Source organism: Candoia aspera, chromosome 3, assembly GCF_035149785.1.
Source record: "Candoia aspera isolate rCanAsp1 chromosome 3, rCanAsp1.hap2, whole genome shotgun sequence".
In the NCBI taxonomy this organism is placed as follows: domain Eukaryota; kingdom Metazoa; phylum Chordata; class Lepidosauria; order Squamata; family Boidae; genus Candoia; species Candoia aspera.
The window spans coordinates 59,722,636-59,794,724 of NC_086155.1; the positions used below are offsets into that span (position 1 = coordinate 59,722,636).

Sequence of the window (72,089 nt, forward strand, 5' to 3'; positions counted from 1 at the left end):
GAAATGATTGTGGGCCTCCGGTGTTTGCATTTCCCAGAGTCACAGATTCCTGGATGTAATCCAGCCTCTGGATGAACTTCCTTAACCTTTGGTAAAGTCATAACAGATTTGTCATGCTCTCATATTACACCCAGGGCTCCAGCAAATGATATCCCAGAAGCCCAAAGAATAGAGCCAATCCCTCAAGAAGAATTTACTTCTATGTCTTCCCACCAGTCAGCAACTACTAGAATCTAGCATATTTCTAATGTGAGATAGATTGAAAGGACAACAGACCAACATTTACAAACTAACCAAGTAAATGAAGCTCCATTTGTTCTGTGATTGGCTTCCTTTGCTTCAATTTCTAATGGGCGGGCAGGCAAGAAACAGGTAAGTTTGTATGGAGTTCATTAAATCTAATATATTGCATTAAGAGAGAAAGTGTAGCTTCAGTTTAAAAAAAACCTGTTTTCATGTCTATGAGCCTATCTTAGCGTAGCATACGTTACAATTCCTTATTCTCTGTGAAAGGAGCTTGTTCTATAACAACAACAAAAAAATCATTCCTAAGAGATTACCTTTGTTTATACAAATGTCTTTCCGGGGAAAGGAATATCAAATATAGATTGTTAAAAATAATTGTGCCTCCCCTGAAGATTTTTCTATACCTTCTCAAATTGTGTGCTTTTTTTCCTTTTTAATTTTCTCTTTCTTTGTATTGTTCCACAGTATTCTTTTTTTCCCTTCTCTTTGATGTTTTGGTGCTGTATTGTGTGGAATATATATCTATATATCTATATAGATATATTTATTCACACACACACACAGACCCCTGTGTTTGTTAGTGTCAGTGGGAAAAACCCCAAAGTCACCTCTCGTCCCTCTGAGTGTCCTACCTCCAAGGGAGAGGACTCCAGCCCGCGCTGGATTTGCTTTCCATCAATTTTAAGCCTCAGACTGTCGGAGCCAGGACCGGCCAGGTCCCCAGCAGGTGCTGGCTACTTTTAAGGCCCGGCAGCATTCAAGAGGGACGATGGGACAAGACCCAAAAGGACCACACTCACACAGTTCGATGATCCAGAGAAAAAGGTTTTATTTCACGCGTTTGCAAAGGCGGGTTCCTCCGTGCAAGAAGGAACCCCGAATAATACTTAGCTACTTTCTTTTATACCCTAACTCTCCTCCTCCTCCTTCGAGGGCTTGGCTCACAATCTTCCTCTTATTATTTGACACATCAGCGTTTTAGCAACAGCAGATGAAAGCCAGTTATGGCCAGCTTCTACCACTTCCCTATTTCCATGAATTTGAGACACGTGTACACTTTTGAACTTTTTACCTTTCCCTTTTTGAACTTTCTAACTTCCCCTTCTGAAACTTTTTACTGACTCTACTTCTCACATTAGGATATGTAGCAAGACACTGATAGCAGGATACCTGATAGTCAAGACCTTATCTGATAGGTTCCTTTTGGAGAGCTGGGTGTGCTCAAAGTATTAAAATTGCTTGACTCCAGCCACAGTTACGTTAGCCTGGGAATGTAATGCTTTCTGTCCTCTTCGCTGGACTCTTCTATTGAAAGGTAACCTTGTAAGGAGGGAAAGGAGAGATGTATCTGAGAGTCTTGCTGGTGTCTAGGTTTACCGAAGATGGTTGAAATGGACGATTTTTGTTCTTCCCTGTGTTATGTGTGGGGAAGGATGCCCTCCACCAGGTGAGCTGCTACGCCGGGGCTGAGCTACCTTTTGAATGCCAGGGCCAGCATTTAGAGTATTTGAGGAGGGCTAAGGCTGAATAGGTGGGCACTGATGCAGTGTGGGACATGTAACGTGGGTGGCTTTTCCTTGGGTTTAGAAGGGAATGTGGTTCTTTTTCATTCTTTTAGAAATCGGCTTTTATCGGTTTTAGGCTGGCCTCAACTGGTGCTAAACCTGGCCAGATTTGTCCGGGCTTTGAAGCTAAGCAGGGTTGGGCCTGTTTAGCATTTGGCTGAGACGCCATCAGAGAATATTAGGGCTTTGGGCTACACTGGGTAGTTTAAAAAAAGTGCAGAAAAAGCACGGGAAAACCAACTATGTACTGGTACAAAGAAAACCGCAGGACTGAATCCACGTAATCGCTAGGTGTCGAGTTTGACTTGAGCAGGTCTTTGCCTTATATTAGGCTTACAATCCTGTTTTTGTGTATTTCTCACTTCAAAATGACAGTAAACCATGGCACCAATTTTCAGCAGCCATGTTCCATAGGAAAAAAAGCATAGGGGCTGAATACAGACTAAGGCCTTTTTGACTTTAGCTGCTCTTACATTATAATGTACTGTTCATTACTGCATTACATTATGATGCAGGATTTGTAGCAATGGTAGTGTATTCTCTGTGTCCTTCTTGTAGTTGAGAGACTAGTCCTGTGCTATAGGATGAGCTAACAACCAGACACTAAGGGGTTGAAAAGTTGCACTCACTGGAAAAGCAGTCTGAAATGTATGAATAATTATTGTGCAAGAATATATCCAAACCCAATAAAATAAATATTTATTTAAATGTTTATTTAAATAAATAAAAATATATTATGGTGCCAGGTTTTTACTCTTTGTGGTTTTAATAAACATATGTATATATTAATTGTACAATGATGCTGTTTTAACTGTTGTTTGGGAGCCACCCAGAGTTCAGTATAAGATGGGTGGCTATATAAATGTTTTAAATAAATAAGACATTCCAAGCCAAGATATAAAGGGATAGAGAATTTTGGTGATGCTATGCTAGTTTGTTGTTTATTCATTCAGTCGCTTCCGACTCTTTGTGACTTCATGGACCAGCCCATGCCAGAGCTTCCTGTCGGTCGTCAACACCCCCAGCTCCCCCAGGGACGAGTCCGTCACCTCTAGAATATCATCCATCCACCTTGCCCTTGGTTGGCCCCTCTTCCTTTTGCCCTCCACTCTCCCTAGCATCAGCATCTTCTCCAGGGTGTCCTGTCTTCTCATGATGTGGCCAAAGTATTTCAGTTTTGCCTTTAATATCATTCCCTCAAGTGAGCAGTCTGGCTTTATTTCCTGGAGGATGGACTGGTTGGATCTTCTTGCAGTCTAAGGCACTCTCAGAATTTTCCTCCAACACCACAGTTCAAAAGCATCTATCTTCCTTCGCTCAGCCTTCCTTGTGGTCCAGCTCTCGCAGCCATATGTTACTACGGGGAACACCATTGCTTTAACTCTGCGGACCTTTGTTGTCAGTGTGATGTCTCTGCTCTTAACTATTTTATCGAGATTTGTCATTGCTCTTCTCCCAAGGATTAAGCGTCTTCTGATTTCCTGACTGCAGTCAGCATCTGCAGTAATCTTCGCACCTAGGAATACAAAGTCTTTCACTGCTTCTACATTTTCTCCCTCTATTTGCCAGTTATCAATCAAGCTGGTTGCCATAATCTTGGTTTTTTTGAGGTTTAGCTGCAAACCAGCTTTTGCACTTTCTTCTTTCACCTTCATCATAAGGCTCCTCAGTTCCTCTTCGCTTTCAGCCATCAAAGTGGTATCTTCTGCATATCTGAGATTGTTAATGTTTCCTCCAGCGATTTTAACTCCAGCCTTGGATTCCTCAAGCCCAGCATGTCGTATGATGTGTTCTGTGTACAAGTTGAATAGGTAGGGTGAGAGTATACAGCCCTACCGTACTCCTTTCCCAATCGTAAACCAGTCCGTTGTTCCGTGGTCTGTTCTTACTGTTGCTACTTGGTCGTTATACAGATTCTTCAGGAGGCAGACAAGATGACTTGGTATCCCCATACCGCTAAGAACTTGCCACAATTTGTTATGGTCCACATAGTCAAAGGCTTTAGAATAGTCAATAGCTATGCTTGTACTCCCTACACTCGCTGTATAGTCACAACAAAGAACATCTTAATGACTAACCAGATTACTAGATGAATGACCACTAAAAATAGGTGAATTATGCTGAAGAAGTAAAAAAGCTGAGATAATCCAGCATGGCCTATAAAAGAATGCTGGAGGGAAATGGAGTCTGCAGTCCTATCTTCCACTCCACTGAGGTTCATCTCAGAGACCACTTTAATTTCCATGCCCTTTTGTCCCTGGACATTGTGACAAGAAGTTCTTTGTTCTATCCTGTATATCATCTGAATGATTCAAAGAGAAAATATGAGATGCTTATATTGCTAAGATAAAGATTTTAAAATCAACCAGCAGTCTCCAGATATTGCTAGTGCTGTTCACTGACTTTGCTCTGGTTTTGCATAAAAAGATTCCTAATTATCCAGTGGAGGACAGACAATGGTGGAGAACATCATGCATTCAGAGCTTGGTGATCATCACCTTGCACTTGAAAGGAAAGGAAATGTTTTTAGAAAAGATATGGAGTACTTTAAGGAGCAAGCATGCCTTTTCCAGCCTGAAAAGTATGGTTTTGGCAGCTGATTCTTTAGCAGCCAGTCTTGCACACAAAATGCCTTCTAGTGTAATTCCTGGACCACATTGGTTTTCCTTGGCTGGATGCCTGCCTGTTTACTGCCTGCAATGATTTGTATTGCCCCCCTGACTATGACAGAGCAACTGGCTTGGCTGCCCTGCATAACAGGCAACCTGAGGAATCAGTGTTTGGTAGGAAGAGGGAAGACATTAGAGGGATGGCCTAGTTTTCACAGGATTGAATGTTTCTGTGTCTGAACTAAGGAGTTGTTGGAGGCTGCTGTTGTTGGAACCCTGTCCTTGACTCGGTGGGACTGGCATACTGTGTCAACATTCTTTTACGTGGAATCTCTTTTTGACAAAGATCAGAGATTCTTTTTTTATTCAAAGTATAGTTAAAATACAAAATAGAATATAGAAAAGCTAGAGTACAGAGCTAAAGAAAAAACTATAAAAGTGTAAAACAGAGAGAAAGTAGAAACAGAAAGTGACTTCCAACTTTCTCCAGTACAGATATGAATACATTTACAAATATAATCTCTTACAATTATTTAAACCTTAATAACATTATTTCTATCAGATCAAACCATTTATTTATTAAAACCCAAAATCAAAACTTCATTTTTTTTTCTGACACAAGCAAGTTATCTAAAAGTGGTTGCCATGTGCACAGAAATCCAAAAACAGTATTTTCTCTTATCAACGCTGTTAACTTGGCCATTTGGGCCAGCTCCATCAATTTAATAATCCAGTCCTCCATTGTAGGTATTTGTGAATTTTTCCATCTCTGTGCATATAACAGTCTTGCTGCTGTAATCATATATAAAAGCAAAGTCCCATGTTGTTTCTTGAGTTGCTTCTTCATCAGACCTAAGAGAAACAGTTCTGCTTTTTTTTGTAAATCCACTTTAAGAATCTTTTGAATATTAACACATATTCGATCCCAATTTTTTTTAGCCTTTTTACAAGTCCACCAAAGATGATAAAAAGTTCCTTCACCAAGGGAACATTTCCAACAGACATTTGTTATTCCCTTATACATTTTTGACAACTTATCAGGAGTTAAATACCAATGATACATCATTTTATAAAAATTCTCTTTTAGGTTGTAGTTCAAAGTGAATTTCAGACCTCTATTCCACATATTTTCCCATTGCTCCAACATAATATTATATCCAGAATTCTTAGTCCATTTAATCATGCATTATTTAACTTGTTCATCTTCTAAATTCATCTGTAACAGCATTTTATACATCTTTGTAATAACATGTTCATCATTTATACAAAGTTCCATTTCAAATTGAGTTGTTTCATTGACAAATCTAAAATTCTTTTTATCCACCTTAAAACATTCTGATAATTGTAGATATGTAAACTTACATGTATAGATTGACTTAATTCCCTGAATAAAGTACTCTCCAAAGTTCATATTTTCCAAGACTTTAAACACCAGTTCAAATTATCAAAAGCTTTTTCTGTATCTAGGAAAATAAGAGCCGCTTGACATTCATTATGGTATTGTAAATATTCTATAATGTCCAAAACAATTCTTACATTGTCTTTTAATTGTCTTTTGGGTAAGAACCCACATTGGTCATGGTGAATGAAGTCCTATAGAATTTTCTTCATTCTTTCCACCAATATTGACACAAATATTTTATAATAATTATTCAACAATGAAATTGGTCTATAATTCTTAATTAGAGAGGGATCTTGTCCTTCCTTTGGTAAAAGTGCAATGTTAGCTTCTTTCCATGAATTTGGCATTGCAGAACCTAACAAGTGGAGTGCATAATGCCTCTAAATTTTTATGGTCTGTCCATACTTCAAAAGACTGAGGCACCCCTTCTAGCAAATGCCTCCACGTCACTAACGCCCATCGTACCATGAAGGCCTCCTTCTCCCAAGCATGCCAGAGACACTCTGTGTCATTGAATTTATGGGAAAGCACAAGGCCTCAATTTCCCTTCTTCATCTTTTTGTAGCAAAATTGACTGAACTGCCACGTCTGAGGCGTCTACTTGCATGATTAAAGGCCTTAAGGGTTCAGGATGCTTTAGCACTGGTTCTGAGGTGAACAAAGCCTTTAGCTGTTCAAAGACTTCGTGACATTCTTCAATCCATTGTAGTTTTGTCCCTGGTTTTTTCACTTCCTTAGGATCTCCCTTTCCCCTGGTTTTTAACAGGTCAGTGAGGGGTAAAGCCACCTGTGCAAAGTTGTGAATAAATAGTCTATAGAAGTTGTCAAACCCCAAGAAATTCTGCAACTGTCTCCTAGTTTTTGGGAGCTCCCAATTCACTACATCTTGCACCTTTGCTGGATCCATTTCTATCCCTTTACTTGACACTCAGTACCCTAGGTAATCCAACTGTTCTTTATGGAATTCACATTTTGACAATTTAGCATACAGTTGATTCTGCAAAAACTGTTTCAATACTTCTCTAACCAGGTTTACATGTTCCTCCATTGTTTCAGAGTAAATCAGAATATCATCCAGGTAAACCAATATCCCCTATACAACAAGTCATGTAACACTTCATTTATCAAATGCATAAAGAGTCAGCCACTTCAGTGCTGTCAGCCTTCCCTAGGCTCATATTTCAAAGCAGCTGCTCAAAGGTCTCCTACATACCTGCAATCTGGCCTCTCAGGGAAGTCACCTCTCATTCCACTTGAGCCACTTGCCTTCCTGGCACCGACAAAGGAGGGAAGGAGTCACTTCTTTGTGCTGCTCTCCACCAGGTGGGGTCCTTCTCTGAGCTGTACCCCACATCCATGGCCCAGGTATGCTTGGTCTTCCCCACCACTCTGGGTAAGGCCACATCTGGTTCAGGTATGGGAAGGATCTTCCTCCTGGCTACCAGGGCTTTTGCAGTCTGTTGGGGGCTCTCTCTAGCTTCACTCTACTCTCTCCCGCCTTTCATCTGGGAGAGGTACCATCCTGCTCTAAGCAGTCCTGCTGACCTTCGTCGGTGGACACTGTGTCTCCATGTAAGGTAGCTATTTTCAGTCTGATCTTTCTGTGATGAACATGGTCTTCAGTAATTAATATAGAGTCTCTCAGTCACCAGGTATCAAGGAATGTGAAAGAGTTCTTTATTAATACAGTGATCAGTTCAAGCTAAAGATCAGACTGAAGAGAAGCCCATGCAATTTGCTATTTCAAAATCCCCCTTCGTACCAGCCCCTCCTTAAATGCAAGCCTCTTTCTCATACTCATCCAGTTCCCAGCTGCAATTCCCCACTAACAAGCACTATCAGTTTAGCTGACCTTGGAGCTATGCAAGCTGGCTGAACAGTTCTAATCAACATTCCTAACTGCCACTGCAAGCATGCTAAAAGCAATTACTACAAAACCTATCATATATACTGGCATATATACTGGCAGGATGCTATATCCTAACATAAGAATTAATCAATCTTTTAAAGATTGAAGGTTGATCTTTAGGTTGAAGAATCTGATCTTGAAAACATCTATCGTATAATGCAGATAGACCATTGGGACCTGGTGCTTTTCCCAATTTAGTTTGTTTTATGGCTTCAGCTATTTCAAAAGTAGTTATAGGATTATTCAACATTGCTTTCTGTGTCTGTGAAAGTTTTGGTAAATCTTGTTTATTCAAACATTCATCTATCTTCTCCAATGAAACTTTTTTTAATACAAATTAATGAAAAAACTATAAAATGCTTTCTTAATCTTCTCATTGTCTAATAATTCCACATTTCCTTCTTGAATCTTTAATATCATTTTCTTCTTTCTTTGTTTCCTCAATTTATATGCTAACCATCTTCCTGGTTTATTAGAAAATTCAAAATGTCTCTGTTTAGCATATTTCAACTTTGTTTCTATTTCTTTCACAGTCAGCATTGACAAGTGCTGATGTAGTAACTTAAGTTGATACACAATATTATTATCTGTCGGTTTTTGCTGTAACTCAGTTTCTTTCAGCTTAATCTGATCCAATATGATTTGTAACTTTTGTTGCAATTTCTTCTTAAGACTAGAATTATGATAGACAAAATGCCCCTCATAACCGCTTTACAAGTATTACAAACAGTTTTTAGGTCTATTTCATTGTCCAAATTGATATCAAAAAAATCATTCAATTTCATCTTACAGTCGTCCACAACCTTTACCAATCCATTTTTGTATCTCCAAGAGTCAACCAATGCCAAATTATCCATCAAGTCAAAAAAAGATTTTGGTAATTTCCCTTGTTTAATTTGAATTTGCTTCTCAGATGTTCTGTCATGAGTAAGGATGGCGAGCAGGGGGCTCTCACCCAGACTGTCAAGCGCATGCGTAGCACTGAGGAACTGTTCAGCCATTCAAAGAGACACAGATCGGGACCGCCTTAACCTTTGGGGTTTATATGGCTGGGTTTTCCCACGCTTTCTCAGTTTGTTAGGATTCTTGTTAAGTACTGCTAATAAATATTAGAGACCAAGTCCTCGCCTCAGTGTGTTTCCTGGTAATCAGGACATCAATCCTAACAAACTCCTACTCCCATCGAAAGAGGGAGGAACAAGCAATTAAACAGATACGTTTAGAAATGTCTTCAGAAAACCAAGAAATGTGGCTTGCCATCCAGCAATTGGCAGCAGCCCTACAGCAACACCAGCAACAAGTAGATCTCCAGATCAACACATTACAAGCTGCCATGCTACAGCAGTTGCAACAACCGGCACCCTGATCCCACGAAGCCATTCATAATGTACTCAGATGCTTCAGATGTTGCCATTGGGGCAGTGTTATTGCAATATACAAACAGGGCAGAGAATACATTGCTTCCTTGTGCCTTTTTTTCACGCCTACTCTCACCAGCAGAGAGAAACTATGATGTGTTTAACAGAGAGTTGCTGGCAATTAAAGCAGCATTCCAAGAGTGGAGGCACTGGCTAGAAGGGGCAACCTTTCCGGTGAAAGTTTGCACCGATCACAAGAATTTACAGCTTCTACAAAACACCAGATCCCTCACCCCACGCCAGATCAGATGGAGCCAGTTTTTCTCCCGTTTCAATTTTGTCATTTCTTATGTGCCCGGGGCACAAAACTGCTTGGCAGACGCCCTGTCTCGATCCTTTCAGGCAGACCCCCCCACTCACCAGGAAGTACAGGCTGCTATATTACAACCTCACAACTTTGATCAGCCGATGAGGGGGAGCCAAACGGAGAGTTTAGCAGCAGACAGCCAAGCAGAGGACCTATTTGCAAGAGCCAGAGCTCAGCAGCAACAGGACCCGTATGCCAGGGCCAGGATGGATGACCTCCAGAGGGCCCCGCAAGACACTGCCTCCCCATTCAATGTGGAGGCAGGAATCCTCTGGCATAGTGGGCGATTGTACATTCCCCCTTCATTGAGGGAAGAAGTACTGAGACTGTGTCATGACCACCAAACAGCAGGCCACGGAGGCGTTTTCAAAACTCTCCATAGAGCTCTGAGGGACTACTGGTGGCCTAAGATGGTTGCAGACATTAAGGGCTACGTTGCTTCTTGTCACACCTGCAGACGAGCCAAGCCTCTCCCAGGGAAGCCCACAGGACTCTTGCAGCCCCTACCCACCCCCAGTAGGCCTTGGGATACGATCTCCATGGATTTCATCACTGATTTACCCCCGGTCCAGGGCCTGACTTCCATGGTGGTGGTGGACCTTTTCACAAAGATGGCACATTTTATTCCTTGCAAGGGCCTCCCATCTGCACCAGCCACCGCGCAGTTGTTCATAGACCACGTTTTTAGGTATAGAGGCATGGTGAATCACTTGGTGAGTGACAGAGGCCCACAGTTCACTTCCAGGTTCTGGAGGGCCCTTTTCCAGTCATTAGGGGTCCAGATCCACCTGTCATCAGCGCATCACCCTGCCAGTAATGGGCAGGCCGAAAAAATTAACCAGTGGTTACAGCAGTATCTCAGGTGTTACACCACGTATCAGCAAGACAATTGGCCAGCCCTGTTGCCCATGGCAGAATTCACTTATAACAACTCTGTGCAGTCATCTACCCAGATGTCTCCGTTCCAAGCGCTCTACGGGGTTAACCCTCAGGTGTTGCCCACCTCCTCCCAGCAGGGAACTGTTCCAGCAGCAGCTGAACAGGGCAAAGAGTGCTTACAAACGGGCAGCACCGCTTCGTCCGTGGAGGAGTTGTCCTTTGAAGAATTGCCTTCTTTGCCAAGTTCTCATGAGACTTTACAAGCAGACAACATATCTTATCAAGACTCTGGAGGGGAGGGGGCTGAAATGGAATATCAATCTGGAGGGGAGGGTGATGTCATGAGTAAGGATGGCGAGCAGGGGGCTCTCACCCAGACTGTCAAGTGCATGCGTAGCACTGAGGAACTGTTCAGCCATTCAAAGAGACACAGATCGGGACCGCCTTAACCTTTGGGGTTTATATGGCTGGGTTTTCCCACGCTTTCTCAGTTTGTTAGGATTCTTGTTAAGTACTGCTAATAAATATTAGAGACCAAGTCCTCGCCTCAGTGTGTTTCCTGGTAATCAGGACATGTTCTGTCAATCAGTGGGGAAATAACTCCATTCCAGTCCCCCATTAAACACCAACTTTGATATGAAAAAGATGACAATTCATTCAGAAGTTGTGTTAAAATTTTACTTTTCTCTTCAGTTGGTACATATATTCCTACAATGATAGATTTAAGTCCATAAAGTTCCACTTCAAGTGCTACATATCTACCATGTTGATCAGCTAATAATAATTGTGGTTTCAAATGTGGCTTAACATATAATACAAGGCCATTAATTTTCTTCAAACCTGCTGAAATAAATTCTTGTCCCAAATTTTTATTTATCAAATATTTTATATCTTTTTTCCTTATATGAGTTTTTTTTTATATTTATTCGGTCAATGACTAGCAACATAAAATTAATAAAAATAACAAATAAAATCGAAATAAGTCAAATGAGTACAATTATATATAGACAACTGTAAATTAAAACAATTATAATGTAATCTATACTTCCCTATTACAATAATGACATATTTATTTACCTAAACATTAGTAGACCCAATATATTAATACTATATTGTAATACTATATTGTAAAATATATCCTCAAAAATTTATGAAAAGATAACTAAACAAAATATTGATAAAAATAGAAAAGTAAGCAAAAATCCCTACTTCTTTAACTGTTTTTGCCGTATTAACATTGCAGCAGCACAAAATTTAGCTACGGCACATGTGATGGCTGGTTTTAAGTCCTGAAGAAGATGGTTCTTGTAAAAACTGTCTGGTCTCCCTAGAAATCTTTCTATTAAGGGGTGAATGTATATTGATCTGATATCCCTGTAATATTTACAGTGTAATAAAACATGAGAGATATTTTCAACCTCCTTATTGCCACATGTACAAATTCTCTCTGCTAAGGGGGTTTTATTATACCTGCCTTGCAGGAGTGCTGATGGAAGGATATTAAATCTAGCTCTAAAAAATGCTATTCTAATTTTGGGAAAGGTTAGGTCTTTCAGCTAACTTGCTGGTTCCCATGTACCCCATCTTATCCGATTTCTACTGTGCAGAAGTATCCTATTAACTTCTAACTGGAATTCCATATCTCTTATTCTATTGATAACCAATTGCTTGGCTTGATCGTAAACTTTTCTTCTAAAAGAGCCTTGAATTGAACCTTTAAAGAGCTTAGAAAATGAGTTTGCTCCTCAGAAAGGAAATTTTTATTTTTCCTATACTCTTTATTATATGCCCTCTTTAACTGTACACAATCCCAATCAAACCATCTTTTATTTTTTATAACCCTGTTTCTGGGGAAAAGCTGCATTCCCTTAATGAGAACTGTTTTAAGATTGGCAATTAAACTTTTGAACCAATCTAAATATGATGTGTGGGATTTACTATCTAGGAGGTGAGCACAAATTTCTGAAGTTTTGGGAGCTAGCATCCATTTATCAACTTCTATTGCATTCTTCTCAGTCCATTTAATTCTTACCTGGGTATTATTACCTTCAAGCATTGGCGGGTTGATTGAGTTAGCTCTTAGAGATTTCCAGTGGGATGTCAAGGTTAAATTACAGGATTGTGATCACTCTCTAATCTAGAATCTACCTCCATCCTCCATAGGAATTTCAATAGATCACACGAAGTTATATGAGTTTCTTGTAGGCATATCACATCATATTTTATTCTTTGCAAATAGTGAAAAAAATTTCTTCTTTTTTGAGGAGCATTTGCCCCATTTATATTCCATGTAAGACAATTCAAAGCCATTTTTATGGAAACAAGCCACCAAAGTCTTCAGTTGTAGCACCCTTCTCTACATCTTGTACTGTGAAATCCATTTGTTTAGTTCCAGATGCAGCCTTTTCAGTTGCACCCTGTTCCAACTTGGTTCCATGCTTGACAAGTAAATCTTTAGTTAATCTAAACCTTTGTTGTTGGTAAGTAAAACTTACCCCTTCCAGCTTTTCCCAACGAAAAGGAATCCATTCTTTTTTCAGAACTTCAGTTAAGAAAGTATATTCTTTTCTCTTTCTTAAAATTCTCACAGGAATTTCTTTCAGTACAATTATATCCACATTGTCAATATTAAGTTTAGAATCAAAATGACCCTGTAGAACCAATTCTCTTGTTTTCCTCCTAGAAAACTGGACCAGAACATATCTCAGCTTATTATTTATAGTTGCATATCTTGAATTAATATGAAAGACTCTTTCAATTTCTTCCATCATTTTGTCATCCTTCCATTCAATTAAAGCTGCCAGAGCTTGTGAAATCTTATCTTTGAGACTCTCATCCCTGGCTTCAGGAACCCCCCTAAACCTTACAAAAAAACTCTTTATCTCTTAATTCAAGCATAGCCATTTTATCATGGTCCTTCTCCCTTTCAATCTTCAGTACTTCAACTCTGGTAGTTACTTTTTTCACATCTCCTCTGTTTTCTCTAATTTATGATCCAGTCTTTTTTCAAAGTCAGTAAATCTTATATCCACCTTTTTCTCAAGCTCCACAAATGGTTGAGCAATAGACTGAGCAATAGACTGTGTACATTTAGCCATAAACTCGTCAAACATACTCTTAAGTCCCTCAAATTTGCCAGAAGTTTGCCTTTGTCCTCTTCTAGTGGCCATAGTTTTTAATTCTCCCCCCTTTCTTTCTTTTTTCTTTCTGTATAAATTCAATTTAAAACTTCAATGCTTTGAAATTTTATACTTTGGCTCTTTCTAGTGACTAATAGTGGTATTTAAAATGAAAGATGACTCCAATAATGAAAGTGGTTGGGGGGGGGGGCGAGAAAGTCTCCAATTACTACATATCCAGTTACAAAGCCACCAGCTGAAATTGAAAGTCTTTCTTTATCAGTATTTTTAAAAAGTATCCAATCCCAGTTTAGAAAAACAACCGCAGCAAATACTTTCCCACAGCGATTAAAGAAAAAAAAAAAAAAAGCAGACCCAAATCTGACAAAGTCTTTTAGTTAAAAAAATAAAAGATAGAAAATAGAAAATAGAAAATACAATGTTTATTCCCATAAAAAAGAACTTCAGTAAAGCAGTTCAACTTTTAGGTTCCTTGCTCCAATTGTAATCCTTTCAAGCAGTTAAACATACATAAAAATATTCCAAAATATAATGAAAGATCTACCAAGAGAATCAGTATTTCTGTACTGGAAAAAGCCTCTATAGTTCCAAATTTCAAAAGCATAAAAGTCTATTTTAGAAGTGGGGTGATCAGAGTTAATGCCTGTTTTTCCAGCTTCAACGTGGCTTGGAAAAGCTGGCAATCCCATCTCTCAGCTGATTACTCACCGTTTGATCGCTGGAACGCCGTTTCGCGATCCTCCGGCAGGTAATCACTGTCCAGAGGACACATTTCTCGAATCCTTTCCTGGAGAATCTTTTTGGGCTCCAAAGTCCTGCCTGAGCCACCAGATGAAAGCCGTGTTGACAATCCTAGCCCGGAGTTCACTAAGATTGGTCACTCTGCCATTAATCCTCCACTGGAAGTCTGACAAAGATCAGAGATTCTAAAGCAGTGTTTTTCAACCTTGGCAACTTAAAGACATGAGGACTTCAATGCCCAGAATTCCCCAGCCAGCATGCTTCCTGGGGAATTGTGGGAGTTGAAGTCCACATGTCTTAAAATTGCCAAGGTTGAGGAACACTGTTCTAAAGGATGGAACTGGAAGGATAACAGAACCAAGGGTTGAATAGTGACAGTACACTAAAAGGTGAAATTCTCTTGAAACCTGCTGGAATTCTCCTGGGATTTGCTGGAATCCAGTAAAAAGCTCCCAGTGGTGCTGAGGAACATGAACGAAGGATGAGTCTTTGACATTGTGAGTTTTGAATACAAGGGATGTGGAAGTTCACTGGAATCCAGTAGAAAGCACTGAGTGGCTCAGGAATGTGGGAAAAGAAGCAGTTTAGATATTGTCTTGATAAATAACTTTGCAACTCCAGAGAGGGGAATATGGGGCATGAGGAGGTGGTCTAGTTTAAAGGTATTATCTTTGTTTTTGTAATGTGGTCTTCATGATTCATTGTTCAAATATATGTTAAGATCTAGAGGTTTAAGGAAAAAATATTGTTTGCAGTAGGAAATCTGAAGAAGTTATTTTTGAATACTTGAAAAGCAACTTTTTTTCCTCCCCACCCTCTCTCCCTCTCTCTCCCTCCCTAAGAGTTGGAATTGGAAGCAAAACTGTATTCCTTGGCCTGCTTCCTAGGATGCAGCTGGCTGTAAGAGGTTTGGCAACCTCCCCTTTTAAGAACTGTTTGTTGCTACTTTACAAATCAGCTTAATACATTTAATACACTAAGCCAGTGTTTCTCAGTCTAGGAGTTGAAGTCCTGACACCTTAGAGTTCCAAAGGTTGAGGAACACTGTACTAAGTTGTTTTAGGTAAGCTGCATGAAGTGTATATTTAGAACTGAGGACTGGTAGTAAGAGTTTTCAATACTAAGGAGGCAATCTCCCTCCTGTGTTCTGAAACTGAGATACAAATGTTTGTCTGGGGCTTTAAAAATTTTAATTTCTGGCCAGAAATTGTCAAATATTTGGCAGATCCATCCTTGGATTACAGGGATAATACTTTTCAAACAGGTAGCAAAGCTCACAATTTTTTTGCCTTGTTTGACAGCAGGTTATACATTAAGCACAACATCTCATAGCCCAACCCACCTCGCTGGGTTGTTGTTGGGAAAATAGGAGGCAGGAGCATTATGTATGCAACAGTGGCATATTAAATAAATAAATGTACATAAACCTATAAGAATAGGCTAAAATAGGAACTGGAATCAGACCAGTTGTAGCCAAATATAGGGATATAAGCAAACCCCTGGGGTCAGTCAACATTAGGGTTGATATTAGACCAGCTGAGGTGTAAAGAGATCGAGACTGGTGTTTTAGGCTTAGGATAAATTTGGAATTTTAATTTTAAACCTGCTTCCAGATTCATAAGCTAATTTTGTCTCTCACACCTCAATTATATTAGAAGAGATTTTTCAACTATGCTTAGATAAACCTCCTTCTGAGCCTAAAGTAAAAAAAGAAAAGTAAGATTTTGTGAAAAATACTTTATTATATTGTCTGTTTAAAGATTGGGGCAGAACTACTGACGTTGAGAAATAAAATAATGTTTTACAGGCCAAACTACATGACACGGGAAAGGTCAAAGAAATGTTGACAGCCACAGTTCATTTAAAAGGGCTTTCTTTGCAAGATCTAAGAAATAAGCTAAGGGATGCAGATCTCAGACAAACCCAAGTAACAGAATGGCAAACAAACCAGGGGAAGGAAAATTGACTTGGAAGAAATTGAGGCTTTGTGTGCCAACCTTCCCCCTAGGAATGTGAAGCAGTTACAAACTCCTTGAGGAGCTTTTAATTTTATATGTAATCACATTCTTAACGTTGCTGACGTTACTAGAAAACCATGGAAACTCTTTAAAAAATGCCAAATGGGAGTGAACTGATAAGCACCAACAGACTCTTGACACTTTGAAAATGTTAGCTAGCAGGAGCCCAGATTTAAAATTACCTGACCACCCCACCAAGACCTTTTACAATCAAGCCAGACTGGGTCTTGAACCTCCAGGTGCAGCTGTACTTCAGAAGAGTGATGGGAGAAAGTCCGTAGCTTGTGAGTCCTGAGTCCTTGCTGGTCCCGAAAAGAAATACATGCCTTGTAAAATATCATGTGTTGCTGCTGCAAACTTTTGAGATTTATGATGGGAGTGCTTCAGTTATTTTGCAAGACTGACGCTGCTCTGTTAAGTGACCTTTATACAGTAAAAAGATGCCTTGGTGTCTAATGCTCAGGTGGCTCTATGGATGCTTTATTTAATGTGGAAAAAAGTTACCACAGAGACATGTCAACAACCAGATTTATTGCGTGCAAGCATTTCAGAACAGAGTAAAGGTCACAGTTGTGCTTTGAGAGACTGAGAAAAAGAGATTGCTAGGACACGCATTTCATCTGAGTCCCTTTCTCCAGAGCACAATATATGGTTTACGGATGGCAGCAGCAGGTAAGTTGAAGGAAAGAGATTATCCTCATTCTGCTTGCTGTACCCTGGGTGGAGTATTGGATCCCTCTGAATTAATTGCATGTCTGAAGGCATTGGAAGATGCTGCTGAACATGAAGAGCCTAAGCTCTGTTTAATTCCTGACAATGAGTATTGCCAGAAGGGTTTAAAGTTTTACATGCATTATTTGGCAAAGATGGTTGGTTAAATACTTCCAAGAAGTCTGTAAGGTATATTACTCTATGGAAGCAATTATATCAATATACACTAAAGATTCCTGCTTTATGCATATATTGTATTTGTTGGAAGTTTTGGCAAATCCAGCATGCCTCATTAACATGTAAATAAAGTTGCCCAAAATGCAACTCTGAGGAAGCTGTTTGTTGCCACTCCCACTTCCTCTTTCTCTCTTTCCCTCTTCTCCACCCAGGGAGAGGCAGCATGGATGCTGCTCTCTTCATCAGGGCCATGTGCTTGGGCCTTGATGAGGGATTCTGCCCCTTTCTTTCACACACCTCTTGGTAGCTGTAGGGCTGAGAGTTTAGGGCAAAACTAAGTATTTAGAAAGGAAAGAAGAACAAAGGAACTTCATCTTTTCCACCAAGATGGATGTTACAGAACAACAAAGAATAAAGTCAGTAAGCTTCTTTTTACTTCTTAACCTAATATGTCTAAGCGTGTGATTCCTTATGGTTGGGAGGGCTGAATGTGTAAGAGCAATAACCTGTGTTTCTCTGGCATGCTCACTGAAGCTATCTAAGATACTTTTTTTTTCTGTGCCAGCTTCTAAGCTGTGTTATAAGCTGTGCTCCATTTCAGTGGTTCTAGCAGGCCACTAAAATGGCTTGACAATTAAGGCCCATTCTAACATTGATATTTGGATATACAGTATATATGAATATGAGAGAGAGAACAGAATATACTGGAACCCAAGTAATTAAAGTGGTTGATCTACATTCTTTAGGAGAACAGGAACAGTTGATATGGCCCATGAGGGAGCAGAGAAGATTCTTCATAAGGTTGAGCAGATTGCTGATTGGCGCAGAAAGAGGAAAATGGTCTAGTGAATAGTACAGAATTGCACCTCTTGCCTGCATATAAAGAGCAAGAAATATGACCTTGATGAAAATATGCAAGAATTCATATTCATGCCTAGGCTGAATATTTGTTTAAGTTCAGAGCAAAGGGATAACATTCAGAAGTGGCTCTGACAAACAGCTCCCCAGTTCACTGGGGTATAAGGGGAGGAAGCACAGCACAATCAGACTAGCAAGATTCTGTTACTATAGCTGATCTCAATAAAAGTAGTTTTAGCCTTCCTGTGGAGTTGATTTCCTGGTCTGGTCTATCTAGTGGGGCTGACACTGCAGTGCAAGAGATAATACCATACTCCCGATATTTCCTTACAAGGACGTAGCTTAAAGGGACCATGAAGTGTGGTATATTTGGATTATATTGACAAACTACCCCAAACATCTGAAGGTATCAATTGTTTTTAGCTATAGTCAATGGATTTTCTGGTTAGATAGAAGCTTTCCCCCCAAAATGATGCATTGCTGCAGAAACCATATCAGGAAATCTTTTGTAGATTCAGGGTATTCCAAGTGTTGTGCTCAGATAACAGCTGTGCCTTTGTTTCAGATGTTATGGCTCAGCTTTGTGATTCATTACAAGTTCATAGACAACTACATATTTCATATAACTCACTGAGTTTTGGTAAAAATGAGCTCATGAATGCAACACTGAAGGAAGATCTTAATATTTATGCAGTGCTTCTCTATGTGGCCACTATACTTACCAACTATTTTGTCTGCTATTCAATTTTTCCCAGAGGAGGAATATGGTATAGCCCTTATGAAATATTATTTAGGTATCAAATGGCTTTAGGATTTACATAGTCACTTATAATTTTACATCTCACTGTTATTGACCATATTATGGAAATAACTGATATAAAAGAAAATTGCTAAGACTATTGAACGAAAATCAGAAAGGAGAAGAAATAAAAGGTGGGCCACGGGTGTGCAGAGCTTCAATGAGTATCTTCAATGTAATTAAGCCTACATGTATATGAAATTACTTTTTCCAGCATCAGAAAGACTGTTTTTCAATCACAGGAATGCGCTAGAGGGTTGGGAGGCAAAAGTCTTCAGCATGTAACTGATTAAAGTCTTGTCAATTTCAGGCAGCAGGGAAAGCCAGTAGAGGGAACTGATCAACTGAGCTTGTTAACTTGGGGTTGGCACTTTTTAGGGAAGTGCTGAGCCATGGAGAAAAGCTGCTCAGGAAGAGATACTCAAAAAGCTGGATATATTTGATTGTAAGGCTGTGCCTGCTGGACAGAGGACATGAGGACAAAATGGAGGACATGTCCTCCTTTTGCCAGATGTCTGGTAACCCTAACCTGATACCAACAAGTACTTTCCTTGCAAGCCCAATAATTCCTCAAATACAATGATTAAATCAGAAATGGTCTTGGACTTTCCATGCTGTGGAATACAGTTCGTGCAATTACTTTTCAACTTGGGGAAACAATTCCAATATTGATTATATCAAGCTTTAATGAAGTAGTCAGTAACTCACTGACCTATAGGAGCAGTCATCAACTACTTCAGTTACATCAAAAGGCCAAACCTTTTATGAACAAGGTTAATGTGAGGACAGTAAATGGCTGATAGATAATACAGAATAATGGGACCACCAAAGTGGGTAAAACAAACTACCAGAAACCAGTGTATCATACAAAACATGATATGATACCAACGCCATAGAGTATTTGAGGATGTAGGATGTATACTTTGCTTCAGTCCTAGGCCCTAGCAGAATTTGACGTCCTGGTAGGAAAAGAAATTATGCCACAACACAGGAGGCATCCTGTTGTGGGAATGAATGTATTAAAATGTGAACAAGGGGAGAGAGTATTCTGGGGACCTATTTTTCTCTGAAGGAAGTAACATTAGATTTAGTATTTTTAAACTTATCCTGTGCTATTCCATCATGTACAGAATATGCGTAAACTGAAGGAAGAAGAAAACAGTTGGATAATTGGTAGATTAATTAGTGACATACAGGGAAAAAAGGGATACACTAGGAATACTAGTACAAGGGAATGCCAATGGGGATTGGAGTTCTAAACACTATAGCTGAAGTGTGTAATAAATTGGGGGATGTGACTGCAGAAATCCAGAAACTGGGCCAGTCGTTTTCTGCCTCTTTATTTTGATAGAGTTGTTGGAGGACACCATAGGGGTATTATGTGAATGGAACAAGAACATCAGTCAACTCACAGAAAGTGGTCTGAAACCCACTTCTCATTTTAGTTCATTGGGTATTTCAAGGTCTACCACTGTGTAATGAATTTATGTGTTCACTTTTTATTCAAATATATGTTACTGTTCAAGCAGTTTCACCATGTAATGAATTTAAGCATTTGCTTTTGTTCAGATATATGTTATTGTTCAAGCAGTTTCACCAAACAAGTTGGAACAAAGTAGTGTTGAATAAAGTTCAGGGAGAGAGCATTCCGAAAGGTATTTCTTCAGGAGGAATTGAATTTAGAGCTCATATACCCAAGTGTGTGCCTTCATGCCCTCAGAAAGCAAATAGCTTGGTTTATCCACTGTTCTCCAATCACAAGTAGACAAGTCTGAAAATTCATGTCACAGCATGCTTTAAAAAATGTAGGAAGCAAATTTGTAGGAAGATTTGTCACTTTTGGAAGTGCAAGAAATGGGCCAATGGAATGTAGTCCTCTGTCCAGGTCTTATTCAGCATGTCAAGGGGAGAAAATATTCTAAGCAAGAAGTTACATCATTGAGGAGCTGAAGGAAAGGGTAGGGTTTTGCAAGAAAGAATGTAATTGTTTTCTAATATGTTCTGCCTCTGATAAAAATAGAAATGTATTATCATAGCCCCCTTGGAAAAAGATAGTACGAATTACATTTATCCATGGCAAATCTTAGCTGCATAGGTGTGTAAACCAGATTGCTAATTTCATTGTAATGAAGTGTTCCAGCAATATTTTTTGCAATGATGATTTATCCAGAAAGCAAGCAAACCTGTTTTGACGTGTTATGATTTTTCATGTTCACAAATCACCTGAAAGTGAGAAAGAATTGTTCACTTATTTGGATTGTAATCCTTTATGTATTTACTGGATGTTCAGTCTTACTAAACTCAAAAGGTCTTGAATGGGATTGCATGGACAAAAGATATACTGTACATGCTAATTCTCCCTCCCAAGATAGCTTGAGGAACAACCAAAACATTACTTAAAAACGCTCCAAAGCATTGAAAATGTGACTTTTCTTTTCTAAAATAATATTCATCCAAACTTTTATTAGTCAACCTCTGGGAAGATATATTTTTCTTAATATCATTAAGTTATGGAGACTGAAGGCTCAAAAAACATTATGAGACATCTACAAAAAATAGAACCCAAACAATTAGATATGTAATAATAATAATAAAATGCTTGTCTGTCTGCATGTAGTACCTACAGGCCTGCAACTAGGGTCTCTGTCACCTGGGGCAAACATGGATTCTGCACCCATTTTGGCGCCCCCCCAGCACTCATTTTGGCACCTCCCCAGCGCGGTGCCCGGGGCACATGCCCCACTTGCCCCCCCCCCAGTTGCGGCCCTGAGTACCTAACTTACTGCTGCTACTTATTCAAATTTTTAAAAGGTAAATTCCATGCTAGGTATTATTTTACAAAGAATGGAAGATCTACAGTATGGCTGCATTTGGAATTTTATATATAATTCCAATCAGTGTTGTGAAGGGTAAGTTCTAAAAGTAGAAGCTCAACATGGTGACCTTCGTAGGTGTGCCCTCAGTGTTATTATATATTTAGAAATACAAATCTGAAGTGAAATTCTGGACTTCAGGTTTGAGTTGAATTCCTCATTTGTATGATTTTTATCAAATATTGTGACAAAACTCTTGAGCCAATTCAAACTCCTGGGCATGCTTATATCTTACTGTTCCCTGACCATACAATCTATTCTGTTCTTTCAAGGTGATCAGTTTTGAAAGAAGCGGTGAGCTCATAAACTCTGTGAAAGGGAGGCCATAAAGCAGTGAATGATAACACCCAGGTAAGATGAGATAGCAACTTCCTTAGTAAGTCCTTCTTTGGTGACAGGTTTATATCCTCTTAGAAGGAATGATACCAGCAGCCCAACATGGTCTGCCCAGGTGGTCATGGAAAGTTATCTCAGAAGTCTGAGGATGTCTATAAACACAGTTGTTTACCATGATCATGCCAGTGACCATCTTTTTATTTCAGGGTGCAGGTGATGATGTCTTTGGGTTCTCTCCTTTGACCTCCCCCCCCCCCCAAACCAATAAGTAGTTGGTTGATATATTTCAGTTTTAGACTGAATTTCTGGTCCTTTCTCTCAGCGATTAGTGTCTGCCTGTCCAAATAAAGCTCAAAACAACTTTGCCTACATTCGTCCACATTGATGCCTCTTAGCCTGTCATGCTATCTGAAGGCTATTTGCTTCTTTTTGGCTACTTTTGAGCATCTATGCTTTCCTGGCCAAAGTTCACCCATGTTATTCTTGCTATTCTTGTTAGTTATTGTTATTTTACACAGGTTACGTTTGCTCCAGGCTAAGCTTAAAGTTACACATAAGCAGTAAAGACACACCTCTTAACCAGAAGCATCAATTGTCAGCAAAGTGGGGAAAAATTCTGCATCCTCCTGAAGTACCTGAGCATATTGCAAGGATGGGAATACTATCATGGAACATGGACAGGATATTTCTCATAACTTGTTAGGACTTGAAGAGGCCAATGCTGTATACCTCTCTGTAATGAATTCAGTTGGACTTCATATTAGCTTTCCACTACCTTTCAGATTCTCCGAAGATTGGCTATAGGTCTGCTTCCAGAATGCTGCAAGGAGGTTTCACCACAATCCAAGAATGGTTGGAGCAATCCTGGCCTCAGGATAAAATCCATCTTCATACTGTTGTGGTCCTGACCTGTGGTTCAGCTGTAGCTTATTTGGTCCTGAAGTGGTTAGGCCAGAAAAAGATTAAAAAACAAATAGAAGAAACAAGAAGAGAGAGGGACCATGGCTTGGTACAAATGGAAAAATCAGTGCAGGCATTTAAACGTCAGGTACCTGTTTTCTAAATGTTTCTGTTCTTGTATAAGTACTCATTACACTTACTTATACTTATTGTATAAGTAAATATAACTCAGTGTTTATGTAAGTGCATATCTAAATGTATTAAATATATTTTTCCTGCAGATTTCAGAAGTTTACTGGAGTTGGAATAATAGGGTTATTGATAAGATAGAATTTCAGTAAACAATTACAGATGAATATTTAGTACATCCAAATTTTGATTTTTGGTATTACCCTGTTGTTTGGCTCTTGATAATAAGGTTGGGTTTGGTCACCATCCCTCTTTTAAGTAAAGCTGAAAGATATTTCACGGCTATGCAGGGAGGAGAAGGACTTCTGAATGTTTTCATGGGATTAACTTTACTTTTAAATACAGCTTTATCCGAAAGGGTTGCTACTGCTTCAAGTGTCAGCTTGGCTGCCTACAAGAGCCTGGGACAGGCGGTTGAGTGGAAATGAGCCTCACCATAACTTAGTTTGGTTCTTTGGGGTGGGGAAGATGGATCCAACAGTGATTTGCTACTGTCGCTTCTTCAGTTTATCATCTTAGTAGACACAAAATGAAAGTTTGGGTCAAGTAGAACAGAAAAATCTCCCAAATGATTGGCAGCACCTACATTCTCTAGCAGAGGTGTAGAACCTGGGGCTCCATGGGCCAGATGTCACTCATGAAAACTTTGGGGCAACATCCAGGCCCATCTAAAAATTACACTCCATGGTAACTTTAATGGGATGGAAGGGGGAAATGGTTAAATGCATGTCTGCAAAATAAGCATCTACATTGTATTTAATTTTAATGTCAATGAAATGAAGTAAATTTTGTTTTTTGTCCTGATCTTACTCATTTTTTTTTTGTGGTTGTTGGCTTGCCACTCAACAGCCAGAGTTAGTCCAGGCAAAAAGCTGTGCACCTGCTCTGTCAAATCTGTGAGAATTGTATTGTGCCCTTTCCTTACAGAACCCTAGCGTAGCAACTGATGACATCCTTTCTCTGCCTCTGGTAGAACTGATTAAGAAGCTGAAGGAAGGCACTTTATCTCCAGACACTGTCCTTTATACCTATATGGAAAAGGTGAGCATAGCTGGAAACACAGAATTTAAGTACAGAATGAAATGTTGTTTACATAAAGCAGTATGCCCAGAAGCACTTGGATCTCCTTCAGTCTTCCTGTCCTGTCTTCATTTTTTTTAATCAAAAGAATTTGAAATAATAAAAATAAAGGGAAACTTGAAAGCTGATATAGCAGATAAACATTCCCTATTTATTTGTATTTTACTATTTATTCACTTTATAAGGGTCCCTAACTGCATGTGACCAAGGTGGCATGCAGTTAGGAATAAAAATACGTCATAAATAAGAGGAATTAAAACAATAAACAGGTGGAAATACAAAAGGCTTTGAATACTGTGACATTTATGCAGAGTTCACAGACTGCCCAGAGCTTGCTGAAAGGGCCAACTTTTTAATGCTTTCCTAAAGGACAGCAGGGCTGGGGCCATATGATCCATGGGGAGAATTCTATTCCAGAGGGTGGGAGTGGCAAATTCCCTAGCACCACCTCTATTAACCAGAATGCTTTTGCAATTCATGTAAGCCCCATGGGCATTCTTAGAAAAGAAGAGTGGTGCGTAGGTTTGTTTGGAAGTATATCCTCCCACCTAGAAAAAGACAAAGGTAGCCTGGGCTTGTCAAGCGCACCCGGTGGGACTAGAGATATTTTGGACATAAACTGCATTCATTTTTCTTACAGACTTTCTGACTTGCCACAGAAGGCCAGCTATGGCCACCATTTCGTGAAAATGCCCACAACGTGCTTTCCAAATTCCAAACATGCCCATCAGCCTGCAAAACTTGCCAGTCCCTTACTTAACTTATCCCTACCAAAAATGCATGGAGGGGTGTGTGTGTGTGTGTGTGTGTGTGTGTATCTCAGAACACTGTACTATGCAACTAGAATTACTTAAATTTTGTTCCAATTTATTTTCTTTTATTTTGTATACTTTGATTTCCAGAACTAGTATTATATCTCAAGGGGTAACCTCTTGAATCTCTTGATAATCTATTTTCTTAATAAAGCACAGCTTTGCTGCAACATTAATTCCTTCTCCCGTGCAAATGTGTGTGTCTGTGTCTGTGTGTGTGTATGTATGTATGTATTTTGGGGAATTTCCTTTCTTTAAAATTAATTTTTATTGAAGAGTTGTTTTACAGAACAAAAACAGTACAAATTTTAAAAAAAGGAAAGTAAAGAAAAGTGATCTTTTTTCCAAAATGTTTTTGGAGGTCACTGTGCACCCTCTAGTGGGTTCATGATGCCATGGCATTTTGCATTTGCTCCTTCACTACATTCCTATGGGGAAGGGGGCGGGATACTTGCTCCATTTTTTTTTTAAATAAATGATACATTTACAATGAATGTTGATTGGAAAGTCTGGTTTGTCTTTTGTCTGCACAGAAATAAGAATAGTTGGCAGGGGGAGGGCAAGATTGTTCTTAGCAAAGATCAAACAGAGACATAAGACATGATCGAAGCGAGACAGTAGAACTGAGAGTTTTTTCCTAGGAATCATGGATAGGGAACAGGATGTGATTAACAGAGGCAAGCACATTGTTCCACTTCTAATTAATTTCCCACCTTATCTCTCTACTTTTTTTTTCCTAAAAAGGCTTTAATACTCACCAGGGAGGTGAACTGTGTGCGCCATTTTATTCCAGAATGTGAGCCGTATCTTCAGCAACTGAAAAAGCAGAAGGAGAAGGGTTTATTGTATGGGGTACCTGTCAGCATCAAGGATCACATTGGATACAAGGTGATTTCATTTCTGTGATTCACTGGTTTTCTAGAAATGGGGGAGGAGGAAGCTACTTTTGAGCATCTAGCCTTTTCATATTATAGCAAGACCTCAGAAAGGGATGGGGAACCATGGCCTGTGGGAAAAATGCAGCCGGATAGCCCTAACTTTGCAGCCGCCAGAGCAATGTTTCTCAACCTTGTCAACTTTAAGATGTGTGGACTTCAACACTGCTCCAGAGCCTCTAAAATTGTACAATAGTGCCACATCTGGTGGCTGATTTGGGGTGGTGCCATTTTTGCTCTTTTTTTAAATAGTTGAAAGCCCTACATTAGCTGCATTAAATGTTTTATTTTCTGGAAGGTGAACCTCAAATATAGCTTTAAAACAAAATTAAAAATCCTAGCAGAAACTGATTTAGGCAGGAAATTTTTAGTATAGCTAAAAACATTTTGCAGGTTATCAGCTTCTGTTTCATGTTAGGATTTTGAATAGAACCCCACAAAATCCATTAATGCTTTGGTTTCTGATAGAACAGTGATGTAGCAATATGAATTGTAATAATAATAATAGATAACACTGGGCAATGGTGTTTTCTGTGGTGTCAGTTTGTGTTGTAAAAGTATACAGTTTCTCACACGGTGCAGACCTCTGTCAAGCCTACTTTGCAGAAAATGGCCTTTTGAGAAAGAGCAAGGGAAAAGAGAGGTTATTCTGAGAAGATACATAGCTGATCTACACTTGTGTTTCCTTAATATATCCTTCACTTTTAGGGTCACTTGACAACTTGTGGCTTTTCTCATTTTCTTGATGTGGAAGAAGAGGACAGTGTGTTGGTCAAGGTATTAAAGAAGCAGGGAGCAAATCCATTTATATTCACCAATGTGCCTCAATCTTTATTCAAGTAAGTTTCCATGCCCTAAATGGTAATTCTGTTCTTTTCTTTTTTATAGCTACTGATCAGTCCTGGGTATTGTTAAACTCTATCTCCTTGTTGTGTGGTTGTTAAGAACATATACTTGTTTGTTATTTGTTCACAGTCTTGTCTTGGCTTGTTTTAGCTGTAGCTAGTTATGTCTGAGTACAAATCTGGGTTCATTCTGTGCATTTGTACTCTGTACATTTCTTCTGGGCATTATTAGAACAATTGGAGTACAACTGGAAAAAAGAAACCAGATATTGGTAAATAAACCATGAATATTTTGCCTACTTGCAAAATTATGATCTTTTCTTTTTTAAAAAAAATAAATCATAATTAAAACAATCCTGGCTTAGCATCATCAGAATGTTTCTCTTCAGCAATAGGAATGATAGATGTCTAGGAAGTGTGCAATAGGTGCGGAAGGAAGGAAGGAAGGAAGGAAGGAAGGAAGGAAGGAAGGAAGGAAGGAAGGAAGGAAGGAAGGAAGGAAGGAAGGAAGATTTCAGCAACATTGTATATCATGCCTGACTCCCTCTCTTCAGTATTGCAATCTGGCAGGCTCAAGACATCTGGACACTATATTGCACTAATTGATTATTTACTATTGCTGAACCCTGGAGGATGGGACAATCACTTTATTCTAATTCTTAGTTTTCCTATGACCTTTGGCCACCTTTGGCTCTGCTAACCCTCAGGACACTTAAATACCTTCGATCTTAAGAGCATTTTGGTAGGTTCCATTAGTTTTTAATCTTTTTTGTGTGTGTGACATCTCCATTATATAATTGCTTATATAGCCATTACATGTTAATAAAAGAAAAACAGAGTAAGAGAAATGAAACAAATTTATCAGGGGTTAAATACCAAAATAAAATAATAAAATAAAATAAAATAAAATATAGAAGGAAAAAATATTGGGTTTCTAACTCCCCCAACTTTTTTTACATTTGCTAATTTACCATATTGTAGACAATTAAACCCCCTTAAAACCAGACAGTAAGTGATTCCCATACTGCATGATATAGTGTATATATGGGAACAATTCTTGATTAAATTTAGTTAAACTTCTATGATGCATATATAGTGTTAGTTTTGCCATTGCTGCATATTCTCCTAGTTTAAGTTCCCAATCAGATATTGTCAAAATTGTGTCTTTCTTCCAGTGTTGAGCAAAATTTATTCTTACTGCTGTAAATATATCTAATTAATATAAGTTTCTTGTTATTTTTTTTCTGAGATTATACCTAGTAAGAGTTGTGGTTTCATTTCAAATTTAAATTCCAAAATTTTATGCATTGTACTATGTTTATCTTTCCAATATTTGGGTTTTTTTCTTTTACATGTCTACCACATGTGATAAGACATTCCTTCTGTTTCATGGCATTTCCAACATTTTTTACTACGTGATTTGTCTATCTTAGATATTGTTGACAGAGTCATATACCATCTGTAGAACACTTTGTACCAGTTTTATAAGGTTTATTCTTGACTTAACTGCCATCCCTCCCTATCATTGAGATGCCCCGCTAACCTCTTGTTGAGGACTTGTTCTCATGATGGACCTCTGTCTCAGCCCCAGCCAGATCAAAGTGATCCAAGAGGGACGCGGTATTTCCCATTTGCTTACCTGCTCCTCTCCCCTTCCTTGATCCTGTCCTTAGCAATCCTTCCTAGCTTCTCCCATAGAGGCCTCTGACAGCTGCAGCTCTGCCTTCATGTATTTATTTCAATTTATATGGCCATGCATGACTCTGGGAGGCTAACAACAGTTAAAAACACAATATCAAAATAATATCACGGTAAATACAAAAGGGTAGCCAAGATAGGAAACCACCACAGCCGCCACAGCCAACAGGCTTTGCCATGCATTCTGATCCCCATGACTGGTGACCAAACCAAGTCTAGCAAAAGACTCTGGGGGGATGATGTTCCAAAGAACAGGCCCCACAATGGAAAAGGGCCTCTTCCTAGGTCCTGTCAGATAGGACTCTTTAATTGTCAGGACCTATAGCATGCCTTCCCTGATGGATCTGATGGGATGGGTAGACACAGTCAGGGTGAGATGGTTTCTGTAATGGGCAGTAGGAGTAACCTTGAGGAACAGGAGGAAGAATTGCAATGAAGGCAATAGTCAGATAAATGAAATCTGAGTCCAAGGCAGAAATGTAATTTGAGTAAGCATCTCAGACATGACCTTCCCTAAGTTCTCATGAAGATAGAGGGAGTCAGGGAAGAAGCACATTCAGACTTGCAAGATTCTGTTACTGTTACCTTATAATAAAGTAGTATTAGCAGTCATTACTCTGGCATCCTAGTCAGGCCTACCCTAAAGGGCTGAAAGTTCCTCAGATAACCCAGCCCATTCTATGAAGGGCTTTATAGGTAATTACCAGTAACTACCAGCACCTTGAATGGAACCTGGAAGCACACTGTCAACCAGTGTAGCTCATGGAGCAAATGTGTAATAGGTGTCAATTGAGAAATGCCCATAACTGCTTGTGCCACTGCATTTTGAACCAGCTTTAGATTCTGGATGCCCTTCAAGGGCAGCTTAACGTAAAGCACATTGCAGGAGTCCATTCAGGAGGTGTCTAAGGCATGAGTGACTGTGAGCAGAGCCTCCTAGTCAAGGAGCAGGTACAATTGCCTCCAATATGAAGCTGTGCAAAAGCTCTGCCTGCCAGGAGGCTTCCCAAATTGTGTACTAGTTCTATTCAAGGAAGTGCAACCCTGTCCAGACCTAACAATGGAAAATCCCAGGAACTTGGAGACCCTAAAACCCAGAGTCACTCAGTCTTGCTAGGGTTGAGTTGAAGACTATTCTTCCTCATCCAGACCCCTGCAGCCTCCAGACATGGAGACAGAACCTCCACGGCATTGATATAAAGCTGGGTATCATCAGCATACTGATGGTACCTCACCTTGCACTATTGAATGACCTCACTCAGTGGCTTCATGTAGATGTTAAACAGCAGTGGGGAGAGCATCAAGCCCTGTGGAACCCCATAAAGTAGGGGCCATGGGTTTGACCTCTCCCTGCCATCAACACCAGGTGGAACCAGCCCCAAGGGAAGAGAACCAGTACAACACAGTGCTGACTCCCGACTCCCTAAGGTTTGTTTGTTTGTTTTGTATGGCATAGCACAATGCAGCATTGTTGCATAAAAATCACAAAAACAATATATAAAAGTGTATAAAATATAGGACATTGGGACAATAAATTATTTTAAAAACACGCAGTACAAATGATGAATAAAATGATGAATAAATTAAGTTATGTATGAGCAGTTACTAAAGTAACTAAGCCTATGGCCAGATGTCTAGATCGTTTAGCCACTGGACAGCAGTACCCTCGAGATGATGAAGTTCTTGCAGGGAGCCAGGAAACCTTCTGAGGAGCCATTCCATTGTGATGTGATGTAAAGTTTGCGGGATGTTCCCACAGTAACAGTTAGGATTATCAACCAGCCCACATTTTTGTTTCCAATATTGGCACCTGCCACCATTAGTACGAATCCGATTAAGCGCAGTCCAGTTTTTCCTTGGGAGATCAAAGCCATAAGGGTGTTGTGCTGGATCAGACACTAAATTAAGCAGATCTGGGTTAGAAGTTGCCCACTCCTGGCGCCATGCTGTCTCAATGTCAAAGTCTCCTCTGACTAATTGCTGTTCAAGTTTCCACAGCGGGTTCCGAGATTTGAGTCTAAATATTTGATCGTGGCAATCCTTGTGTATAGGTAGTAATAGATTTGCCTTGCATTTCTGCCACTCCCTTTTTAAGGCAAGTTGTCTTCTAAGATGTGCGGGTGGTATGTTGGATAATACCGTTAGCCATTTGGAAGGCACTGATTTAATGGTTCCTGATATTAGCCTCATAGTGTGGTTAAGCTGGGTGTGCACTGCTTTTATATGAGCACTGTTTAACCATATAGGACTACAATACTCAGCCGCTGAATATACCAGAGCAAGAGCTGATGTCCTAAGAACTGTGGCACTTGCTCCCCAGCTGGTGCCAGAAAGTTTGTGTAGAATATTGTTCCTAGTTTTTATTTTATCCATGGTTTTTCTTAGGTGTTCTGTATAAGTTAAAGACCAATTGAGGGTCACTCCTAAACACTTTATGGATCCCTAAGGTGATTCATAAAGATACCATGATTGATTACATTGAAGACCTTTGAGAGGTCAAGAAGAGCAAGAATGGATGCACTATCCCCATCCCATTCTCACCAGAGATAATTCATAATCAGTGCTGTTTCAGTCCCTTGCCCAGACCTGAGTCCTGACTAAAAGGGATAATCATGTGAAGATGGCAACTTTGCTGGCCTCATTTTGGAGGCACAGTAAAAAGGATGCTGTGGGAACAAGGGTTTCTCAAAGCAGTGTGCTCTCCTCCCGTCTTGAGGATAGGATAAAAGCACATCACTGGAGATGTGGAGAAAAGCCCTTAGAGGAACTCTCAAGAACCAAGTGCCTATGGTCAGTTGTCACATGTACTGTATTATTTTTCTTTAAGCCTTAATGAAGAAAAAAAAACCCAGCCCAGCCTGAAAATTTCTGTTGTTCCCCTACTGCCTTTTCCTTGATATATCAAGAAAGTCTCCAGAATCACAATGATCCTAAGAGATGTACCCATCATTGCTATGTATCCAGTTAAGTAATAAACAGCGGGAGCCCAGAAGCCATTATTTTTAGCTGTGTTCAGCTGTCAGAGCATGTTGAAGGAATGTGCTGTGTTCTAGGAACTGTCTTTTCTGGCAATGTGGGGTTTCAGGTTTTTCTCTCTCTTTAGTTCCTCAGATGCCTTCAGGGTTCTTGCTCTCTGCTTCAAATATATTATAATCTGGTTAATCTGAGAAATCAACTACATATTTTGACATATGACTACTTTAGAGTGTTAGGAACATCAGGATTAGGGATCTCAGACTCATAATGCAGCAAGAGAAGTTCAACTGAGATTAACAGATTTTAACTTTTATAGATGGGTTGAAGTCTGTATCCTCAGAAGAAACAAGCAGATTATCGGTTTCCTATAGTCTGAATATTGTGTTCCTACAATCTGCTGTATTTTTATCATCTTTTAGCTATGACTGCAGCAACCCAGTTTTTGGGCAGACTGTGAACCCTTTTGATCATAAGAGAGGTCCTGGAGGCTCATCTGGAGGGGAAGGAGCACTAATTGCTGGAGGAGGTTCCATCTTGGGATTTGGAACAGATGTGGGTGGAAGTATCCGCCTACCCTCCAGCTTCTGTGGTATTTGTGGGCTGAAGCCAACTGTAGGTAGATTGAGGTAAGTACCAAAGTGATCATAGACTGTGCAACTGATTATCACACTTTGATAAGATGAAGAATTGTAGAGTTGGAAAGGACCTCAAAAATCATCTAACAGAATGATCTGCTGGCATTGGAATATTGTGGTTACAAAATCTCTAATAAACTGCCATTTACCCTCTGCTGAAAAAACATTGGAGATATTGGTGATCTTGGAGAAATTATGAAATAGCTTGATCAGTGTTTACAAATTTTAGCAATGATGCCATGTACTCTGATTTAGACAGTTTCCCCTAGGGTGCTAGGAATATCCAATGTAAATTTGAGGTAATACTTCCCTAGCAAATGCTTTCATTCTAAGGAAATCAAGCATTAAATTTAGTTGCTGAAAAATAATGCTTTTGCCCTAGAAGTACACATGTCCATTGTAACATGTAATTTGAATATGTAATGACTCCTTTCTTCCTGTCTCTTCCAATTGTATTTCTCTCAGCCAGTTTTCTCAAACTTGGCAACTTTAAGATAAACCACTCCTCCCACACTTGAACTGTTTTAGATCTTTCATCGCTTGGATTTTTATTCTTTATTTTTATTTCTATTTATAGTATTTTTATTGTATTTTATTATTCTGATGGTTTTAATCATTTGTTGTAAACCGCCCAGAGGCCTCCGACGGGAGGAGATGGGCGGGGATAAATTAGATAAATAAATAAATAAAATAAATAAGATGTGTGGACTTCAACATGCTGACTGGGGAATTCTGGGAGTTGAAGTCCACACATCTTAAAGTTGCCAAGGTTGAGAAACATTGCTCTAAACAAAGGTCATAAACAGGTATAAGCAGATCAAACTCTGCAAGAATACATGCTGACATTTGTCCCTGAGTGGTGATCTGGTTGGCAACATCCTCCCAAAAGCTATTTGTGGATGTATCTTATACATTTATATTGTCTGCATTTTATATTCCTCTGTTTTACAGCAATTCTGGATTAAAGGAGCCTTTTCATTTTTCAGGTAAATAATGACATCTTCTTTTTATGGAAAGTGGGAAAGGGGTGAGAGATCAGTTCTGAATGAATGTAAAAAGTGCCTGTCTGGGCTGAGGAAAAATTGATATTGTGTAGATAATGATTGAAATAGAAATATTAACAAGAAATGTGGCGGGAGCATAACATGATCTTTCAAAAATAAGGTAAGTAGAGCAATTTAAGCAATCAAAGACATGATCATCAAAGACATGATCCTAATTTGAAACTTATTTTGCTTTTGATCAATAAATCCAAAGCTGGATTAGCTATGTACTATTACTTCATAAGGGTATGCACATATTAAGCTTCTCCTTTCCATTAAAGTTTTAGGAACACTAGGACCAATGGCAAGGGATGTGGATAGTCTTACTCTGTGTATGAAGGCTCTCTTATGTGATTACATGTTTCAGCTGGATCCCACCGTGCCGCCTATGCCATTCAATGAAGAGGTAAATAAATAACCAGAAGATATGTATAGGACCTCTGCTGAACCTATAGTTGATAATTTTGGCAGTTACATTGAGATTTCTTTCAAAGAGTGCCTTAAATTAAATAAATAAATAAATAAATAAATAAAACAAACAAACAAACAAACAAACAGGATTATGACCATGTCCACACAAAAAACACAACCCTCCCCAAACCCAAAACAAAAAATTAAGGAAAAGAGAAACGAATCACAATGGGATTATTTATCTATACATGAACATGTGAGTTGAAGGACAAATATATTTAATTTCCCCTGGGAAAAAAACATTATTAATATAGCTAATAAATAGTCACCAGTTTGAGAAAATGTATCCTCCGTCGTCAGGATTTTCAAAGCTCTTTTTTGTTGTATCCATTTTCTATTTCCCATTATGGCATTCCCTATGAATGCCATAATTCAGTTAAAGATGTGCTTAATTTTTAAACATTTCACAGTAACAAAGCTGGCAGCCAATAAAAGGCATTGAATCAATTTCTTATAATGCATCTACTTATGTGCATTAGAGAAAAGTTATCTCAAAGGAGAATTCATGGTAAAGTTTGTGAGGAGATTTTCCAAATTTCTTCAGAAAGTTTCAGTCAAAAGTACAGCTAATTGGGCATTGTCATCAAAGATGGTATGCACAAATTTGCTTATCATCCTGCCAACACCTTCCAGAAAAATCACATTATATTAAAACTACATTAAAATTACATTACATTTAATTAGATTAAAATTACTTCACTGAAATTACCTAACTTAAAAAGAATGTAGTGCCACCTGAGAATTGTTGTCATGGTCAATTCCCGTTAATTTGCTGAAACATATTTAAATGTCTTGTCCATTGTTCTGAGTATCCCACCACCCAAGATGAGATGACGGTTTTCTAGCAGCCCTGTGCATATCAAGTTCCACTAACAGTGTGAGAATCACAACATTGTGATTAATGACCATGCCATCATAGATAGATTCTATAGCTGTTGATCCATTAATGGTAGTAACTCAAGAGTTCTTTTCTTTCTAGGTATACTCAAGCTCTACACCTCTACGGATTGGGTATTATGACACAGATGGCTATTTCTTGCTCCCACCATGCATGAGAAGGGCTGTGCATAAAACCAGGAAGCTTCTTCAAGATGCTGGTCATACAGTATGTACATTTGCTACTACTGTTGTTTGCTGTACAATTTATTTGCTTATACAATAGTGGGTTATTTTTGGTACAGAATAGTCAGAGTGCTTCTATATGGGTGGCTTTTGTCACTGGTGAGTGAAAGACATTATGGAGCTCTTCTGTCTTTTGCTTCTGTGTGGTGCTTTTTAAATAAAGAAAGAAAAAAGAAAATACAGGAGGGTGACAGGTTGGGAGGCCATGTAGATGTCTCTGGGTGGTTGCACAGTGGAAGCCTTTTCCAAAACCACCTTGTGCAATGCCAGAAGCAGGCTGGCAATGACTGTTATGCAGAGAGGTTAAAATTGGGTTAGTTTTCAACCAGGAATGGTCAAATTTATTATGCACCTAGAAAATCCAGAAAATAACTAGAGACAAGAGCAATTATTGAGACAGTAACAGAAGTAGAACAAGTAAAGCTTTCTTCTCTTGGGCTCTGCAACACTAGCCTGATCACAAGTATACACAGCATAAGTAAAGTTCATGTATATTGTGCCTCTTGGTGAGAAAAATGTCTTGAGGCCCCACATGAAGCTAGCTATGGCATGAACATGAACCAGTGGCCACCCTTTTCTGCCATATCTGTTTGCTTCTGGGTCCAATTCAAGGTGTTGATTATTACCTTTAAAGCCCTACATGGCATGGGGCCAGGTTACCTGAGGGACCGCCTCTTCCCCATTACATCAACCCGTCCCACCCGATCGTGCAGAGATGGCATGCTGCGGACCCCGTCTGTAAGAGAATTCCATCTGGCAGGGTCCAGGAAGCGGGCCTTCTCTGCAATAGCTCCTGCCCTGTGGAACATGCTGCCCCCGGAGGTGAGATTGGCCCCATCACTCCTGGCCTTTTGGAAGAGTCTGAAGACCTGGTTCTGCTGCCTCGCTTGGGGTGGAGAGTGGAATAGATCTACATGGGGATGGTTGCTATAGACCACTCCCCCCACACTTGGACTGTTTTAGATTCTTTCGCCACCTGGATTCTTTATTTTCCCCTTTATTTATATTATTTATTATTGTATTTTTATACTGTGTATTTTATGGTTGTTGTTTTTAATCAATTGTGGTAAACCACCCAGAGTCCCCGATGGGAGGAGATGGGCGGGGACAAATTAGATAAATAAATAAATAAATAAATAAATAAATAAATAAATATCCTTCATTTCATCACCTGAGGCATGTTAATGCCACATTTAGCTTAAATCGTCCCCTTAAGCAGCCAAGAAACTACATCCTTTAGTTGTGCATGAAGAATGATGTCCTTCACTGACCACTCACTTGGTCAGGTGGGCCGTAAGTGGTGGGATCAGCCTCTCACCAATTATCTCTGAATAGCAGCTGACCAGTGGTGCTGGTAGGTTTTCATGGTGCAGTTGAGCAGGCTAATGTTGATCAGGGATTTACCACTACTCCATAAGAGCACTAACCCAAGCTTTAGAAAAGCTTGATTTTACAGCTGAATGTGTGTGTTGGAAGGGGGCAGTTGCAAAGTGATGGCGGGAAGAGCTCTCCCACAGGAACAAGCAAACCCACCACTTGTCAACTCTTAATGGGCTGCTTTTAAACATTGCCTCAGTGCGCTTCTGAATTAGCAGCTCATGTTCAAAAGCAGCTAGAACAGTCATAAGCCCATATTTAAAAATAACTAAAACAACAACAGCTGCCAATGAAGCCATATGGTGAAGTGGGATTTCCCCTGGAGCCTGTTAGCTGGTTTTCAAGCTTGCTGACAGGTGCCAGTGGCCTCTCTAGATCTCTTGTCCTTCCCTTCTAGCCCTGGCAGCCTGAAGAATCAGCTATCAGGGATGGGAGATCCATGGTCTGAGAAACCTGGTGGGTAAAGAGCCACCTCTCCCTCTTCTCATCCCAGCTGAATGGGGTGGGAAGAGAAGGGGGATCTGCTCTGCCCCCCCCATCGAGTTCTGACTGCCTGGGAATCACCTTTGTGGGACTGTAGATCTAGCAAGAATACAGTTGTCTTCTCCTACTCTCTAGCCACACCTCTAGTCCTAGGAGCTCTTCCCCAGGCTGATAGTGGTGTCATCTTCCCCTCCTTCTCTTGCCACTTCTCACAGCCTTGCAATCAGTTGCCAGGAGTTTGGCCAGATCCTGGAGCAACTTCTAACAGCTGGCTACATCCTCTGGTCTATCTTTCAAAATTCATTTGCTTCTCTCAGGTCCAACTTCAACCCCAACTCAGTTAAGAAGAGTGATTGGTGGATGTTTTCCCACCAGCTGTTGGCTTGGTGAGACAGAGGGAACCAGTTCTGGGGAATTCACAAATTTCTTTTCTCAATTTGCTCTTAATTGGACATCACCATTTGGTGACTTCCTTCCAATGGCAAGACAGTAAGATAGAGATCGGCTGGGTACTGGTTTTTATGCTATTTTTTCCTTGTCAGCTGAAGAACTGGTGAATAGCACTCTGCGTGTGTGTGCTTGTATATATTAGCCTGATGTATATTTCCTGAGTGGACAAATAGCATTCAGGAAAATAATTAATCCACACTTGTACTTAATGGGCTGCTTTCTGTTGGCATCTTGGGGGTTTAACTGAAAAACCCTTTGTTATTTGCAGCTAGTTCCCTTCAACCCACCTTCTGTAGATTATGTCATAGAGGAACTTTTTCTGAAAAGCATTTTTGCTGATGGAGGCTCAACTCTGTTGTCTTTGTTGTAAGTATTTTATTATAAATGCTAAGGAGCATTTAAGGAGCTAATAGCAAATAAGGAAACTGCTCAATATTATTGTGTTCTCATTCAGAACGCATTTTAAAGTAAGCTCATTGTTTTTCAGGAGGTGGTGGTGGTATTATTATTAATAATATTATTTGCTTTATTATATCAAATGAATTAACAAGAAATATGTATCTATCAACAGTATTAATATAACCTCAAATTAACAATCACTATAATAACAAAAAGTGGGGTGGGGAGAGAGGCCTTTAAAATTTAGGTATAAACAGAACAGCTCCAGATTTTTGACTCTTTTCTTTCTTGGCCTTTTGGAAAAACAAAAACAAAAAAATTCAAACGTTAATAACTGTCATGTTCCCCGTTGCAAGACATAAGTGCATCACAATGGGGAACATGCACATCAGGAAAGAGGAAGGGATAACCATTATCCTTTAAACACACACATCATCCCTTAAGCACCCAAACCCATAAATAAATCACCAGGACAATAGAAGCGCACCTCCGACAGGACCTGGAAACCATTAACTGATCGGGGGAACTCCCACCCATTACCCCGGGGGACGCACCTGCACAGGACGAAGGCAAGGAGACAAAGGGAAACATCGGAGATCGCCCGAATCACCCATCGTCAGACCCATACCAACTCTAATCACCCATCCGGACCTGGCTTGGGGGGCAATAGGGGGTGGAGGAGGACAAGGTCCGCCACCGGGGTATAAACGGGATGCCCTGCTACCACACCCGCATTCCCGTCTTTTTCTCCGTATGCATTCTGCTTCAATAAACTCGGAAATCCTTAGACCCTTTAAGTGAGTCCGTGTCTTATTCGAAGTAAGGCTACCCTGACAATAACATACCAAAAATCCATTGCTGTCAATAAGATGTGGATTTCTCCTTCCAGTGTTGTTTGATAACAGTTTTCACAAATCCCATGCCTGAAAATCCACAGTTCTTGATATTGTGATAGATTCCCTATGTTAGGAATATAGCAAAGACATTACCAGTGGTAGCTTTTACCTGAATGAAGAGGTGGTATGAATATTCCCTCTTTCTGCCATGTGCCTAACATGTGTAAAGTCTAACATTTGAGGCCAGAAGATGTGATCTCCTTTTTCTTATTGAAGGGAAAGTATATTGCTAATTTCATGACTATGCAATCTTCACACAGAGTGCCAGCTCCCTATGTTTTAAACATGTGGTGGAGACAAGGGCAGAGATTGCTGCTCCAGAGTCTGCTCTAGAGTAGCCCTTGATAGCTTTACTTTCCTAGTTTATCTGTAAAAGGCGGTCAAGAACACTTCTTGCTGTAGTAAAGTATTGTGATAAATGCACTTGTATACAAAGACAGAGAATATCCAATCATGCTTTCCTTCTCTATTGCCTCTCAGTCAAACAGATATAGTGGATCCAAGTTTGAAAACCCAAGTGAAAATCCTTAAAATCCCAAAGTTGGTGAAGAAAGGTTTGGCCAAGATCATCAAGATCTGGGTAAGTCTGAGATCTCTTTAGATGCATATGGTGTCATTTGTTCTCTTCCCAAGGGATACAAAATGATAGAATTATTGTATTATAATACTACGGGGTATAAAATTAAAAGAAATGTGTCTTTTAAATGTATTACTTGCATTGTGGGCAGCAGCATCTTAGGAGAGGGCAAGGGGATCAGACTGATGAAAGCAGCATTGAGAAGTTGTGATGCAAGCCTTCCCCATTCTGTGTGTATTATGACATCACATACATGCCCCAAAGGGGCAGAGCTTATGAAACAATGCCACAATACTCCTGTGAATGCCACACTGACCATGGGAAGCATAATGAGATGACTGGAATGCTCAACTTCCCATTAAATCCGACTCATACGCGTTTGCTTAGAATTCTCTTTAATGGTGTGAAGCATTCAGTACAAAGGAAAAAGTTGTGAATGGAAAAGCCCACACTTTTTCCCCATTAAATATCTTCAGTGAATTCAAATTCCCCCCCACTCCCCATCTCAGGTATGCACCCCTCCCTCTCGTGCCAATTAGTGTAAGAATCTGCAGCTGTCTATAAAGGTTCCTCGCAAATGACCTTGGCGTTACAAGATAGTCCAAACAAAATGATTTCACACTCCAATGATGTTCCCCTTCCCATGCCTCCAACTCGCAAGAATAATACACGTGTCAGCTGAACATGCATGCAAGTCCAATCAGTTGTTCTGAGAACGTTTGATCTGGGAGCATGACACATAAATTTTAAATTGAATGTATTCTGAAGAAAAAATTCAGCTGATCACTTTCCTAAGGCATTCATGGTCCTTCTGGTAATTAAAATGATTTGGATGATTGCCAATAAAATGATATGAATGATAGTTGTGCCAATTTTTATCATCCTAGATCAGGGAAAGGGAAGACAGAGATCTTTGTCAATTGTTTTGTCTGGGTTTATCGTCAGTGACCATTGTAGGGTTTATCCTTTGCTAATATTGTTTGTTGTTGTTGTTGTTGTTTTAACATGTTGTTAGCTGGCCAGAGTCATATTTGTGAGTTGGGTGGTCATATAAATAAATTTAATTGTTAAATAAATAAAAGAGCAGAGAGAGAGTTTCTAGGCACAAATGTCAGGGCCAGCCAAAGAACGACAAGTCAGTGTGTTCCAAACTTCAGTTCTTTATTAGCTCTAAGCACACAGACAGAATCTTGCCAGACTAAAGCTATTCTAGCTAACCTAAGCACAAATAACGTGGGAGACCCTAGGGCGGGGCGACCCTGAACCTCTTGGCTTTCCCACAAACACTCTCTGGACTGTGAATCCTCTTATCTCTCTGAAATGCGCTCCCCTCTTCCTGAGAACTAGTGGCAGTGCCAGAATCCACCACATCACCCCCATCTTCAGGAACACATTCCATAACAACAAAGTACATAATATGAGGATAGACATCTCTCAGTCTAGTAGATCTCTGGAAGGGAAATCTTGAGGTTTCCAGAGCAGTTAAGGTAGAACAACTTCATAGCCCAACTGCAATTTTGGAACAGAGTAGAAGCTAGGTATATGCAGTTGGCACAAAATCTGTATACTTCAGGATATGCAGCATTTGCTCCTTACTTTTGGGCACTTCCACACAGGCCCATCACAGGATCTTTGTACTATCATTTCCATTCCACCATATCTCAAAAACAGTTTGAAGCTGCCTTATCACTGTCGATATTCCCTCAAGCGTCAAAATGATGAGAGCATGCAGAGAACCCATTCACCTGACAAACAGAGTACAAAGAATAGAGGCAGGCAATACCCTGTCCAAGAATGATGAAAATCTCCACTCTACAAGGAAAAGGAAGCATATTTTTTTATTGCTCCTTTTATTTGGGTTTTTGTTAGTGTGGTGTGCATTCGTCTAGCTTCATAAATGCACATATATCTGAGTGGTGGGTCTGAGGGAGAACTGCTACATTTCCAAACCACAGTTCTTCTGTGTAATTGAAAATGACAGTATTCTGGAATGCTAGGAATGGTGGGGGTGGACTGGGAGACAAGGATGGTGAAATTGTATGTGAGGAGATACAACTTGGCACTAGAAGCTAAGACGGTAAGAAAGACATGAATTCTCACCAGTGGAAAATGGCCCATCCATAAGCCCTGCAGAGCTGCAGTGTTAGAAAAAGAAAAAAATAGCATTATCATTTCATCTCCCCAAACCAGCCAATAGTGAGACTGAACAGGTCCAGAGCTGTTTCTGAATTGTTGCAAAAACCCTATATGGCCTCTTGTTTGCCACGTCACTAGCTTGATTTGTGCTCCGACAGCCAGCAGGTCTGTCCAGCTGGAATACTGTTCCTCAGGACTTGTACATAATGGTCCCCTAAATAAGATAAAACTGCAAATGTACAGACATAATGTTGTGTATCTTCACCAGACCTTATAGATCAGAGATACAGTTTTTGAAATTCTATGTTGTTTTCAGACAAAATCCAATGGTACGAATGAATTTGGATTTTCACTCAATGCTGTTTTCTTTTAAGTTTCCCCGACTGGCTGGGCATCTGAATGCACTGTGTGGAATGAGGTAAGGGTGGAATTATATTTTTACAAATGTACAGAAATGAGACCTTTAGCTGATGCACTGTGAAAAGTTAGTGCCTTTATATCTGGCCCCTTTGATCTCTTACTGAGACAGTTCTTTAGAGTTTGTGTTAAAAAAAGCAGAGAAGCAGTGTGCTTTTGGGGCTTAATATGATTAAGTTCATTACTTATGCTCTATGCCCAAGTATTAACATTAAAAAATCAAATACCTTTTGCATTGTGATGTGGCATTTAACAATGACAAGTTAGCCATTTTATTAAGTAGGATTTTGATGTTCTACCAACTATGACATAATTTATAAAATAAGTGATTATCTGATTATGTGCCATCAAGTCATTTTTGATTCCTAGCAAACACATAGATAGATGTTCTCCATGATGTCCTGCCCCTAACCTGGCCTTTCAGCTCTTCCAACAATGCACCCATTGGCACTGTAGCTGAGTCCACCCACCTTGCTGCTGGTTGTCCTCCTCTTCTCTTTCCTTCCACCTTTCCCAGCGTTACAGCCTTTTCCAAGGAGCTGGGTCTTTGCTTAATGTGTCTAAAGTAGGATAATTTGAGCCTGGTTACTTGTACCTTGAGTGAGAACTCTGGGTTGATTTGTTTGATGATACATGGGTTTGGTTTTTTAGTTGCCCACAGTATTCTCAGAAGTCTTCTCCAACACCAGAGTTCAAAAGTGTCAAAACTTCCTATCCTGCTTCTTCAAAGTCCAAAGTGATGATCTATCTGGCCCCAGACTTGTCTTGTTTCAGGCACACATATGATCATCCTGCTATTCAGCAGAGTTGAAGTCTCTTATATTTTAACATGTTTGGCTAATTGCATATTCTGTCTTTCAGGACTGTGAAGGACCTATGGGAGAATGATAGCAAACTGATGGTAAAAGCATTTATCCATGAAAATAACATTAAAAAATCAAATCTTATTCTGTCCTTGCAGTAAGATAGATCATGTTGCTTTTATTGTTCATATCAGGCAACAACCTTTGCTAGCTTTCATCATCTTTCTAGCTACTCAGCTAGACTTTATCAGGTCTAGATTTTTTCAGGATTTTAATTACTATTGCTCTTTGTGCTCAGGTCTATCGTAAAAAGTTTATTGAGCAATGGAGGAAAAGCAAGCTTGATGTTGTCCTGTGCCCAGTTCTGGGTCCTGCCTTCATTCTTGGATATCCTTCAAAACTACTTGGTAGGTCTCACTGTGGCAGACTACAGACCTTTTTATCACATGAAATAAAAATATAAAGTAGCATCCATCAAGGAACTAATCTTATACAAATAGATGAACTAGGGTTGCTTCCAAAGAAAAAAGAGAAAATCTGTCTTTTCTGGAGAGATGGGCGGTGATCGAAATTTGAAAAATGAATAAATGTTTTAAAAATGGTTTTGCCATTCTCTTAGTGAAGTAATAACAATGATCAGAATGATCTAGGAATTTTCACAATTCCTGTATGCACATATAACTTATATGTAGTTCTCACTGAGAGATTAAAATCTGGTTTCAGGCTAACCCTTCTGTCCATAGGATGAGTGCTACAGCTCACCATAGCATCTTCACCCATTGTACTCCTTCAAAACCAAGAAAAAAATGGGACAGTCCAATTTTAGAAAGTTGGTCAGCTCTATGTTACCATAACTGAATTACGTCAATAGAGGGTTTGGGGGTGGGTAGGGGGAGAAGGTGTCAAATTCCACCTAACTGCTTATTTTGTGTGTTCATTTTCCTAGCGGCTATCTCTTGTACTATGCTGTACAATGTTTTGAACTTCCCTGCTGGAGTTGTACCAGTCACCACAGTTACGGAAGCGGATGAAGAAGAGATGGTGCAATACCAGGGACAGTATGGTGACCCCTGGGATAAGACCCTGAAAGAGGTTTGTATGAACTCTGGAGGCACTAGAGCAGAAATGATATTTGAGATCGTGAAGACATTTGATTTCACAATCAAAATTAAAAATGTTTAATTTTAATTTACCTGCTATTATTGGATAAATGAGTAAGGTTAGCTAAACTTTCCTAAATTCTAATTAAATAATCTATTTCTACCCAAAAATGCTAACAGTAAAGTTTAATTTAAGGACATCAATGATCCAATATCACCCTACTCAGAATTTTCCTATCTTTTATAAGTAGCCTTCACTAAAATAGATGAGTATGGATGAAGAACGTGCATGATGAAATTATGGCATTATAGGATATTACAACTAAACATTCATGATGATTGTAGAATTTTTCTTGCACAAGTAGATGAAGTTGATTCACGCTTCGTAGTTGCTTCCAAAGTGGAAATGGTCTTGACATTCTCTTACTGGAGTCTGGCAAGAGCAATAATTTGGACATCATTTGTCAAATATTGTCAGACATAGACTACTTAATATTGCTGAAAAATACTTTGGCATAAAATATTGATCCTGAATAGCAAAATGTCATAAATCTAGATGATGTATAAAGAATAACTCCCTGAAAAAATTCAGAGGAAAGTTTTATAGAGAACTTTTTGGAGCAAATTTATTTTCAGCTGCAGATAGAATATTGTGGATTGAAAATACTCTTCCTGTTTTAAGAGAGGAAAAATTCAAGCAAATTGAGAATTTGAAGGGAAGAAATGTTAATCTAAGAACAGAATCCAGGGTTATAACCATTGTGTTTTAGGGAAGGATATTTTTAAATATCTTTTTCTGCAAGGCCAGGATTAAATTTACATGAAGAATCTTGACAAAAAGTGATCTAAATCCATTTTTAAATAATACTGGAGGTGGGGTGTGTGTGACACAAATATTTGAATAACAGCTTACCCTGGACATCAACTAAAGATGGGTGCTCAAGAGTAGACTTAATGTCACCTTTCTATGCAGACACTTATGTCTTTTATTATTTCTCATATTTTACACCTCTGGGGAGATTGGCTTCCAAGGCAGCAGTCATATGAAGAATACCAGAGAAAGAACCTACTCTTCACTCAGTGTGAACAGCTTTATTAATAGTCTTAGCTAGGAGTCTGAGATGCTAAGGTTGCAGTCCTATGAAAACTTACCTGAGAACAATTGCCACTGGACAGGGGGAGCCTTATTTTAAGGAAGCCTGCCCAGGACCACTTTTCAGTATTCAGAGAAGCTTGGACCTTGAACCTTGGACCTGAGCTATCTGAATAATTATGCTCTTTCACTATCTTTTTCAGGCAGTAGAAGGTGCTGTTGGGCTTCCTGTGGCAGTTCAGTGTGTAGCTTTACCATGGCAGGAGGAATTATGCCTTCGGTTAATGAAAGAAGTAGAGATGCTGTCCAACAAAGAGCAACAGAAGAAAGTAATCTGATCCTGATAAATAAGCCATTTGCAGATCAAGGATGAAAGAATATCAAGGAATCTCTGCTATATATAACATGGCACATGTTTGATCCCAGAATATTCATTGTTTTATCAAAGGGAAGGGTGATCTTTTATCCAAGTTATCCACTTCTACAAATTGCTGTGAAAGGCTGGTCCTGCTCCTTCTGAATAGAAATGCCCTATTGAGGCATTTCTCTTTCTATTCATTTACAGTTACAGGAGGTGGCTGGGGGGAGGTTCACACTTTCTGCCATATTCCCATCTTTCTTCTCCATTGAACAGAAAAACAATGAAGACTTTCCTTGCAACTTAAAATACACAACAGTCAAGTTATACATTGGTCAGAAGTCTCCACTTGATTTTTGTAGGCTGCCTGAATAATTGAGAACCCAGACAGCTGAAGGTTCTAAGTCAGAGAGGAAGACTCTGTGAGTTGAGAAGGTCTCGCTTTTGGGTTTTTTTCCTTCTGTCCAATAGAGAGGATCTCTTCTCAGTCAGTTGTAAATGCGCAAGGTTGAATACTGAGGCTACAGCGCATGATCTTATTTAATATCCTATTTGAGCCTTCTTCTTTATTTGCAATTTCAAGATGCAATTCAAAGTATACTATCATTATATCACCTTTTTTCCCACTAAAAATATAGTTCTTAAGGTGAATGGATGTTCTGCATCCCCCAAAATTTTCTTTGGAGGGCCTGGGGGGGAGAGTTGTAAATGTCAGAGCAGATCAGAAGAAGTAAACCTGAAGGCTATAAAGAAAATCAATATTTCATAATGGGGTAAACCTAAATGATCACACAATGTCACACAATTGGGGGTAAACCTAAATGATCACACAGTGTCATGCAAATTCTCTAGAATTCCTTATTAGGCAAGCTATAAACAAAGCAAGAAAGCCACAGGGAGGGAAAATTATTTGGTTAAAATAAGGCACCATTTGAATTTTACCCAATTACCCTGAGTAACCTTAGATCTGTAAGTGTTGGCCTAATTCCATCACTCAATGCTCTTTGAAGTGCTAGGGCAGGGGAAAACAGAGAAGGCACAATTTAGGTCCTAGCAACTGTTGAGACAGACCTGTTTTAAGAAAACGATTGAGTTTCCAAAACAGTGTGAGCCACAGACTCATTGTCTATCCGTAAATGTGAATTACAGGTAGACCTTGCTTAATGACTGCCTTGTTTAGCGAGCATTTGAAGTTACAATGGTGCTGAAAAAATAACTTTACAAATGGCCCTCACACAACGTTTGCAGTGCCCCCAGTCACGTGATTGCCATTTGTGTGCTTCACAGCCAGTTTCCAACAAACAGTCAATGGGAAGCCAGCAGTAAAATTGCAAGTTGCGGTCATGTGATTTCTTGCTTAACAAACTGTGGTGACCCACTTAACGAACACAGCGGAAGTGACATCATAAGTCTGGTGTGGTCACATGATGTCTTGCTTAATGACTGGTTGCTTAGCGATGGAGTGTCATGTTCACCGTTTCAATGTGCATTGTACATTGTAACGTTTTGCATGTCAAGTTGCTAATGCGTGTTCTGGTTGGGAGGGGCTGTGAGGACGCATTCTCCTGGGTTTGTTATCTGTATTCAGTTGAATGGAATGTGTTTGGGTTATCTGGTCTGTTCAACTGTTTTCTTCCCAGGAGATCAGCAGAACTCGTTACCAGCACCTGGGGTGGGGAATTTGAAACAGTTGGGTGAGGGGAGGGATTACGTTTGCACCAAGGGTTTTTAGTTTGTATTTGGCGCGCTTTTGCTCATTCTCAGCTTTCTCTGTATTTGCACACTATTCTTTAATAAACCAGATATTATTAAGCTCCTGCTTGTGAGTCTGAGTATATTAGGATAGGCAATCATTACATAAAGCTGAGAATCACTAAGTTTTACCGTTAGCACCTTTCCAGATTTGCTCTTGTGAGGGAGTAGAGCTAGCGATGACCGAACCCAAACTCAAGACTGGTGGAAGCAAGGAAATGAGCAACGGGGTGCCCGATTCCACTGTTAGGAGAACAGAGGGGAACCCTACTCCAGAACCATATGGGGTACAAGAGGGTTCAAGTTCCAGCCTGGAGGAAGAGGAGGTTGGAGAAGGAAGAGCACCCGAAACCACCGGAGAGTCGCCAGGCGAGCTGATCACCTGGGATGAGGCGCAGGGACACCTACCAGGGACGTCAAGTACGTTCTGGAAGCAGCGGTACCCGTTATCCCCAATCGTCGTAAGGACGAAGGGGAAGCAGGACGGATGAGGGAAGGAGGACTCCCAACCCCCTGAAAGGCTAAGGGTAATGGAGGCAAAATTGGAGTCAATGGAGTATATGTTTAAGAAATGGTCAATGGCATGGGGGCCCCAGGTAAGGAGCGAAGGGGAATCAAGCGCCAGGTACTCGTCCCCCCCCCCTCGGCGGCACCACCGCTGGAGAGAGGCAGGAGATGGCACAGGGCTGAGCCAAGACCTCCCAGAGTTCATCTCGCAGAATCCCCTCCTCGAGAATGGAGATCCCCAGCAATCAGGGGCATGACCGGGCAACCAGATGTTGTATGGGGCCCGCCCAGAGTGGGAGTGAAAGACTTTGCAATCAAATTTGAGGGGGATCCAACTAAGTTGTCCTTCTTCCTCACAAATGCAAGGAATTATATGGATGAATTCGGACCGTATTTCCGTTCCGAAAGGGCCAAGATAAATGCCATTGCCAACAAGTTGAAGGGGAGGGCAGCTGACTGGTATGTTCAGTTAAGCGAGGCAGAAGCTCCTGAGCTTGATGAGTTTGAAGAATTCCTGTGGGCATTGAAGTTGCACTTTGTAGACCCATTAGTCAAAGAAAGAGCAAAAAGGGCTTTAAAGGAGCTCAGCCAGGGGCAGCGGTCAGTAGCAGACTACGCCCTGGAGTTTAAGGCTTTGGCTGGGAAGGTTGAGGACTGGTCCCAGTCTACCTTAATAGAGCGATTCAAAGAAGGTCTGAATATGGAGGTCCTGAGGTGTGCGTTGGGCAGAGACGACCCAGACACCCTGTATGAATGGATACAGCTGGCTGGGAAGGCTGAACATGCCCAAGAAACCTTCTTGCAGACCAAGAGGGTGGCAAGGCAAGCGGCGATCATCAAGGGACCCCGAACCGCTGCAGCAGCTGTGAAGCCTGGGTATCGAGCCTGGGAGGAGGAGAGGGAGTGGCGTTACACCAAAGGGCAGTGCCTCCGGTGCGGGAAGGAGGGCCACAGGGTGGCTGCTTGCCCAAAAGCCAAGGCAGTGGATCAGTCTGGAAAAGCGGTGGGCAAATCGCCATCGCTGACCAGGAGAATGACGGCGGCCAAGGGGGAGACCAAGGTTGATGAGGTACCCTACTTTGGTGGAGAGGAGGAAAGCGATCCTAAAGAGCCAGCGGGAAACGCCAGCCACCTGCTCTGAAAAGCACCTGTGGGCAGGTGGAGGAGGACAGGCGCGAAGATGTCTTGGTGAGAGAGAACTGTCCCACTCTGAATGTGAAGGTAAAGCTGGGCTCCCGCACGAAGACTGTTGAGGTTTGGGCGTTAATTGACTCGGGGTGTTCAAGGTGCTTAATGCACCCAGACGTGGTTGCTGCTCTGGACCTACCCAGCTTCCCCCTTCAGCAGCCCATGGTTTTCACCCAACTGGATGGTTCAACAGCGGGGGGGGGGGGGCGGTGACCCATTTCACAGGAATGGTGGCGTTGCAATTAGGTAGCCACCGTGAGGGTTTAAAGTTTGTAGTGGCACCTGTGAGTCATCCCTTGGTCATCCTAGGGATTCCATGGTTGGTCCAAAGAAACCCCTACATAAACTGGGAACACAGGACTCTGACTTTTCCAGATGGTTTTTACCAAGCCCCTACAGCAGACCGAGTTCCTTATGCTGTAGTGGGGAGGGCTGCGGTGGCAACCCCACGTATCAGTGTGATACCACTGGAGGGCTTACCGGAGAGATACCAGGAGTTTGCTGATGAGTTTGGGGAGATGGAAGCGGACCAACTCCCTCCTCATCGAAAAACTGACTGTGCGATAGAGTTGGTCCCCAACGCTCAACTGCCCAAGCTGAATATTTATGCAATGACTCAAAAAGAGCTTGAGGCTCTGCGGGACTTTGTGGATAAAAACTTGGCCAGGGGGTTTATTGAGCCAGCGAATTCTCCAGTCGGAGCCCCCGTGCTGTTCCGTGACAAGAAGGATGGCACGCTAAGACTCTGTACAGACTACCAGGGGTTAAATGCCGTCTCAATATCAAACAAGTACCCTTTGCTGCTAATTAAAGACATGTTAGCCCATTTGTCAAAGGGCAAAATTTTCTCCAAGCTGGATTTGCGGGAAGCCTATTTCCGCATCCGCATCCGCATACGAGAGGGGGATGAGTGGAAGACTACTTTTAATTGTCCATTGGGTTCTTTCCAGTACACAGTCCTACCTTTTGGGTTGGTGGGAGCACCCGGGGTGTTTATGCAACTGATTAATGAAGTGTTACATGACCATTTGTTCCAAGGGGTATTGGTGTATCTAGATGATGTTTTGATTTATACAGAGACTGAGGAGGAGCACGAACGCCTCATTAGGCAGGTGCTTAGTAAGCTGAGGAGTGCCAAACTTTATGCCAAACTTTCTAAATGTGAGTTTCACAAAACTCGCCTTGCCTATCTGGGGTATAGGATATCTGACAAGGGCATTGAGATTGGCCCCATTAAAATTCAAGTGATCTTGGGGTGGGAACACCCACGTACCCGGAGGCAACTCCAAAGTTTTCTCAGGTTCAGCAATTATTACCGCCAGTTTATCCAGGGGTTCGCTGAAATTGCCTTGCCCTTACTGATTTACTATGTACCAAGGGGTTAGGAGACACATGCAAGGTGAGGAACCCGGGGGCAGTGCTCAATTGGACCCCTGACTGCCAGGCAGCTTTTGAAAAACTTAAAATCCTTTTCACTGCTGAACCCATTTTGCAGCACCCCGATCCCACTGGACACTTTGTGGTTCAGGTAGATGCTTCTGATTTTTCAATTGGGGTGCTCTTGCTGCAAAAAGATTCTGACAATCACCTGAAGCCTTGTGCTTATTTGTCCAGGAAGTTTTCTGAGACCGAACAACGGTGGCATGTTTGGGAGAAGGAGGCTTTTGCAGTTAAGGCAGCTTTAGAAGCCTGGCGCCACCTTTTAGAGGGGGCTAAATGCCCTTTTGAAGTTTGGACTGACCATAAAAATTTAGAGGCGCTCCACACCCCTCGGAGACTCAGTCCTAAACAGATTCTCTGGGCTCAATTTTTTAGTCATTTCAATTTCCAGCTGAAGTTTATTCCGGGCAGGAAGAACTTCCTTGCTGATGCTCTCTCACGGTTACCCCAAGATTCTGTCCAAGCAACTGACATCGTGGGTACTGTGTGGACAGTCACAGCTGGGTCTGCAGGCTGTAACTCACAGCCAAACCCGTGCGCAGCTGCCTCCGACCCCGGTTTCGCCAGCCAGGAGGAGGACGCAGATTCCCTCTCAATTGCAACAACAGTTTCTCCAGACACTGAAATCTGATACTTGGTTGCAGGCAAACAGAGACAATGTTTCATTTGACAGTGGTTTAGCTTGGAGGCAAAACCACCTCTATGTGCCTGAACAGTTGCGGGCGGAAATCTTAACCCATTCTCACGATGATAAGGTTGCTGGGCACTTTGGGTTTGTAAAAACGTTGCACCTAGTTCGGCGCCAGTTTTGGTGGCCCACTCTGAGGCACGATGTGAAAGACTATGTCGCTTCCTGTCCTGTGTGTGCCATGTCAAAACGAAAAGGGGGTAAACCGCAGGGACTCCTGCAGCCAGTGGCGAGCCCATCCCGCCCTTGGGACGACATTTCTATGGATTTTATTGTTGACCTCCCTCCCAGCCAGAAGACAGTAATTTGGGTGGTCAAGGATTACTTTTCCAAGCAAGCCCATTTCATTCCATGTGCTTCTATTCCTTCCGCCCCACAATTGGCACGCCTTTTTCTGATACACATCTACCAGCTCCACGGTAGCCCCTCCCGTTTGGTCACGGATCGCGGGACACAGTTCACTTCCCAGTTTTGGAAATCATTTTTGAAATTGATTGGCACCAAGCAGGCATTGTCCACTGCTTCGCATCCTGAGACTGACGGATCTACGGAGGTTTTAAATTCAACCCTTGAACAATTTTTAAGGACATTTATAAACTACCAACAGGACAATTGGGTTGATTTGCTCCCTTTCGCTGAGGTCGCTTACAACAATGCGGTCCATCAGAGCACGGGGCACACCCCTTTTTGTGTAGTTTCTGGGAGGGAATTCGTGCCCATTCCTGAGTTGCCACAACTTCTTACCCAGCCCTGTTCTGCATCTGATTGGGCTGCTCAACTGGCTGATTCATGGCCGGTGATTCAGCAGGCTTTGGCTGATGCCCAGTCTGCTTACAAATTGCACGCAGACAAGCAACGAGCTGTTCAACCTGATTTTAAGGTTGGCGATCAGGTGTATCTTTCCACCAAGTTCATAAAGTCCCCACAGCCATCACGAAAGTTGGCCCCGAAATTTATTGGCCCTTTCCCCATTATTGGCATTGTAAATTTGGTCACTTTTAAGTTGGATCTGCCTCACAATTTGAAACGCTTGCACCCTGTTTTTCATTGCAGCCTGCTCAAGCCTGTCCACCAATCTTCCCACTGGCATCCCCAACCTCCTCCTCCTGCTTTGATCATGATTGACGGGCAACAACACTTTGAAGTCAAGGAGGTTGTTGATTCCTGCAAGCTTCGAGGCACCCTCCAGTACCTGATCCGCTGGAAACACTTTCCTCACCCTGAGTGGGTGTCTGCTCGCAACGTTAACGCTCCTGTTTTAGTTAGGCACTTTCATCTAGCTTATCCTTTGAAACCTGCTCCTTGATGTTTTGACTTTGTTTTGGCGGGGTGGTATGTCATGTTCACCATTTCAGTGTGCATTGTACATCGTAACGTTTTGCATGTCAAGTTGCTAATGCGTGTTCTGGTTGGGAGGGGCTGTGAGGACGCATTCTCCTGGGTTTGTTATCTGTATTCAGTTGAATGGAATGTGTTTGGGTTATCTGGTCTGTTCAACGTTTTCTTCCCAGGAGATCAGCAGAACTCGTTACCAGCACCTGGGGTGGGGAATTTGAAACAGTTGGGCGAGGGGAGGGATTACGTTTGCACCAAGGGTTTTTAGTTTGTATTTGGCGCGCTTTTGCTCATTCTCAGCCTTCTCTGTATTTGCACGCTATTCTTTAATAAACCAGATATTATTAAGCTCCTGCTTGTGAGTCTGAGTATATTAGGATAGGCAATCATTACATGGAGTTGCCGGTCCCAGTGTCGTAGTTAAGCAAGGGCTACCTGTATCCACAATAAAGCCAGGCCACAGTGTAGCTGGTAGCCATTGTAAGCTTCATCTTTTGAAAATATAGTCAGTATTTGTGGAATGAAAAACATATTGATAGGAGCAGGGGGAAAGGGGATTTCCTTTCATTTTCAGAAAATTCCAGGATCATCATTGCTTAATTCTTGCATACCTTTTGTTCTGTAACTACTTTAATTCAGACAAGCAACCATGTGCATTTTTGTGCACATCTTTTTATTATACAGTATAGATCCTTTTATGCAATATTCTTTAAGGTTGTAGGTTACTTGCATATCAGCATTCACTTTCCTCTATTATGCATACTGTATGGCAATTTCTTAAATTAATGGATAATGGATTTTGAAAAATGGTTTCAGTTTGTATGTTGGCTGAAAATGAAAATATTAGGTGTTTGCATTAAAATGTTAAATAGATACATTTCTTTTCCACCTCTAAATCAGAGTATATAAAGGATTTCTGATGACAAGTCTGGAAAAAAGTTGTGTTCCAAAAACATTCACATGTGGTGAAAGGAAATTTGATGTACGCTGATAACATTCCTTGGAGTCAGCATTTACACTGCTCATACCTGCCCTTTTCACTATTATTTGCATTTATGATCTCCTTTAAATTTAAACTATATCAATAATTGCTTCTCTGCAGAAATTTACTAACTTCAGTGCAAAATTTGCTGACTTTTGTTAATTATTCATGCTTTATTTTTATTTGCAAAATAGATGCCAAAGGACTTACCATGTGAAAAAAAAACATCATAAAAGAGCTTATCACAGTGGCAGATCAAGCTATTAAGATTAAATTCATCCATTAAGATCCAGCGATGGATATAATGTATCAGAATAAAAACAGGGTTAAAGCTTTAACTCACTTTTGGAACTTGATAGTATCAAATACTCTTTGCTCTCTCCCTGAAATTTAAAATAGAAGGGGACATGTAGGCATACCCAAATGCAGTAATGCAGTAGAACTGGGGTGATGGTACCTTCAGATATTCAAAGCAAGCTGGGGGTGGTCATCTGGCTATTGGAACCTGGCAGGACTTCCTACTTCTTACTATGAATTTCCTACATGAACATCATGGAGGACCTGCCCAATCCAGGTCTTTCCTCTGTTATGTACATTGTAGTACTGTTACCTCAGCAAAGCCCAGTATCTGTGAATCAGAATGGGGACTGTATTTGGCCAGGTGGAAGAAGCATAATATTGTCATATTGATCTAAACTGAAATGGATGAAAAGCTTTAACAGCAATGCTGACTTGCCTTTTGCCCTATTTTGAGATTAGTGCTAGGTAACTGCTCATCTCCCAAATAGAATTCAGTGGAAGTAATATTTGTTGCTTATATTGATTGACATGATGGGAGTTAAAATCCACATTTAGATGGCACCAGGTTGGAGAAAGCTGTGCTACATTGTTTATTATTCTCAAAGAATTCCCTTTTGGTAGAAAACAAGAGGCAGCGATTCAAAAATATACACACTCTGGGGTTTGCTGCTGTTTTGCACCAAAAATACGAGGAGGAAGGAGTATTAGATATGTTCACTGCCTTGAGTTATTTATAAAAATAATAAAGGTGGGATAGAAAACAAACAAACAAACAAACAAACACTGCTTTGAACTGGTTTGCTATGCTCTCCATTGTTTGAAGGTCAGATGTTAACCAGTTTGGTTAGGCTTTGATGTAGCTTTGCATTTAATGTGAATGTCAAAGAGTAGGGGGAAATTATTTATTTCCTTTTGCTTCCTTTTTAGGAGGCTAAAAACTCATGTTCTAGTTGTTGTTTTACATAGCTGAATGCTGATTATTCTATTGGCAATTGTGAGTGATTACTGTATTATCTGCACTCAGAAAAAGTTATTGTTTTGAATGCTAAAAGAATTAATGATACATAAAACTATGTTATTTTTGGCTGCATTCATCAGCAGAAATGTGTTGCGCAGCATCACTGCACTGTGTTTACCCCAATCTCTTCCCTCCAAGGAATACAAGAGACGGGTGGAGACAGTTTATTGTAGAAGATTTACATACATATCATTTACATTTGGAAAAGCTTATTGGTGCTGAAGCTGATTATCCCACAAGTCCAGGGGAGGCTCACTCATCCCTTGCCTTAAAACCAGAGGCAGAAAGACTCATTCTCTTTTGGGCTGAGCAAAGTATATTTTTATATACTAATAAAGCACAAGTGAAAAGGAGAATCTAATTTAGGACTTTAATGTGGAAGGCTGACTGAGATGCAAAAATAGAATTTCAGGGGAGATGATGATGATGATGATGATGATGATGATGATGATGATGATGATGATGATGATGATGATGATAGACTCCCTGCAGTAAAGGTCAGGATGAAGATTGGCTTTTAAATGCTTTTCATACATACCACAGCAATACAAAATTTCTCAATAGCTTAGCCCATCTGTATCTCCTTGGATCTGTGGCATGCTGGAATGGCTTATACATTACAGCTGAACCCTGCAGATGCAGATTCCATCACATGTTCCATAAGGGGGTGGACAGGCTGACGTCTACTAAGCCACATTAAGTGGTATGTTGGTGATCTTGGCACCAATGTAGAGAGAGTTAAGCAGAGGCTTCTAGTACAAGAGCTGACACAATGGAGCCTTTGATGCAAATAGCATTTTGTCACTCCTTTCGACTTTGTTACCCTATTGGGGTCTGTGACAAGCAGAGGAGCTGACATTTGGCCCAAACTAGATGTGTTTTAAGAGGCCTTAGTTTAAGGCTTCTCCTATAATTAGAAACACAAATTCTTTTGGAGTCAGAACTTCATACAAATAAAATTAATATAATGTTTAAAATGGTTTCTAGATTTGGAAGTGGTGGTCTCTGAAAGGGAGTATAACCCTTTCATCCTGCCTTTTCACCCTATCTAGTTTCTATTTCAAGGCATTAAGTAATATGGCTAGTTAATTAATAAAACTGAAGAACTAGGAGATCCCCAAATTTCCCCATGATGCATATGAAGTTCACCCATTTCTCATGGCCTTCAAGGGGATGGGGACCTGTGGCTCTCTAAGACGTGACTCAACTATATCCCTCAGCATGGGGCATTCTAGGCCAACAGCATTTCCCTTTCTTGGGTTAAATGATTTAAATAATCATAGGTGGTTAATAATTGTGAGGCAAGTCGGTGAACTGTGATCGCTTTTTTTCTTTTGGGGTGCCTTTAAGTCAGTGTTGACTCCTGGTGACTGCCTGGGCAAGTACGTCCTGCAGTTTTCTTGGCAAGGCTTTTCAGAAGTGGTTTGCCATTGCCTGCTTCCTAGGGCTGAGAGAGAGGGACTGGCCCAAGGTCACGTGGCTTCATGCCTAAGGCAGGACTAGAATTCATGGTGTCCTGGTTTCTAGCCTGATGCCTTCATCACTACACCAAACTGGCTCTCTTACTGATTGCTTTCCCATTTCATAAATGATAACAGAGTTTTCATGTGTTTCAGTTATGGTGATGCAATTACAGCATTATCAAATAACCATCAAATGACTACAGGTAGCTTTAAACTGTTACAAATACTTCATTTACCACATGCACACACATGCATACCATGTGTGTGTATAGGGTATAATTTTCACAGAGGATTACACATCTTTTCTATAAAATAATGTATGATTATTACAGCCCAGAGTAGGAATATACCCCAATTTATTATAGGTTAGAAAATGATGTTATATTTACATGTGGATTAAAAAGGTGAAGAAAATTCAAGGATTCAGAAGTAGATCCTTTTTTGGTTCTGAAAAACTCTTAGCTCCCTCAGCTTGTCAATGAAGCCAGATCATGCACTACAAAATGCTGCTGAGACTTCTCCAGACCTCTTTCATTGCATTATTTGGATCCTTTCCACATTGTACAAACTTCTGAGTGCTGTGTGATGAGCCACAGTCAAAAAAATGGATGAGATCAAGCCAAAGAACTTGATAGGGTTGTGACACCACCCCACCCCCACCCCTGCAAGCTTAAAATTAAACTAGGTAACAGCACAAACTCCTTTGAAGCAAGCTTGATTCCTGGTGTTCATAGAAAAGTCCAAGGTATTATATTCTTTCAGAGTGCTTTTGGCTTCTCAATCTAGCCTGTAGCACTTGGATTTTCTGGTTTCCCATCTTGGTACTGTCCATATGCAATTGCAGCTAAGTATGAAGATGCTCAAATGAAAAAAAAATGGTCTGTTATGTCATGATGCAAGCTCTGCCCTTTTGTACTTGCATTGGGGTATCATGCACAACCATTTAAGGAGCAGAGTTTATGATATTACAGCACACTTTTTATCACTTGCCCCTCATTGCCTGCTCCTATGAAAACTTGTGGTACTATCCATTTCTTGCCCTGTTTGGTTTTGTCAAGATCAGTGAAGGTCAGCAGCCTAAGGACAATCAATATATCTGCAACCCACATATTTAATCTTTCCCCCTTTCTGACACATTATAAATAATTCAGTGACAACTTCTGAAAGAGCTCTGAGGGCAGAACTTGCAGGCTCAAGAGCTAATTTAGGGACAGGACTTAGTTAAGGACCAAGTTGCAGTAAGACTTTTACTGGGGTATCTGTACAACTCCTGTACAAGGTATTCTGTACTGCAGCAAAGAAGATGAATGCATTGCAGGCCGTAGGCTATGACTGCCACATGTTTGCATGTTGATCCCATTCTCACAGTGTCTACATGAGTGCAACTAGAGGTTATACAAATGAACATCTCAGGGAGGAGCACAGACCTGTTCCATTACCTTCTCATTCATACACAAGAAAGTCCAGCTAGATGGCAGCACCCAGCAGGTGTTGATCGACTGCTTCTGAGGTTTGATTTCATATACCCTGAAAATAAGAGTTTTTTTTAAAAAAAAAGGATCACTAGGGGGCAAACTTGAGTTTCCAACAAGAAATACAAATCATGCTGTTAATGTTCTAAATATTGCTACCAAACTTAAAATGAACTGTAAATAAAAGAGACTATCCAGGAATATGGATTTGATTTGATTTTTTGGAACAGGAGAAAAGTCTTCCTAAATGAGTTTGTTACATATGAGCAAAAATGGAGCAATGCAATTACCTTATTTTCTTTTATAGACTGACACTGCTTACAGTCTAAATATTCCCTTTTTAAATAAAATAGGAATAGTATGCAAGGATGATCAGAGTTTAGAAAAAAAAGATCTCATACTGGCTACTACTCAAAGTTGGATGCAAATCAGCCATTTGAAATTCTCCATCAAAATAATGCATGAGTTCCTCTAAGAAAAGAAGAAAATTAACAATTTTCTCCCATGCAGGACATTTCCCTGCACAGTGGCTATAGCATTGTTACTGAAAAAGCTCAGTGGCAGGAGTTCCTTTGTGATGTTTTCCCTTAGGATTTAGTGGAATTGTGGGAAACCAAGTGGAGTGAAAGACACAATATTGGCACTTAGGCCTAGATTTGTATCTAAATAAATGCACAAACATCATATCCCCCTTCCCCTCCATAACATTTTCTCCAAAATCCTCTTCTCCTTTGGGAAAAAAAAAAGAAAAGCTAAATTTTCTTTCAGCAAGTTGAACAAGAACTGGTAAAAAGAGAAAAGCCAGGAAAGGTTTTTCTGCCTGGCACTAGAATAAATGTTCTCTAGATAGGTGTTTGATTCTTATATCCACCCTGGGGATGAAACAGTATCTTTCATTGCTCTTGAGTGAAGCCCTGATCTTTCCAACAGTTCTGAAGAGTGATGCTGTCTACTTCCTTAGAGCAAATCAGTGAGCCCAGATGGTGGAGGTAGATCAGTGTTTCTCAACCTTGGCAACTTAAAGACGTGTGGACTTTAACTCCCAGAATTCCCCAGCCAGGAAAGCTAGTGGTAGATAGTAATAGCTAACACTTGCTTAAAAAATAACAAAAGCTGTCCTGTTGGCAATTGATGAGGATAAAGACCTGATATGCCATCTGAGAGGATCCTTTCCTCCTTTACCTTTATTTAAATTTGTTGGAAGAGGTGCAGAAGGGTCTCCTGTATACTTTTCACGCTTCACAGATGGAAAAGGGGGATATTCCACTATATGGCAGGGTAAGATGACCCATTAGGCATCACTAGACAGGACCTTGGGGGAGCTGGGGGTGGCAACAACTGACAGAAAGCTCTGGTATGGACTGATCCATGAAGTCACAAAGAGTCGGAAGTGACTGAAAGAATAAACAACAACAGAAAGGAGGACATCACCGAAAGAGAGTACCTATACAAACTCATGTAAAATGTTTATATGCTAACATATAAATAGAGAAAAAGTAGAAATTTGAAAGCAATCTACTTTTTTCTATTTATACATTAGCATACATGAAAACAATTATTGTGTTTGGACAGAAATACCACACAGCTAATTACAGAAGGGTAGTGTGAGGTTTCAGTCAGCTTCTGACCCAGAAAACAAACCTCATTCTGAGTCAGAAGGGGAAAGAGAAACTTACCAGTCAGAAACCGGGAAAGTAAAACCCAGAAGTGACTCAGCAACATGGGAGAAGTTACAGCAGCTGATTGGCCAGTCTTTGGAAGAGGATTTGAATCCTCCAATCAGCACGCAGGAAAGATGTGCAGAAAAGCGTGCAAAGGAGAAGGCATCCCGATTGGCCGCAGATGGGAACAGGCGCATGAAGGATCAGCATAAAAGGTAGATGTGTGAAGAGCAAGCTGCCAGAGACAACCAATCCTTCGAGCTCACAGCCCCAGTGGAAGAGTCCCTACCTGCATCAGAAACCTCGTCAGTAGCCAGAGGAGAATCAGAGCCTGCGTTTCCTATCATTGAGGGACCTACCTTCTGCGCAAGCTGCCATACAGGATCTTCTTCCTGCCGATTCTTGCAATCTCAGCCTCATGTCGAGTTCCGGACCTCGCTGCCTCCATTCAGCACATTCCAAGAGTGTTCCCAGCCTTGTTCCTAGCTCTCAGCCTAATCCAGGATCTCCAGTCCAGCCTAGTCATGCTCCAAGCTTCCAGCCTTGCCCAGGATCTCCAGTCCAGTTTTGTTGTGTACCAAGCATCCAGCCTTGTCCAGGAACTCCAGTCCAGTCCGGTCATGCTCCAAGCTCTCAGCCTAGTCCAGAATTTCCAGTCCAGTCCAGTCCTGCTCCTAGTTCTCCATCTTGTTTGGAATCTCTAGCCCAGACAATTCTGGTTTCAGGTTCCCAGCCTTACCTTGAGTCTCTAGTCCAGCCCAGCCTAGCCTCCAGAACTAAGCCTTGTCCAGAGGTTCCAGTTCAGTCTCGCCTAGCCTCCACATGCCAGTCCAGTTCAGTTGGTGTTCCAGATTGCGGACTCTCATCTTCAGTTCCAGTCTTGCCACGCTTCCTAGAATCATCCAGTCCCACAGCTTAGGTCAGCAAATCCTGCCCTGCGGTTCTGCCACAGTGTGATCCTGCAACCTTGCCTGTTTTCCTGTTCTGTTGCCTGAGTGGTCTTGATTGGAAAGTGTCTTGCCTCATTTATCACTTGGATTTATTGTTGTAAATACTTGTCTTAATGAAGAGTAGTTTTGATAATAATCCTGTCTGGCCACCTCATAGTCTGAACAGGACAGGTAGGAGGGTCGGCCATCTCTGGGAATAAAGGACTATCCTCTCTGATTTACCTATTCTTGGCCATTAATTTATACCAATAGAAGAGGATATCTGTAGCTCAGGGTTGAACTGTGGAGTCCTTGGTGCTCTCTGAGTTTGGTTGTTTGCTTGCAGACATTTCGTTGACCAACTAGGCAACATCTTCAGTGCTGAAGATGTTGCCTAGTTGGGTAGTGAAACATCTGCAAGCAAACAAACTCAGAGAGCACCAAGGACTCCACAGCCATGAATTGAGTTTTGCAGCCCAGAGGCGTGGTCTATCTACTAAACAAAGTATGGCAATACTGAGAATGTGTGTTTGTATGTGGTGTTCTTTCAAATTCACCTTCTGAGTTGTTGAAAGCCCAACTTAAGAAAACATTCTGATTTTTTTAAAAAAAATCAACTGTTATGTTCCAGATAAAAATGGACAAACCCCAGGAGCTTCCTCAGCACAGAAAATAGACACTCCTTTCTGCAGCCAAATGGCGTGATTAGTCTGGGAATTGTCAATATCCGGGTGTAAAAATGCTGATGTGTTGGAGACAATCAGCTTTGCGCAACCTTGTAATATCTCATTTTATCCATGCCACGCTTTATTAAATTCTCATAAACCTGTCAATGGGGACAGACATCATTTCACTTTACCCCATTAGTTCAATGCAGCAGCAACGGGAAAAAGAAGAGAACGAGCTGGGTGGGGGTGGGGAATGAATGCGTGAGAGAGAGAGAGAAACCCACCCACTTGCGTCCTCCCCCCACGTGTAACCCAGTATCGCTCCAATAATGTTATAATGGTGGTGCCCTGGGAAAATAATTGAATTAAGTGGCTTTTGTTAATGGTTTTAAGATTTAAAAGTGTAAATAACAGTTAGGGCTCTTTTAATGGACTTTTTCATTTTAGGTAGCCATGGCCCAGCACATTAGAAATGCTTTTGCTGTCAATATTATAGCAAATTCTTTTGTTACTGCTCCAGCTTCATGCCTGCAAAGCATATTTTGCCATTTTAAAGCTGAGGGTGTTTATCATCCATCCTTTCTCACTTCAGACGGAGCTTAATTCAGGAAGCATTTGCATGAGCTGCTCTCATTCAGTTCCCTATCACTTATTCTCACCGCTGGGAATAAAGTCTTACGCCTGCTGTGGCTGCTTTGGCGAACTTCCTGATTTAGGGGTCATGCCACTCAAAAGCCCCAAGTCCTATTTACATGTTCATTATTCAATGGGATGCGGAGCTGCTGTCCTCATTTCCCAAGGTGGAAGGGAGGAGTAGGTCGCCAGGGGGAGTAAAGCTGTAGCTCCTGGAAGAATTCCCCAATAGGGAAAGAGACGTGTGGGGCTTCATGCCCCCTCCCCAATCTTTTTTCCTTCCTTGACAGGTATGATGAGCCAAGAGATTTAAAATGTCTTTCAGGGAAACTCTTTCTGCTTAACATATTATTGGATTTCCATTTAAGAGCCTATCAAAATAGAGACTAAAGTCGGTGGCAAAGCTGGTTAAGCCACATAGGCAAGCATCTTACCTTTGCCAGCAAGATACAGCTTTCTGAAACTCTCAGCAAGCAGCAAAATGCTTTGCAAGCACTGATTGAGGAAACTAATGTTCCTCCCAAAGAAGAGAAGCCTAATTGAGCCCTCCGGAACCAGGCTTGGATTTCAGAGAAGAACTGCAATCCAGAAGAATTGAGCTGTAGCCTAATTCAGGCACTTTTCCAATTGCCTTCAATGGAAAGGCGATCAATTCAGTTACCTGTAGTTTACAGTCAAAAATAAACATCACTATTAGGAACTTTTGCAGCATTTCTAACAGGCCAATATTTGGGTGCATATCAGCAGCTATGAATAGACAATTACTGTGTCTGTTACCATTATTTTAATGTGATTTTACCTACTGCTAAGTTTAGCTGATTGTTTTACGTGGTTTATGACTTACGCACTTTCTCCAAACAGTTAAGAACCATCCTGCCTTCCTGTGCTTTGGGAAATAAACATTTTCACCCAAAAGAAGGGGGAAAAAAGTCCTGTGAGCAGGTCCATTGGGTAGGGGATTCATCAAAAGCAAGAGTCGGACTTGTTCTGGCCTAAAAGGGGTTAAGGAGCTAATCTTTGGGCTCCCTAGCTCAAAGAGAAAGTGAGCTTTCTGATCCATAAAGGATCAGACTGCAGGGAACCCCATCAGATTCCACAGCGTGAAATTACACCACAGTAGGAGGCTCTATTCCTTCCAGTCTACACCATTAAAAAGATGAATTAGAACCTGACAGTTATAGCTTTAATAGGCCTACTTGAAGCCTTAGAAAACGTGGGCCAATCAGAAGCAAGGACTTTTGCACTCTGGCTTCAAAAGGTTATCTAAGGCCATCTGCATCGTTGACTTTCAAGGCTTCCAGGAAGTGCAGTGAGAGACAGACTTCAGTGCAGAGCTTCCAAAAATAGTTTTAACTGAGAGAAAAATAAAGAGGGATATATCTCAGCTCTCCTGAAAGTTAAGTAGGAGAAGTGCCAACTCCCATTTGTTGAAAGCTACAATTGCTCCCTCATCCATTCCAAAAGGCTAAGAAGAAGCAGCCAGTCACAGGGCTAGAATGTTTTTGAGAAATGTGGAGATGGGACTGGAAAGAGTAGATTTCAGCCCAACCTTAGGAAATAAATACTCTGCTAGGAAAATTTAAGAAAATTATTAAAAGAATCATAAAAACTGGGCAAATGAGATTGCTAATCTCACCAATATATTTTGGGATCTACCACATTTAGGGAGAGCCTTGGCTCTGCCCCTGGAGACACCTTCTCTTCTCAGGGTGCCACCTGCCATCTAGCAATGGAATACTTCAGAAGGAGGAAAAGAATCCAGCAGTTACAAATATTTTTCAGCTTGCTGCATCTCTGCTTTGGAAAAAGATGCACATTCACACATATCTTCTGTGTTTCTGTGGGAGAAGCTGAGTTCCTATCACGCCCCCTGCTCCTCAGCTTGTGGACTTCAAACTATAGCAGCGAGTGAGCAGTGCAGAGAGGAACCGTGGACCTGGTTTGCTTTCACTGGGGATACTTTGAAATTCCAATGAGTCAACATGTGGTAGGGTTCAATGATGAAAGCGCTCAACTGAAAAGAGAGCCTAAAATGATATGTTGAGAATTGCATGAGCTTCTTTCATATGTTCGTGTTTGTCTGCAAGTTACGCTGAAGCTGTCAGTGTGTCTTGAGTGTTATAGCCATTTAAGTTTGCATGATCGTGTTGGAAATGTGTTTAATCCTGCTTTTCTATCAAAGCATCACACAGCTGGATTCAATTATTCAGTGACTCTGGAGGCTTGATCACCCTCTTGATGTTATCAGTTGCTACCACTGCATGACTATTTAGAATGACTTCCAGTATAATTGCAATTGTTACACATTGGGTGTCTTCACACAGTCTTTGGTTTCTTCCTTGTTGTTGTTTTTATACAACCACTAGAAATTGAAAAATAGAAGTTGAGGCTACCAGCAGAATTTCTTGACCTTGATCCAAAGTCTGCCTTCAGCACGCAGCCCTTACTTTGTATGCCTGGAGCCCACCCAAACCCGTTTCAGTGCTTTGAGGAAGGCTAGAATAAAAGTCAAACAACTAATTCCTGGAAGGGCTTTGCATGCTGATGGGATCTCAGATATGGGTCTAAATTGGGGTTGCTATGCTAAATTAGTTTCCTGGAAGAAACTTATGGCTTCTAAATTTCTATGAGACAAACTAAAATTCAGCAGTAGAAACTTTTCTTTGTACAAAGACACAAGAGTTTGTGGCATACCACCTGCTGAATTTCTGTTTGTCCCATAGCGGTTAAAGACCCAATAAGAAGTTGTGAGTGGCAACTTGACTCCCAACTCAAGCATAATCTATGGCTGGCTATAACAATAAATGAAACATATACCGCAATCCTAGATGGCTCTGAAAATGCAAGTGCTTGGAGGGTAGATTTGGGGTTGTGATAGGTGGAGCATGCGAGGAGATGCTTATAGGCCATCTTTTTACTCCCCCCCCGCCCCAGTCCATGTATTTTTCTTTCCCAAAGTGCTATGAAATTACTGTAGATTTCTCAGCTTCACTTGATTGTTATCTCTTATCTGCCCAGTTATTCCATTTGGGGGATTTCCTGGGCTGACAGTTAAAAGAACTGAGCCCTGAATGGAGAGGCCAAGCCACAAGAAGAATGTTGAATTGGGATTAGGATCGTATTCAGCTAGTGCTTGTCAAGCTTTGAATAGAGATTCAGGTTCCTTTTGACGGAGTAGGGATTTTGCCTTTTGCCCTCCCTCTCACATTGTGAGGGAGCAAGAGTAGGCATAGGAACCCTTCAAACTTCTCTCCTTGTGGAAGAGGGCATAAGTTAAGAAAAGATGCTGAGTATCATGGCTTTTGGTGAATATACAGTATTTTCATTTAAAAAGTAGGGTGGTGTTGAGGGCTAGAAAGAACCAATACATTAATACTGTGCTGAAGACAGCCTTTCACCTTTCCTAAAGTTTTCTTCTTCCAGAAAAAAAAGCTTCTGTTTTTCTAGCATTTTCTTGAAAATGTTTTAAAATATTTTTTGTGTGTGACCTTTTTCAGCTTGAGAGAGTGGAGGATTCTGGTGTTGTTTGCCCTAAATATTTTTTAGTCGCTTGCAACTTCCATGCTTCTAATTCTGAAAATTCCTGAGGGGAAGAGTTCCTCATGATCTTTTCTCCTGGAATGCCATCGGTGTGCTGGTAAATGAGGGAGGCTGAAGTTTTTTTCCCCATCAAATTGAATGAGGTTGACTCTAAAACATTATTGTAGTCTGTTCCAAGGGTGTCCACAAGGGGATCAAAAAAAGTCAATTTGGTAGCCATGATCATGTGGTTGAAGTCCCCACCCTTTTTTGCATGAGTATAAAAGGGGCAGGACTTCGATCAAATAGTTGTGATGGCCATCTTGGTCTATGGAAGCTCTTGCGGTCACCCTTGGTCCGGCTGGGGGTGGGTGGGAGGAAGCTGAAAGAATGCATTCAAAATGTGTACTTTTCTGCAGATTTTGTAGGTTATCTTTTCTCATCGGTAACAAACAGACAATAACATTTCAGTATAGAAGTAGCATAAATATCATCAGTATTAGTCTGCAAAGTTTGATTATCAGGTGCCTAAGGCATCTAGACATCTTTTGCATAGGCACTAAAAATCCCTCTAATCACTCTCAAGTTCAGTGAACATAATGTACTACAAACCAATCAGGGCACCACCAACATTCCAATTCATCTCCCTAGCTGGTGGCAAGTTAGCTTCACATTATTGCTCAGGAGCAATGGATGGTGGATAGAAAAGACCCTGGAAGGAAGGAGTAAGGGAGTGTATTTATTTATTTTACAGGGCTTACAGGCCATTCTAATCAGAACTTATCTTGAGCAGTATATAGCTCCCCCTCTGCAAACTGGGATAAAAACATAGCAACAACAACAACAACAACAACAAAGTAGTATCATATAACATAATCAATGAAATCACCTATATAAAACACAATCAGCACCACACACGTTAAGAAATGCAGTAGCTCAAAGGAAGAAAAAATGACCACACAGGTCCCAGGGCCTCTTTAAATAGCCAGCTCTTAATAGACTTCCTAAACGCTGAAGGGGAAGGAGGCATTGAACATCTGAATGCTGTTCCACAGGAGGCAGTGGAAGAGCTGCTTCTGTGGCTCCTGCAGATGACCCTCCTTGAGTGAGGGGACAGACAGAAAGGCTACCCTACTTAAGCAGATTAGGCAGGCAGATGTTATTGGGAGAGGGCAGTCCTGCAGAAATTCAGCTGCTGGACCATGAAGGGCTTTAAAAGTGGCAATCGCCATCTTGAATTGAGTTTGGAAGATAACCAACAACCAGGGCAGTTTCTGTGGTAGCACTGTTCTGTGGGCACAAGGAGAAGTGCCCATGACTACTTGAGCTGCAATAGCTTCCTAAAGCTCTTAAGGGAAGGCCTATGTAGAAGGCTTTACAATACCCCAATCTTATAAAGCAAGTGCCTGTTCTCTCTGCCTAGATCATCCTGATTGCTTGTTCCAAACAAGAAGGGGCGGGGGGGGGGGGGAAGGTAAACCAGGTCTCCTCCTAGGAGTGTTCCAGGGAGTGTGACCTTGTGGCTGCTAAATTTGAACATTTCAATATTTCTCTGATGCTTTACCCTTGTTAGTGTAGCATATTAAAACAACAGCAACCACATCTGCCTCTGAGACAGTGTGAATCTGCCATAAACAAAATGATGAGAGTATTGTGCATGTACCATTCCCAAAGACTGCTGTTCTTGTTTGTGATCTTCCTTCTGCTGGCTCTTGACCACTGCAATTCACAGAGTTCAGTGGGGTTATTTATGTCTTTTTAAGTCCAAGGGTTGGCAATAGCAAGTTTCATATCAGATCCTGAATACCTGCTTAAATGGGGCCATTTTGTCCAGTAATCTGTAAAACCAAGCAAGAGATATGAAGCACAGTAATAGATTGTATGCTTGGCTATACATTGGATGCTTTTTATTTTATTTTACTAGAATTTATTCAGTCTGACAAACCATGATGCTTTGAATATAATGGTGGCATAATCATAGCCTGGGGCCATCATTCCTCAATGTAATGGGATACTTATTCATCTAAGACAGGGACAGGTCTGTCCTTGGCTTTCATTTTACAAGATTATGTGCATTTCTGTCTCATTTGGCACAGGCAATAACCTGTCAGAAAGCAGATCCCACCAATCTGGAGGGCTTTTATTGTTTGGAACTGGTTAGAATCCCTGCCAACTAGTCAGTGTAATTTGGCATGAAAATGGAAAAACCGAGTTAAAACAAAACCATTCCAAATGTTGCAAAAGGTTACAGATGTATTGCTTGTGCATGACCCTGCAGGAATATTCTGGCTCTGCTGTAGTCTTCTCCAATGTGGTATTTGACTATAGCTTCCATTATCTTCAGCAACAAGTGGAGACTAACCAAATAAACTTGACTTTGAAGCAAGAGCTTTTGAATTCACATAGTCCTCCTCACCCCCTCCCTTCTGTGTACTTTAGGCTGAAATTGCCTAAGCATAAGCCTATCTTCCTAGGGAGCAAGCAATGGGACACAATAGGACTGAATGCTGAATGCATGGGTGTGGGTTTCTTTTCTGCAGCAGAGGGCTACCCTATATGGGCTGCAAAAATCTGGATGTCCACAAGATGGCAGCAACGAGATTCATAAAACTCTTCACTCTTTGCTGCCAGTGAACATTCATCTGGAATTTTATTCATCTGGTAGCAAACCACAGACTTATTTCTGACTTCCACAAAGTTCAGAGGTGCTTAAAATGTGTGGCTGATACTTACACATCCAGTACCTGGAAATATGCTCCTTATGAAACATATGAAACATTAATATTACGTTATTATTCATTTATTTTTAAATCAAACCAACACTCTGCATAGAAGATGTTTCTTGTGTCTCAAGAGGAGAAAAGTTGGTCTGGGATGGGGGAGGCTAGATTCCAGTCCACCCTCAGCCAAGGAGGCTTACTGTCAGCCCTACCAGATAAACCAGACCAGGAAGTCAACTCCACAAGAAGGCTAAAAGAACTTTTATTGAGAGTAGCAATAATAACACAATCTTGCAAGTCTAATTGCGCTATGCCTCCTCTCTTTCTCATACTCATGTGAATTATGGAGGAGCTTGCCTGAGCCCTTCTGCATATCTTTTTGTCTCTTGTGGATTTAAGATATATTTCACCCCCATTGCTTTGGTAATGGATCTTGCACATTCCAATCACAGTCATCTTCCTTACTCTCTACACCTATGCACAATTGTGCTGCAGGACTCACAGGGTGGATGCTGTGAAGATAAAATAGCAAGAGAAAGTACGAAGTATGACTTCCCACGAGGATGTCCATGGAGGGGGGTGCGGCCCAAAAGACATGATGGTGCCAAGACCATGGAATCAAAGCCCTGCCTTTTTTACGTGTGTCATATGCTGCATGTAAAAAGGGGTGAGACTTTGATTGCATAGTTGGCCACCATCTTGACTTTTTTGGTGTCCCCCTGTTGACACCCCTCCCTGTACCTTTTGCTGCTTAGAAAATCAGATGTGTCTTTGATCTCATGGAAGCACAGTACCTCTCTGCTTCTTATTAAAGGAGCCCAGACTTTCTGAGATTCCTGCAAAAGCATGGAAAAAGACCCTTTAAGGATCATGAGTGGAAAGCAGCAGCATCTTTCCTTTAGGTTTGCACAGAAGCCCAGCAAAGGTTGGATTCCTTTAATGAATAGCAGAAGGGTGTTGCACTCTCATGAGGGCCTGTTTAAATATCCAGGTCTTAATAGGCTTCCTAAATACCAAGGGGCTGTCTGAAAGTTTCTTTTGTGGAACAATTTCTCCTTTCTTTCTCACTGCAGCTTACTGAAGCATGTCAGGTTGTTCCCATGGCAAAATGTTGCCTGCTTAAAGGGGAGAAGATTCTTTAACAATCTTGGAACAGCTAAGGTGCCTTAGATATAAACTGAGGGAGGTATCATGAAAATCATGAGGACTTGGCAAGGAAAAAAGGTTGCCTAGCATTTCTGTGCCATGGCTAGCTGTAAGTAGGGAAAGGCCTCAGAGAAGCAAAAACCTTGGTGACAAGGCCTTGCTTTAATGCATGTAGTTCCTTTGATAGGAAAAGTCTTGTATGGTCTAGCACAGCTATCTGAGGAAATGCTCATATGAAAGAGCATAGATTTGCTGTCACTGGTCTGGATTGAGATTTAGTCATAATACTTTTGCTCTTCAGCTGGTCTTTCTATTTCTAAGACTTGTCTAGCATTCTACTGCCCCTCTGTTGTATTGATCTTTAGCAGCAGCTCCAGGCCTTGTCAAAGGCAGTTGGGTGACCAATGAAGGGGTGAATGAGCCTATGGCAGCAAAGAAGTGTTTGCAGGTGATCTACAATTGTGCTGGAATGACCTGATCCACTATCCTTCTAGAGCCATTGTCAGAGGTGCAGTGAAATTTCAATGTATTGCCCCCTTAAGACAACTCTAACTTCCTGATTTATTCTTGTAGACCAGGGGTATCCTTGTGAAAAGCATTTTTAGAAGCAGGAAACTGATAAATTTGATGAATCTGCTGAATTACTAACATTGGTGTGAAACTCAGATGTACTAGTCATGTTTCAAAAACCTGTGATGTTGGCTGTGCATAATAATGAAACTCTAGGAAGATACTGTGCAGTGATCTGCAAAGTATCAGTTTAGGATGATGAGCATCGTAGAAGTATGAGGTGGGATCTTACTATTTGTGTCAAGCTAAATGTGTAAATATTTTTCAATCATAACATAAAAGCTATCTACCAGAATTGCCATTGCAATCTGAAAGCAATAAAGTTATTAGTTTATATTACACTTGGTTCCCACCCTATGAAAAGAATGTAGTTTTACATTTGGCAATAGAAAATAAACTGGAGAGTATGTCTCATTTAACAGCATCTGCAGACTTGCATGGGATTGTAATGCACATCTGCTAGAAATAGATTTTAATGTAGGCACTTCTTTGGTGGGCATGCAGGTTTTGGCTGCTGAGTTGAGATGCTCTTATTTGTTTTGATTGTTGCTGTTTTTATTTTGATTTCTTCTCATTTTTATTGTTAGCTTTCTAGCATGTAATTTTGGATTAAAAGTGGGCTGCAAATTTAATAAATCATTCAAGCATTTCCTATGTCCTCTAATCTTTCTGAAACTCCAGTTGCAGATTTACTATTCATACATGAGAAAAGACAGCAATTGAAACATGAAGTCACTCAATATAACACAGGGAACTGACTCGTCCTGCTGATTTGAAAAAAAATACTGTTATATAAAATGAATTTAATTTGATTATTTTCTTGTTAATGCAGCTAGCAGGAGCTTAATGGATTTGATGCAGATAAAGGTGACAAATGATTATCACAACTGGCAATCAATAAGAAGTGTGTAGCATGCTATCCACTAAGCATTTCCTAGAAAAAAACAATGTTTTAAAAATTGTGGAATTACTTTGGATTGTACCAATGGCATAGCCAGAGAAACATTAGTAACAAGTACATTTTCCTGACCTTTATGCACCACACTGATTATTTGGCTTTAGTCAAGAGAAATTGAATGAAAGAATCTCAGGGATGGAATGAGAGAAGATATTAAAAAACAGATTTAATACAGCACTGATTTACCGAGGCACATTTCCTCATATCACCAAGGATATCCAATTACACAGGTTTTGGAATAATCTCAAGCAGAGTGTACATGGAAGAACCTTGATGCAGATTTCTCCCCAATGCTTCCTTGTTACATGCATACTTAAGGTAAAGGTAAAGGCTTCCCTTGACGTAAAGTCCAGTCGTGTCCGACTCTAGGGGGCGGTGCTCATCTCCATTTCTAAGCCTTGGAGCCGGCGTTGTCATAGACACTTCCGGGTCATGTGGCCAGCATGACGACTCGGAACGCCGTTACCTTCCCGCCGAAGCGGTACCTATTGATCTACTCACATTTGCATGTTTTCGAACTGCTAGGTGAGCAGGAGCTGGGACTAGCAACGGGAGCTCACCCCGCCGCGCGGTTTCGAACCGCCGACCTTCCGATCGACAGCTCAGCGGTTTAACCCGCAGCGCCACCGCGTCCCTCACATGCATACTTAGCCACGACTTAATGTGCGTAGAAGACATTTCAGGTAAACATACAGTCAGCTAAAGTAATATGCATATGACAACACTGGGTGTTGTTTTTTATTCCGAAAAAGGAACAATATTTATATTTGGAAATAATGTTTTCTTCCTCTTTAGAGGAAAATATATGTGATTTTAAATATTTTTATTATCATTATCATTTCCCTAAATTAAAATAAGTAAATAGAAAATATTTCAGGAAAATGAGGTGTACCTTGGATATAACATTTTTTCACACTGTATGATTAACAACAAACAGAAACAGAGAGCATGGTTCCAGGCTGGATGTGTTGGGAAAAAGGATTAAAATCTGTTCATTGTACAGCACAGGTTCCCAACCTTTGCACTGGGTTCTACTGATAGTTGTTAGGTTGTCCATGATCAGGTTGCTAATATACTGTGGCCAAGATCATCAAAACTCATAAAATTTTCATTTTCTCATCTGGAATCTTGCAAATTTTCAGGCAACTTCATGGCAATCTCATGGATTTAACCATTTTATTTTGATTAAAATATTTTATTTTTATTTAATTTAAGGATCTCTGAGATTGTCACAAATACTTTAATTCTTATGAGATTCCGAACTTTGACTTTTAAAGGAAAGGAAAAGTTTAGGCATTATTGACCAATAATACGGAATGACCTGGCTTCTCTTTTAAATTTTTTTAGATGACATTCATTCATGCCAGGTTCAAGAGTGCAAATAATGCCATTTCTACTCTGATTCTGAACTGGAGAATTCTTTTATTATTTTTTTAAAATATTTTTTAATTAAATTACCCTTCAAAAAAAAATAAAATCCAGGTGTTCCTAATCTTCAATTTTTAAAAAAGGAAACAATTCAATAATTCTTCCAATGTTGAATTTGTCTTGATAAACAACAAGGAAGCATATTTTTCCTCATATTTTTTTTATTATCCGAAGATGAAAACAGGCAAATTTACATAAAGTAAGACAGACACAAGTTGGTTACATGGCGTCATGCTGCAGCCTGCTTCAAAAGAATACAATTGTATTTATTTTTAAACTATCAAAGAATAAATAAATATATTACAAGTTCGCATTGCCAGATAGTGTATCCTACAGCACAAAACTGTTACATTATAGCTTAATTTTTACAGAAAATTATATCAGTTTTTGCACCTTTTAAAATGTTTAGGTCCTTATCCAGGTATGGCCCACATGCATGACTTTGATTAGAAGTTCATCGGTCAAGTTGGAAAGTAGTGGGAATGTACCCACCTTTTTATAAACTCCTCCCAACATCTGAATTGATTGTACTCTGTCTTTTTAAGCCACAGAAGACCATTAAGAAGTGATAGTAACTAACCAGTTGATGAAAGATTTATTCTCAAATGTGACAACTTCTCTTGAGATAGAATTTCCTAGCCCCAGTGATGTAGAGTTTAATACCAACTCTTCAAATGTGTTGTCTCCTTTTTCTCCACTGAAATCAAATATATCAGTAACCAAGTGCATTTTCTGTGCATCTTAATTGCTTTAGAAATTCATGAGTACTTCCAGAGTAGTTGGGTGGGCCTAATAAACATATTGCATTCATATTTTTTTCTCAGCTTTAAGTTGTTATATATAATTACTTTATAAAATCAATATGAAGCTTGGTGAAATTTGTACTTTAGCTTACTCAGTGTATACAAACTCCAAAGGCAGTTCCCACT

The 72,089-nt window shown here is 40.6% G+C and overlaps 1 protein-coding gene across 4 annotated transcripts; it reads left to right on the top strand.

Annotated features, from left to right (window-relative positions):
- The first annotated feature begins 223 nt into the window (after positions 1-223).
- LOC134493387 (vitamin D3 hydroxylase-associated protein-like) lies at positions 224-44,934 on the top strand. 4 transcript variants are annotated; one of them, XM_063297881.1, is made up of 17 exons: positions 224-372; positions 21,925-22,003; positions 22,771-23,036; positions 24,005-24,118; positions 25,714-25,857; positions 26,613-26,743; positions 31,843-32,049; positions 33,010-33,044; positions 33,383-33,507; positions 34,552-34,677; positions 37,273-37,370; positions 38,780-38,879; positions 41,387-41,430; positions 42,291-42,330; positions 42,531-42,639; positions 43,179-43,324; positions 44,629-44,934. In XM_063297881.1, exons 3-17 carry the CDS (start codon positions 22,806-22,808, stop codon positions 44,761-44,763), a joined length of 1,785 nt encoding a protein of 594 aa, XP_063153951.1. In that variant the 5' UTR covers positions 224-372; positions 21,925-22,003; positions 22,771-22,805; the 3' UTR covers positions 44,764-44,934. The 4 variants fall into 4 exon arrangements, with proteins under 4 accessions (XP_063153951.1, XP_063153952.1, XP_063153954.1 ...); XM_063297882.1 differs by lacking the exon at positions 224-372 and adding an exon at positions 16,886-16,906; XM_063297884.1 differs by lacking the exon at positions 224-372 and adding an exon at positions 17,519-17,538.
- Positions 44,935-72,089: the final 27,155 nt, after the last annotated feature.

What these genes read in the sequence shown, in the direction of transcription:
- LOC134493387 (XM_063297881.1), top strand. Translation starts at nt 22,806, where the DNA reads ATGCTGCAAGGAGGTTTCACCACAATCCAAGAATGGTTGGAGCAATCC. An exon ending in TTTATACCTATATGGAAAAG is followed by an intron (nt 24,119 to 25,713) that starts GTGAGCATAGCT and finishes TTTCCTAAAAAG; the next exon opens with GCTTTAATACTCACCAGGGA. An exon ending in CTATGCCATTCAATGAAGAG is followed by an intron (nt 33,508 to 34,551) that starts GTAAATAAATAA and finishes TTTTCTTTCTAG; the next exon opens with GTATACTCAAGCTCTACACC.